At 44.1% G+C, this 61902-nt stretch overlaps 2 protein-coding genes and 1 pseudogene across 3 annotated transcripts; 2 read left to right on the top strand and 1 right to left on the bottom strand.

Moving 5' to 3' along the window:
• Nucleotides 1-13428: 13428 nt before the first annotated feature.
• egr2b (early growth response 2b) lies at nucleotides 13429-15991 on the top strand. 2 transcript variants are annotated; one of them, XM_061810571.1, is made up of 3 exons: nucleotides 13429-13652; nucleotides 14163-14320; nucleotides 14623-15991. In XM_061810571.1, the coding sequence occupies exons 1-3, from the start codon at nucleotides 13471-13473 to the stop codon at nucleotides 15789-15791; spliced, it is 1509 nt and encodes a 502-aa protein (XP_061666555.1). In that variant the 5' UTR covers nucleotides 13429-13470; the 3' UTR covers nucleotides 15792-15991. The 2 variants fall into 2 exon arrangements, with proteins under 2 accessions (XP_061666555.1, XP_061666556.1); XM_061810572.1 differs by having other exon boundaries at nucleotides 13521-13657.
• Nucleotides 15992-28460: 12469 nt separating this feature from the next.
• Nucleotides 28461-38573, bottom strand: adoa (2-aminoethanethiol (cysteamine) dioxygenase a). Its single transcript, XM_061810712.1, has 2 exons — nucleotides 37616-38573; nucleotides 28461-31112 (listed from the first exon to the last, which is right to left on the bottom strand). Exons 1-2 carry the CDS (start codon nucleotides 37949-37951, stop codon nucleotides 30654-30656), a joined length of 795 nt encoding a protein of 264 aa, XP_061666696.1. The 5' UTR covers nucleotides 37952-38573; the 3' UTR covers nucleotides 28461-30653.
• A 5234-nt stretch (nucleotides 38574-43807) lies between these two features.
• On the top strand, nucleotides 43808-46432 carry LOC133495763 (protein Jade-1-like; annotated as a pseudogene).
• Nucleotides 46433-61902: the final 15470 nt, after the last annotated feature.

The raw sequence follows: 61902 nt of genomic DNA on the forward strand, positions 1-61902 counted from the left end.
AGTGGGCAGATGCTGGGGCTCGAGCACCGCCAAGGCATGGTTGAGAGGCAGTGCCTGCTCTCGATCGAGCCCCACCGAGGCTTGTTCGAGAGACGACATCTGCTGCTGATCGAGCACTGCTAATGCGTGGTCGAGAGGCAGTTGCTGCTGTTGGTCGAACACACCCATGGCATGGTCAAGAGGCATCAGATACTGCTGGTCGAGCACAGCTGAGGCATGGTCTAGAGGCAGAGGCTGCTGCTGGGCGAAAACTGCCAAGGCTTGGTTGAGAGGCAGCTGCTACTGCTGGTTGTGGATCGCCGAGTCATTGTCAGGAGACGGTGTCTGCTGCTACTGGTCGAGCACCGCCAAGGCATGGTCAAGAGGTGGCGGATGCTGCTGGTCAAGCACCACCGAGGAATGGTCTAAAGACAGTGGCTGGTGGTGCTGCTGTTTGAGCACCGCCAAGACATAGTAAAGAGGCATCTGCTGCTGTTGATCGAACACTGCCAAGGGAAGGTTGAGGGACGGCTGCTGCTGCGGGTCAAGCGCCGCCAAGGCAAGGTTGAGACACAGGGGCTGCTGCTCCTGTTGGTCGAGCACACCCAAGGCAGGGTCAAGAGGCGGCAAATGCTGCTGGTCGAGCACTGCCCAGCCATGGTCAAGAGACAGTGGCTGCTGCTGGTTGAGGATCACCGAGGCAGGGTAAAGAGGCGTCTGCTTTTGGTCAAACACCGCCGAAGTATGATTGAGAGACAGTGGTTGATGCTGCTGCTGCTGCTGGTTGAGTACCACCAAGGCATGTTTGAGAGGAAGCTGCTGTTGTTGGTCAAGCACCGCCATGGCATGGTCAAGAGGTGGCGGATGCTGCTGGTCAAGCACCACCGAGGAATGGTCAAAAGACAGTGGCTGGTGCTGCTGCTGGTTGAGCACCGCCAAGACATGGTAAAGAGGCATCTGCTGCTGTTGATCGAACACTGCCAAGGGAATGTTGAGGGACGGCTGCTGCTGCGGGTCAAGCGCCGCCAAGGCAAGGTTGAGACACAGGGGCTGCTGCTGCTGTTGGTCGAGCACACCCAAGGCAGGGTCAAGAGGCGGCAAATGCTGCTGGTCGAGCACTGCCCAGCCATGGTCAAGAGACAGTGGCTGCTGCTGGTTGAGGATCACCGAGGCATGGTAAAGAGGCATCTGCTTTTGGTCAAACACCGCCGAAGTATGATTGAGAGACAGTGGTTGATGCTGCTGTTGCTGGTTGAGTACCACCAAGGTATGTTCGAGATTAAGCTGCTGCTGTTGGTCAAGCACCTCCAAGGCATGGGAAAGAGACAGCTGCTGGTGTTGATCGAACACTGCCGAGGCAAGGTTGAGAGACGGCTGCTGCTGCTGGTGGTGGTCAAGCGCCACCAAGGCAAGGTTGAGACACAGCAGCTGCTGCTGCTGTTGGTCGAGCACACCCATGGTCAAGAGGCGCCAGATATGGCTGGTCGAGCACAGCCCAAGCATGGTCGTGAGGCAGTGTCTGCTGCTGGGCGAACACTGCCAAGGATTGGCCGGGAGGCCGCTGCAACTGCTGGTTGTGCACCGCCGAGTCATGGTCAGGAGACGCCGTCTGCTGCTGCTGGTCAAGCATTGCCATGGCATGGTCAAGAGGTGGCAGATGCTCCTGGTCAAGCACCACCGAAGAATATTCAAAAGACAGTGGCTGCTGCGGCTGGTTAAGCAAAACCGAGGAATGATCGAGCGGCAGTGGCTGCTGCTGGTCAAGCACTGCCAAGGCATGGTCGAGGGATGGCCTCTGCTGCTGGTTGAGCTTCGCCGAGGAATGGCCGAGAGGCGGTGGTGGATACTGGTGATTTCATGCACGACGATGCATTGTCTACACCCGGCGGATGCTGCGGGTCGAACACCGCCAAGTTATGGTCAAGAGCCAGTGCCAGCTCTTAGTCGAGCCCCACTGAGGCATGTTCAAGAGATGGCGTCTGCTGCTGCTGGTCAAACACTGCCAAGGCATGGTCGAGGGATGGCGTCTGCTGCTGGTTGAGCTTCGCCGAGGGGTGGTAAAGAGGCAGCTGCTGCTGTTGGCCCAACACTGCCAAAGCAAGGTTGAGACACACCGGCTGCTGCTGCTGGTGGTCGAGCAACCCAAGGCATGGTCAAGAGGCGGCGGATGCTGCTGGTCAAACACTGCCAAGGCTTGGTCGAGAGACCGCCACGGCTGCTGGTTGTGCACCGCCGAGTCATAGTTAATTGATGCCGTCTGCTGGTGCTGGTCGAGCATTGCCAAGCCGTGGGTGAGAGATGGCGGCTGTGGCTGGTCGAGCATTGTCGCGAGGTGGCGGTGGCTGTTGGAACTGCTGATTGAGCACCGACGAGGTATTGGTGAGAGTCAACCTCTGCTACTGCTGGTCGAGCACTGCCAATGCATAGTCAAGAGAAGGTGGCTCCAACTGCTGGTTGAGAACTGCCAACGCATGGCCGAGAGACTTTGGTTGCTTCCGGTCAAGCATTGGCGAGGCATGGTTTAGAAGCGGCTGCTGCTGCTCAGGCACCGCCACGGCATGCACATGAGGTGGCTGGGTATCAGACACCACCACGGCATGGGCGAGAGGTGGCTGGGGGTCAGGCACTACCGCGGCATTGGTGAGAGGTCGCTGGGGGTCAAATACCGCCATGGCTTGAGCGAGATGCAGCTCGAGGTCAAAGCCCAGAGAGATATGAGTGAAAGGAAGCTGTGGGTCAAGCACCACCGTAGCATGTGCGATAGGTGGCTGAGGGTCAGGCTCCGCTGAGGCATGGGCAAGAGGTGGCTCGGAATCAGGTTCTCCCGAGACATGAGCAAGAGTTTGCTCAGGATCTGGTTCCGTCGAGACATGACCGAGAAGTGGCTCGAGCTCAGACTCCGCCGGGACATGATCGAGCGGTGGCTCTGCATCACATGTTTTATGAATGTGTGACATACTTTTGTCATTCCATCAATTTTCTTAGCCGCTTATCCTCACGAGCGTCATCGGAGTGTTGGAGCCTATCGCAGCTGTTAATGGACAGGAGGCATGGTACACCCTTAACTGGTTGGCAGCCAATCGCAGAGTCACATAGAGACAAACAGCTGCACATACAATCACACCTAGGGGCGATTTAGAGTGTCCAATTAAAGCAGGACTTTGTCCAGAATTCATATGTACAATAAACCCTCCATTCTGAAGTTATAATATTATAACATAAATGGAAAAAAAATGACACGCTGTGGTGACCCCTAACGGGACAAGACGAAAGAAAAAGAAGAACAATTGAAAAAAAACCTTGAAAATAAAGAAAATTTTTTAAATCCACGCATTATCTTGATGTGTGTCAACTTTCACGGCCAGACCCAGAGAAAAGTCCTTGACCCCGCCCCGTGACGTTGCCGGTGCTGAGCATTAAACCTTTGGCTGTCACAGTTGAGGCTCGTTCAGCAGCTGGGGATATTTGCACGCATCTAACCATTATTGGTTATTAGCTGCCGAGCTACAGCCTCTCGTACTGGTACTGTATAAGCAACAACATACTTTATGAGGTGGCACGGTGGCGCAGATGTAAGCCGTTGGCCTCACAGTGTGCTGGTGTAAGCAACAAGATATTTTATGAGGAGGCACAGTGTAGCAGCTATAAAGTTATGTTATTACAGTTATAACGACCTGGGTTCAATCCCGGACCTCCCTGTGTGGAGTTTGCATGCTCTCCCCGTATCTGCGTGGGTGTACCCTTCCTCCTGCCCATTGACAGCTGGGATAGGCTCCAGCACTCCTGTGACCCTCGTGCGGATAAGCGGCTAATAAAATGGATGGATATACACATGTAATCACTTTAGGTAAGTCACTTTTTTTTCATTTTATATTCCATATATAAATAAACCAGTCAGTTTTCCAGCGGGGTTCATTTGAATGTCTGAGTAAGAGAGGAATTTCGAGAACACTTTTCCAATTTAGAGATGTTTCTAGGTGAAATCTGTGGATAATTTTGGCATTAAAAGAAACCCTGAACCCTCATCTACTAACTTTCAATGTGTGCTCCCATTCCTATTATTTTCGACAAAGTCCTCCTTTTTGGGATGGTGGTAGTGATGGGAGGTGTCACTGAATTTTATGGACAAACCATAGAATAGTGCATATTTCATATGAAATTGCCAGCTGCAGCACAATAACAGAGGCAAAAAACATTTTGTATTTCCTGCCTCAATCTTTCTTATCCCTTCCAACCACTGTTGCTCAGTTAGGTTTTCAAATTAGAGCAGAAAAACCTGCCATGACACTGACTCTGCCTTGCCTCAGCCATATCATACATTCCCTGAGAGTGTCCAATTAATGTTGCATGTTTTTGGGATGTGGGAGGAAACCGGAGTGTCCAGAGAAAATCAATGCAGGTACGGCGAGAACATGCAACCTCACACAGGCGGGTCTGGGATTCAACCTGGGACTTCAGAACTGTGAGGCCAATGCTTTCCAGCTGAACTACTGTGCTGCTGACATATTTAAATATTTCTTTAAAAGGGTCTTAGGAGAATACACTTTCAATTTTGGAGTATACCTGGTCAAATCAATACATTTATTTTTATTCTTTTATTCTTATTTTTAGTTACTGATTATGACTTTCATACGAATGAAGTAATCAGTATACGAGGATGGTAGTACCAATGTAGCAAGGGCTCAAGTGCCAAGAAAAAAAATGACTGCTTTCTTTTAATGATTACATTGACATATGATGAATATGAATCAATTGGGATTATGAATTTAGTTGTTTGTTTGAGTTATATGTATTACACTGATGCCCTTAGCAAGTATCAGTAATTACTGAAGAATTTCAAACATTAAAAGATGTCATCAAATATCAAAACCCCCCACACTTAAAGATTACTGGTGCAGGTTTAATGATATTAAAATAAAGTGCATAATGCTTGTGCAGGCCATGTAACGAGAAAAGTTACAGTAGCACATTGTATGTACTCTTATTCAGGCTGTGTGAAGCATGTGCCTGTAACAGAAGGTTCCCAATCCACAACTTTTTCAATTTGTCTGAGGTTCTGACTGATCTACTCTTTTTTCTTTCCTATCTTGGACTGATATCAGAGTGGTTGTCTTCCTTTCATGTTTCTGACAAACTATGAAAGATGTCTCTGACACAACAAAGCTAACAGTCATAGTGTCAGGAGAACATCATAAAAGAATCATGGATTTGGTAGCAGTGACTTTGGAGTATTTCGGGTACAATGATCTTTAATATTAATGTGTATGCTGGGGTCATTAGTTTGAATGTTGAACAATAAAATACTTGGTAATGACTGTAAAAAAAATGCTGGATTCAAATATTTTCACCAGAACAACACAAAGCGACGGTAAGGGCGTTGTGACGTGTCTGCTGGAAACCTAAATCTGAAGGGCAATTTTACCTTGAGTACTACATTCATCAGGAGCATACAACCAGATTTACAAAATATAGAATGGCTCAGCCAGAGTTTCAGGCGGTTATTTACATAGATTGCCTTCAGCATTCCCGTGACCTTTGTGAGGATAAGTGGCTCAAGTAATGGATAGATGGATGTTTTTAAAACTAAATTCATTTATATACTTGTCCTTTATTGACCTTATGTCATTGGTGTGGTTATTCCCTTGCCTAACGCGCACATGCTCCTGGGAGCAGCTTCCCCACCTGTACATCATTTGCCCTAGCACACCATACATACAGAGCTGTGAGAAAGTATTTGCCCCCTTCCTGATTTCTGTTTTTTTTTTTTTTTTGCACATCTATCACACAGAGCAGTTTGGGCATGTCCAGAGGCGAGAAAGTGAGTATATTGGTAGAAGAGTGCTGAGGATGGAGGTGCCAGGCATAAGAGCAAGAGGAAGACCAAAGGAAAGGTTGATGGATGTTGTGAGGGAAGACGTGAGGACAGTGGGTGTTGGTGAGGAAGATGCACGAGATAGGCTTTGATGGAAAAGATGACACGCTGTGGCGAACCCTAATGGGACAAGCCGAAAGGAAAAGAAGAAGAAGAAGAATCACACAGACCGGTTTCTAATCATAAGAACAATTTTAATATCACACTTTGAAAAAACCCAAGGAAATAGAAACTACAGTTTTAAAATGACAATTTTTTTTCAGGGACAAACAAAATCCAAGCTTTTCTGACCATCCACACCTTTGTTAAATCACAAAGTCACTGTGACTAACCACAAATTGGGGGAAGGATGAGTTCACTTTCGCAAGCCACACCCAAACCTGATTACCACGATGCTTGTTGAATCAAGAAATCACTTAAATAGAATCTGTGAGAGAACATGAAGCAGGCTATACTGTACGATCTCAACAACCAATGCATCATGGCATGATCCAAAGAAGAATAAAAAAGTGATTGAAATCCATCCATTTGAGTTTGACTGAGTGTATGGGATGGACAGGTCTCTTTATGCAGCTAACGACATCACACAGGTGCATTTGATTCAGGATAATACATGGAGTGGAGGTGGACTTTTAAAGGCAAACTAACAGGTCTTTGAGCGTCAGAATTATAGCTGATTGACAGGTGTTCAAATACTTATTTGCAGCTGTATCACACAAATAAATCGTGAAAGAATATCATACATTGTGATTTCTGGATTTTTCTTTTTAGATTATCTCTCTCAGTGGATATGCATCTACGATGAAAATTTGAGACCCCTCCATGATTTCTAAGTGGGAGAACTTGCAATATAGCAGGGTGTTCAAATACTTATTTTGTTCACTATATTGTGCATCCAAGAGAGCAGGTGGAAAGGGAGTAAGACTAGGAGTTTAGGAGCAGGATTTGAATTATTTTATAATTTCTGGGAAGATAAATGGAGCAGGGGTTATTTTAAAGGAAGAGCTGGCTATTGGGACTGTGACAGGAAAAGCTCAGGAGTTAGTTGACATCATGATAAGGGGAAAGGTTGATATACTACGCATATAGCAGAACAAGTGGAAAGGGAGTAAGACTAGGACTTTAGGAGCAGGTTAAGTAGTTAGATTAAGTAGTTCTAAGCATCCCAGACAGAGATAGAGTTGCAATTAGTGCAGATTGTAATGGACATGTTCGTGAAGGAAACAGGGGCGATGAAGAAACGATGGGTGAGTACGGCATCCAGGAAAGGAACTTTGAGGGACAGATGGTGGTGGACTTTGAAATAAGGATGGAAATGGCTATAGTGAACACTTTTTTTCCAGAAGAGGCAGGAACATGGAGTTACCTACAAGAGCGGGGGTAGAAGCACACAGGTGGATTATATTTTGTGCAGATGATGTAAGATGAAGGAAGTTATTGACTGTAAGGTAGAGGTAGGGGAGAGTGTAGCTCAACAACAGCATAGAATGGTGGTATGTGGGATGAGTCTAGTGGTGGGTAGGAATATTAAGAAGACAAAAGTAGAGCAGAGAACTATGTGGTGGAATATGACAAAGTTAAATATTGTGCATCATTTCGGAAAGAGTTCTGACAGGTTCTTGATGGACAGAAGGACCTCCCGGAAGACTGGACTCCTACAGCCAAGGTGATCAGAGAGACAGGCAGAAGAGCACTTGGTATGTCTTCTGGTAGAAAAGGGGAGAAGGATACTTGGTTTTGGAACCCCAAAATACAGGAAGTCAAACAAGGAAAGAGATTTGCAAAGAAGTGGGACATTGAGAGGACTGAGGAGAGCCGAAAGGAATACATTGAGATGTGACGCAGGGCAAAGGTAGAGGTGGCAAAGGCTAAACAAGAGGCATATGACGACATGTACACCAGGTTGGAGACGAAAGAATGAGAAAAGGATCTCTACAGGTTGGCCAGACAGAGGGATAGAGATGGGAAGGATGTGCAGCAGGTAAGGGTGATTAAGGATGGAGATGGGAATGTATGGAATGGTGCCAGTAGTGTGCTAAATAGATGGAAAGAACACTTCAAGAAGTTGATGAATGAAGAAAAGGAGAGAGAAGGAAGAGTAGAAGAGGCAAGTGTGAAGGACAAGGAAGTGGTAATGATTAGTAAGGGGGAAGTTAGAAAGGCACTGAACAGAATGAAAAATGAAAAGGCAGTTGGTCATGACATATCTGTGGAGGTATGGAAGCAATTTGGAGAGGTGGCTGTGGAGCTTTTGACCAACTTATTCAACAGAATACAAGCGGGCGAAAAGATGCCTGAAGAATGGAGGAAAAGTGTTCTAGTTCCCATTTTTAAGAACTAAGGCGATGTTCAAAGCAGTGGGAATATAGAGGAATGAAGTTGATGAGCCACACAATGAAGTTATGGGAAAGAGTAGTGGAGACTAGACTCAGGACAGAAGTAAGTATCTGCGAGCAACAGTATGATTTCATGCCTAGAAAGAGTACCACAGATGCATTATTTGCCTTGAGGATGCTCGTGGAAAAGTACAGAGAAGGTCAGAAGGAGCTACGTTGTGTCTTTGTTGATCTAGAGAAAGCCTATGAGAGAGTATCAAGAGAGGAACTGAGGTACGGTATGGGTACGGCTTTTGTGGCGGAAAAATACGATCATAGTACAGGACATGTATGATGGCAGCAGAACAGTGGTGAGGTGTGCCGTAGCCAGCCAGCCATGATGTACGGATTAGAGAACGTGGCACTGAAGAGACAACAGGAAGGAGAACTGGAGGTGGCAGAAATGAAGACTTTGAGGTTCTGGTGCAGCGTGAGCAGGTTGCATAGGATTAGAAATGAGCTCATTAGAGGGACAGTCAAAGATGGATGTTTTGGAGGCAAGGTTCGAGAGAGAAGACTTGGATGGTTTGGAAATGTCAGAGGCAAGAGAGTGAGTATATTGATAGAAGGGCGCTGAGGATGGAGCTGGGAGGCAAAAGAGCGAGAGGAAGACCAAAGAGAAGTTTGATGGATGTTGTGAGGGAAGACACGAGGGCAGTGTGGGTTCGAGAGGAAGATGCAGGAGATAGGCTAAGATTGAAAAAGATAACACGCTTTGGTGACCCCTAACAGGACAAGCCGAAAGGAAAACAAAAAGAAGTAGTGCTGCAAAGCATCCTGGGAGCACTCAAAGAATGCTGGGAGTGCTTCTTCTGCTTACAAATGTGAAATTGCAATTCCTGACTGCTTCATGAGCCGTGCTCTGTAGTAGCATATATGCATACATGCTACTTTGCATGCATGTTATCTATGTTAACCAGTATGTTTTGTTGTACATTCATGAAGAAGGCACAAACAAAATATTTACAGAATTTAGAACTCATCGCACACATAAGACGCACTGTCCATTTTGGGGGAAATTTAAGACTTTTAAGTGCATCTTATGATCATGAAAACATGGTATATGTACTATTTATAGCCGTTTCATATACTGCCTCCATTATTTGCAGATTTTCGAGAGTCGCAGGGAGGTTGGGGATGTGGTGGTGAGGAACGTAACACCCTCGCTAATACTGAGGGAATCCAGTGTTTGAGGAAATAATTGATTTCATTCAATACAGAGTGGACATGTAATACTATGAAATGGCTTAGTTCAGGAAGAGAGGGGGCGGGGGAGAGGTGGAAGGAGGCGGAAGGGCAGAGGTGAGTGTTGATGGGGGGACTTCTAAGGATGGAAGGGGAGGAGGGAGTGTAACAGAAAAATTACAATCATTTGCAAGTCCTTTTCAGCCCATACAGTATTCAATTGAATACACTACAAAGACAAGACATTGATGTTCACACTGATGAACTTTATTGTTTTTGCAGATATTCACTCATGTTAAATTTCATGCCTGAAATAAGTTCCCCAAAAAGCTGGGACAGTGGCAGATTTACTACTGCATTACATCACCTTTCATTTTAACAACAATAACCATTTGAGAACTAACGACACGAACTGTTGAATATTTCAAGGTGAAATTATTTCCCATTGTTGCTTGATGCACAACTTGAGTTGTACAAAAGTCCAAGGTTTCATTTTCAGATTTTGTGCTTCATAATGTGTGACACTATTTTAATGGGAGACAGGTCTGGATCGCTAGCTGGTCAGTCTGGTACTCAAACTCTTTTTGTACGAAGCCACACCCTTGTAACATGTGCAGAATATGACTTGCCGTTATTGTCTTGCTGAAATAAGAAGACATTAAGTATTAATTAATTAACCGATTTCATATAGCTAAATGATGGCAGCATATGTTGCCCCAAAATCTCTCCAAACACTTCCCGTCACTGTACAGTGCAAATGCTTCTGGTCCTTGCTGCCCAGCATGCTTGCATTTTTATTCTTGATAAGCTTGATTATTGTTTCCTTTTATTTTCTATTCGATAAAGTACACCAGAAACTGTCATTCCTGGATACTATACTATATTCCCAAACTGTAACATGACCATGAACAACCTCACCAACAACATGAACCCCTGTGTACCAACCTCCGCCTGTCCTCCGACCAACCCCGTAAGCTTGACGTCCTTGAGACTGCTGCTCTCCCTGACTGATCTCCAGTGTGCCGATCCCTGCTTGCCCGCTGACCTGCCTTCTACGCCTGACGTCCTGGTTACCGCTGCTCCAGTTGACTGTCTGCCTGATCCCCGACCTTGGAACAAATAAACACTTTTCCCAAACTGCCTCTGCGTCTCCAGAGTCCTGCAATTGGGTCCTCTCCTGCACGATGGGTTGTGACAGCCTTTTACTAGCTGAAGAACATATCGAGAGTGAAGCATGTGCCATGCTGACCAGGAGAGGCTCATCCATGAGTTTACTGTATCTCAAGTAGGCTTGACTATTCTATTAGTGTTATGACTGGACTTCCCCAATAGAATATCAAAAAGTTACATGTCATTCAGAGCGCTAAAGGTCAGGTTGCGATAGAACATATTATTCCAATTCCGTAGGTCTCTCTACTACCTTCCTGTCCGCTTTAGAATAAAATTAAAAGTTCTGTTACTGGTCCATAAATCAAATGGATTTGGTCATGAATGTATGTGTGTTCTTCCTATGCATTAATCCAACAATTTCTTTTCCAGGTTCCAAACAAAATGGATATAGTTTTCATCAAATGTAGTGATAGTTTGTTTTTTAATCACTTTCAAAAGTGACCAATCACAAAGGTTGTTGTGAGTTTTCACTTAAGATCAGTATGTTTTGTCATTCTTGAATAATAGGAATTGCAATATTTTTACTTTACTTTGTCTTTTTTTTTGTGCACAGATTAAAAAGTATTGGTCCCAACAGCGGCCCCTTGGGGCACACTACTACTTTCATTCCAAACTTTTGCTCATATTTTCCGAGGTCACAAATTGCTGCGAATTCTTCAAATAATTCTTTTAAAACCCCAGTACATTCCCTCCAAATTCCTTATCACTCTGATTTTGTATGTAAATATTAGGGCAATCTGTGTGTATGTGTCCCTGGAATTACTGTAGTCATTTCTTCAGCTAAGGCTCATAATATTGACTGTTTTCCTCTGAATCTGTACTTGTTGTCAGTAAATAGACTGCATTTGTCGAGGAGCATGCATTGTATGACTAATTTTTTCACAGTTTTTGAGAATTGGGGCTGCAGAAAGATATGGGGCTGTGTTTCGTATTTGATTGTCTTCCCTTCTTGTATTTAGAATGTATGCTAGTTTCATTAATCAGGGAATCTTCCAGTCCAAAAATAACAACGTTCAGATGTTTCAAAATACCTTGAAATACCTTTTTCAGTGTGTAAGTGTGATTTTGTTCACTCTATATATTTTTTTGTCCATCCATCCATCCATCCATCCATTTTCTTAGCCCCTTATCCTCACAAGGGTCACGGGAGTGCTGGAGCCTATCCCAGCTGTCATTGGGAAAGGGGCAGGGTACACCCTGAACTGGTGCCAGCAAATTGCAGGGCACATTGTGACAAACAGCCACACTCACAATCACACTTATCCACAATTTAGAGTGTCCAATTAATGTTGCATGTTTTTAGAATGTGAGAGGAAACCGGAGTGCCCGGAGAAAAGGATATACAAACTCCACACGGGCAGGCCCGGGATTGAACCCAGGACCTCAGAACTGTGAGGCCAATGCTTTCCAGCTGCCTCACCATGCCATCCATTTTTTCTCGTCTTTTTTTTTTCCACATTTATTAACGGTGGTAGTAATTTACTTTTCTTTTCCAGATTTGAGGAATACTGGATAAACATTTATTTTGAAAAGATTATTGTGTCCATGAGGGAATGCAGCCCTCTTGGGGGCACAAGCCAGCTCAAATTGTAGACCAGTCCCAAGCCTGGATAAATGCAGAAGGTTGTGTCAGGAATAGCATTTGACTTAAGACTTTACCAAACAAATTTGAGTGTTCACCCAAAGAAATTCATAGCATATTAGTCATGGCCGAGGTTAACCATGTCCATCATCTGTCAGAACGGCCACCAAAGATCCAGACCTAAATCCCAATGAGGATCTGAGACTAGATTTGAGAATTACCTGTTCAAAGAGGCTTTGGGTCCAATTTCTACAAGAAGGGGGAAAATATACAATGCAGGTTAGAGACCTACCCCAAAAGACTTGTAGCTGGAATTGCAGGAAAAGGGGATTAGTTAGTTAGTTAGTTAGTTAGTTAGTTAGTTATTAGTTAGTTAGTTAGTTAGTTAGTTAGTTAGTTAGTTAGTGCAGTTCAAATTTTTGGGAACCACTGTTTTAGCATCGCTCAACTTATTTTGAGCATATGACACTGTGGAAACCAAATTCCACTTGACGTGAACAATGCTTTCTGTATGGTAACATTCGCTACCACCTCCGGAGGGGATTTACCATCTTATAAGAGGAACGCGTTCGTGAGGGGGCGGGGGCGGGGGGAGGGGAGAGAGAGAGAGAGAGAGAGAGAGAGAGAGAGAGAGAGAGAGAGGAGAGAGGAGAGAGAGAGAGAGAGGAGAGAGGAGAGAGAGAGAGAGAGAGTACCATATGGGGCCACAGGGGGGCTCGTGAGGTTACCGTGAGCATTTCATGACAGATATAAAAAACTATAAAATGTTTGTTTGCAATGAATACCGTATTTTCATTTGGTCTGGGTGTTGATATCACATTTCCCACCACATTGTTCTAATAAAAATATTGTGTAGTGTATGATTAAGAGTTCCAAAAATCGAATGTATTATTTCAAATTGAGAATGTAAAAGAATTTGAATGTGATATTTTCATCCGAGGGCAGTCAGATGACGCTGAATTAAGTTTCCACTGTTCAGTTTTTGAAAGCGTGTCACTGGGTCGCTTTTTCGGTAGAGCGACACAGTCAATTCTTCCCTTTCCGACGACTGTCACAAACCGGAAACGAAACCCAATTAGGAGGCTGATCGCCGGATTCGCCCTTTTATGGGTTGAAGACCTGGGCCGCAAATTCATTTTCAAGACAGAAGAAAAAGCCAACAGTATAAAATCTACCCATCCATTTTCTGTGTCACTTATCCTCACGAGGGTCGGGGTGGTGCTGGAGTCAATCCCAGTTGTCATCAGGCAGGAGGCACACGTACACGTACACGTACACGATGACCTCCCCAGCCAATCGCAGGTCAAATGGAGACAGACAACAGTCGCACTCACTTTCACACCTGGGGCAATCCAGGGTCTACGATTAATGCGTTTTGGAGGGATGTGGGAGGAGACCGGAGTGCCCGGAGAAAACCCACGCAGGCATGGGGAGAACATCCAAACTCCACACAGGCGGGGCTGGGATTCGAATCCCTGTGCTCAGAAGTGTGAGGTCGACCCTTTACAGTTCTCCAACCTAGCCGCCTAGTGTAGAGGTTCTAATATGAGTTAAATACATATAACGAAATCGATTTCTGATTTTTTTCAACTATTGATTTTCCGAGTGTGTTCTACAATTCTCTGTCCGTTTTTTTTTTTTTTTTTTTTTTTTTTTTTTTTTTTTTACAAGGCTCTCCACAGACAATTGATTCATTTTTAATCGTCACGGAGCTTTCTTGCCAATCGGCACCCACAGCTCCACCCCCCGCCCACTCCATATTTGGTTAATGACGTAGTCAGCACATTGAAAAGGGTTCCCTGATGTACCCGGGACGGACTGGGCCCGCTGCTCTTGAATCAAAATACTAGTGAAAACTTGTATTTTGTCAGAACAATGGCGCTCTCATCTGCTTTCTTATCCTTTTAACAGGCATGCAGCAGTAATTGAGACACAATAGCAAAAGTCTGTGAAGGGGCGTGAAAAAAAGTGTTGGAGGTTTTTTGTTTTTTTGTGGCAGGATGTCGGCTAAAACTCTGGAGAAGGGGCCGACGACTCTCGGGGGATTGGAGAACGTGTACCCCGTGGATGACATCACCAGCTGCTTGCCCACGCCGCTTGCTATTTTCCCCAACTCGGAACTAGCATCACATTATGACCAGATCAATGTGGCTCCAGGTAAGACATGAATTTTGAATTGTCAAAATGTGAAAAATAGAGCCCTTCGATTTTATTTGATTAAAACGTATTGAACTAACATCAATGTGATTCTTTTCGAAAGATGTTAAAAGGACGTCAGTTTTTCGTGTTTAAATCAGGTGCAAAGCAAAATGAAGTACTTTTTTTCTGTACAGATGCAAATTAGTGAGTATTTCCATGTGAAAGCAAATGGACTCTGCATGTAGTGAACTAATAACACAGTTACCTGATGCTGATAATCAGCAGCCATATCTTTCCTTAATAATGTGTTTTGTCCACAGATCCCTTAATGAGCGTAGAGATGAACGCAGAGAGGCGTTCTGTGGACTTCTCGTCTTACTCCGGCGGTTTCTCGCAACCTTGTTCCCACCGCAACCAGACCTTTACCTACATGGGGAAATTCTCTATTGACTCCCAGTATCCAACAAACTGGAACCCCGAAGGAGTCATCAACATCGTCTCGGGCATTTTTAACGTGGCCCAGCCTCCTCCTCCTCCTCCATCCGCGTCAGCATCCTCTTCTCCGGCGTCCTCTGCTTCTCCCAGTCACTACTCGGGCAGAAATTTGAGTTGCAGCATGACCGCGGCCCATCTGAACCAAGTCGAGATAGACCCCCATCAACTGTACTCCCCTCCACCGCCGTACTCCTCTTCTGGCTGCGGAGAGCTGTACCAAGATCCATCCGCGTTTCTTTCCACTTCCACGTGCCACATTGCTTCGTACCCCCCACCGTCCTACTCTTCCCCCAAGCAGCACAGCGGCCAAGAGGTGCCGGGACTGTTCCCCATCATCCCCGACTACCCTGGCTTCTTGCAGCCAGGTTGTCAGCGAGACATGCACGCTCCGAGCATTCTAGATCGGAAACCTTTCAGCCCGTCCTCCCTAGATACGTTCCGGGGTCCCCCGCCATTGACCCCGCTGAATACGATCCGAAATTACACACTCGGTGGTCCAAGCCACGAGGGAGGAGGTCCACCGAGGCTGCCCTCTGCGTACAGCGCCCACAACCTCCCTCTGAGGCCCATTCTGCGACCTCGAAAGTACCCCAATAGACCCAGCAAGACGCCGATCCATGAGCGCCCATACCCGTGCCCGGCAGAGGGCTGCGACCGGCGCTTCTCCCGCTCCGACGAGCTCACCAGACACATTCGCATCCACACGGGACACAAACCCTTCCAGTGCAGGATTTGTATGCGCAATTTCAGCCGCAGCGACCACCTCACCACGCACATACGCACGCACACTGGCGAGAAGCCGTTCGCCTGCGACTTCTGCGGACGCAAGTTCGCCAGGAGCGACGAGAGGAAGAGGCACACGAAAATCCACCTGCGACAAAAGGACAGAAAGTCCTCCGCTGTCGCCTGCGCTCCGTCCTCGTCCGCGTCCATCGGTTCCGCGTCGCAGCACGCAGCTGCCGGTATCAGCGCGACCGAGGGGATGTGCTCGTAGAAAAAGACAAGTGTCTCGCACACAATGACATTTTGTCTACTCAACATAGTGTACAACAGCCCTGATAAAAACATGACATTTGTAATCTAAAAAAAGAGAGAGGGAGCGAGAAAATTAATTGCAATAACACTCTGCAAGTGTTCATTCTAACAAACCCCGCTCGTGCCTTCTTGGATGATCTGATTTAAGGAACGCTTCGAATGCAACGGATTTTACTTTTGATGTAATCTTGGAAGACATACAATCTATTTTTGAACTCATTAAGTCTCGTCTAAGTCTTAATAGGATAGCCGACTGTACATGTGCTTCACTTATAAAACAATGGAGTGGAAAGAATACAAAGTGAGACCTTAAATTTGTTGTGGGATTTATTAAATGGATGCAGATAGATTCACTTTTTATTGTTCATGTAACTCATACGAAGGAGCACTTTAAAAGTCCTCTAATTTGACACCATTCAAACATGAACATCTGTTGCGCATGATGAAAATGTGAAATATCATTAAAAGAGGGGGAAACTACCACGGTGTAATGCATTTGAAACACATGCAACCTAAAATTAATTTTTTTTTCCAGTGATGGGTTATTAACCCAACCGCCTCTTCTCTGAAATATTGTATGTGCGTGAAAGAAGTCTGATGATTTTGTAAATAAGATGTGGTGAATTCCACGTTGCGCTATATAAAGCGTTTGTGACCCATCATCACCCACTCATGTTTAAAGCTCTTAACTGTGACCTTTTATACAAAGTGTTTGTTCCATAGCCAAAATAGTTTCACTTGTGTGACAAGCGCATCCTGCAGTTGAACGCTGGCTATAGAGGCGAAATGTGCCAACGAAACATTTTTTTATATATCCCCAAATTGCTCTATTTTTTTTAATTTAAAAATGCATAGACTACAGGTGATTCTTTTTTTTTTTTATTTGGAAGCGTCGTTTAGAGACAAGATGTTTTCAGAAAATGTACTTAAGAAACATCAACTGTTGTGACCCAAGTGAGGAAAAGCGGTTCAGAAAATGGATGGACATACCAAATAGAGAGTGAAACAAAAATGCAAATTGTTTAATTTGCGGATTTTTTTTCTTTAGTTTGCATCCTCACATATATCAGACTTCGATGCAGAGAGTTTAAAACGTATTTTTTTGGAAATAATTTAGTAAGACAATAATTAGTTCCAGTAATGAGTTTATTTTAATCTAACATGTATTTTGAGGTTATGTGCTAACAATTTCCAGAATTATTTTGAAAAGTGGTGTCTCGTTAGTCTATAATAACCTATTTGAAATTGTTATTGTGGGTATTGTTTATTATCGATTCACTGCATTCACAAAAATTGGCAGATGTCTGCCCAGCTAATAGTTACTGCTCACGTTTAAGTTTTGTTATTTCAGTGACAGGGAACTTCATATTTTTGTGTTGAGTCGTTGCACCACATTCCCTCTTTTTTTTTTTTTTTTTTGCTTTGATATATTTTTCTGAAGCAACAAGTAGGGAAACATATAACTTGAAATAAAATTGATGCACTTTTATCCGAGATCTCTTAAGCCAATTATTGCAGAAAAATACTAAATTGAATCAAATAGAAAAGTTATTATTATGTGTCTGATTATTATTATTAAAAGTAGTAGTAGGGGTAGTGGTGGTGGTTATGACAGTAGCAGTCGTTATTTATGATCAGTATCATTATATTTAAAATCATATGTAGAACAATGTTGAAAATAATATCATTTTAGTTGTATTATCCAATCCACATGTATTTCAATGATTGCAAAGGGTTAATAAAACAATTATCCATCCATTTTCTCAGCCGCTTATCCTCACAAGGGCCGTGGGAGTGGGGGGGCCTATCCCAGCTGTCAACGGGCAGAAGGATCAGCCAATCGCAGGGCACATAGAGACAAACGGCCGCATTCACAATCACACCTAGGGACAAGTTAGAGTTTCTAATTGATGTTGCATGTTTTTGTGATGCGGGTGGAAACCGGAGTGCCCGGAGAAAACCCACATAGGCTCGAGGAGAACATGCAAACTCCAAACAGGGAGGGCTGGGATTGAACCAGAGTCCTCAGAACTGTGAGGCCAACGCTTTTCCAGTTAATGAAATCTAAATAGAACTGGATGAAATAATTTAAATCAGTAATTTAAGTCTCAAACTACAATTAAGAATTCCTAATATGTTGAGTATTTTACACTAATGGTCAATAATATTGGTGCCCCTGGGGTGCCGATGTCTTTACCCACGACGGTATTATCAATTATTGCCAGAGGTATGTGTGAAATAAAAAGGACGATTCATTCAATCATCTTCCGTTCCACTTATACTCACTCGATTCGCATGCGTGCTGGAGCCTATTCCACCTTTAGGTGGGGGTACACCCTGAACTGGTCCTGAGCCAATTGCAGGGCACATATATACAAACAAGCATTCACACCTACCTTCAATTTAGAGTCTTCATTGAACTTACCCTGCATGTTGTGGAGATGTGGGACGAAACCGTCCAGTACCTGGAAAATGGACACAGGAACAGGGAAAACATGCAAACTTCTCACAGATGGGGGTGCGAGGATATCCAAAATGTTCGATTCGAGTTATACAGGCCAAATACCAATGAAATCTATGTAAACTCGGATTTAAAAAAAAATCTAATTTAATGGCCAAGTATGTAACAACACACAAGGAATTTGTCTCCGGCAGTCAGTACTGCCCTGGTACGACATACACGTTGGTAGAACAAACAAACTAACTGTCAGGTCCCATCGGAACGAGATTAGGACCCAAATGCAGGACTCGGAAGATGCAATGTAGTTCAAGGAGACACGTTTATTATATGCAGAGATAGGGGATCGAGCAGGCAGTCCGGTGCAGCAGCGGTAGTTGGGACGTCGAGCGAAGAGAGCAGGTGAGCGGACAGGCAGGAGTCGGTACACAGGAGAACAATCAAAGCAGGCAGAAGTAATGAAGGAGTCAGGCTTATAAGGTTGGTCAGAGAACGGACGAAGGTCGGTACACACAGGTTCAATCAGGGATACCGGAGCACACGAACGGGACATGAAGATCAACGAACTGGCGCCGGCCAGTTGTCATCGTGGTCATATAAATCCACAGCATAATCAGGCTGCATGAGGCGCAGGTGTGCACCTCCCAATCAGCGCACCCGCGCGGCCTCCCGCACACCTCGTGCTGGAGCGGCAGGATCATAACAGTACCCCCCCCCCACAAAGGCACGGCTCCCAGACGTGCCTAAACGAAAAAACAGACAATAATTAACACGGGCAGGGGTGGGCGGAAGGGGTGTCCGGAGGAGGGCACCCCCCCACCGAACCCCAGTCTGGTGGCCATCCAGGCCACAAAACAAGGCGTCCGGGTGGACAGGTCAGGAGGACGACCCGGACGCCAGGCACCAGGGTCCCCAAGGGGCGATTCGGGCGGACGACCTCTGTGAGGAACCAAACGGCGAAGCAGGAAGCAGAACGAGGCAGGCCACTGCTCCGGACGAGAACCTCTCACGCCGTGGTTGCAAGACGACCAGGGATTGGTCGCCACCGAGGCTTGGTCAGTAGGCAGCCGTGGATTGGTCACCAATGAGGCCAGGTCATGAAGCGGCTGGCAGCCATCTGGAGCGAATAGGATGATGGAGAGAAGGACCAGAGCCATGACCACCATCCCGAAGTCTCTCCAGCTCCAGGGTGGCTCCACAGAACTCCCCAGCTCCTCCTGGACCTCAACGTGGGAAGGCGGCGACACCATCGCCTCCTCCTGGACCTCAACGTGAGAAGGCGGCGACACCATCGCCTCCTCCTGGACAGCAACGTGAGAAGGCGGCAACACCATGCCTCCTCCTGGACAGCAACGTGAGACGGCGGCGACACCATCGCCACCTCCTGGACAGCAACGTGAGACGGCGGCGACACCATCGCCACCTCCTGGACAGCAACGTGAGACGGCGGCGACACCATCGCCACCTCCTGGACAGCAACGTGAGAAAGCGGCGACACCATCGCCACCTCCTGGACAGCAACGTGAGAAGGCGGCGACACCATCGCCACCTCCTGGACAGCAACGTGAGAAGGCGGCGGCAGCATCACCAACTCCACCTCCTCCTGGGCGGGAACGTGAGGCGGCTGGGGAACCGTCACCGCCTCCTGGACAAGAACGTGAGAAGGCAGCGTCAGTGTCACCGTCGCCACCTCCTGGATGGGAACGTATGGGCGTGCCCGTCGCCGACAGAGCAGGAACGGGGAGCGACCTCGGGCCGGTCGCCGACAGAGCAGGAACGGGGAGCGACCGCGGGGCGGTCGGCGACAGAGCAGGAGTGTGGAGCGTCCGCCACTGGTACTCCAGAGCACGGACGAGAAGCGGCTGTGGAGATGTCGCCACCTCCTGGACAGCAACGTGAGGCGGCATCGGGTCGGTCCCCACTGCCACGTGAGCTTGCAGTGCATCCGTTGAAACAGCAACGTGGGCATGGCGCAGTGGTGAATCCGTTTCCAGGGCAACGTGAACGAGAGTCGGCAGTGAGTCAGTTGAAACTGACACGTTGGCGTGTCTCGGGAGCGGGTCAGTTCCAATTGCCGCGTGAACTATGCTCGGAACAGCCAAAACCTCGACGTGGGAATGGCGAGGAGGCGGGTCAGTTTCCACAGCTACGTGTGCTTGGCGAGGTGGCGAGTCCGTTCCCACTGCGGCGTGCACTTGGCGAGGTGGCGAGTCCGTTCCCACTGCGGCGTGCACTTGGCGAGGTGGCGAGTCCGTTTCCACTGCGGCGTGCACTTGGCGAGGTGGCGAGTCCGTTTCCACTGCGGCGTGCACTTGGCGAGGGGGCGGCTCGGTATCCCCGGCAACGTGAACGAGAGTAGGCAGAGAGTCAGTCGAAACTGACACGTCGGCGTGTCTCGGGAGCGGGTCAGTTCCAACTGCCACGTGAACCTGCATCAGCAGCGAGTCCGTCGCTGTTGCGACGTCAGCGTAGCTCGGCTGGTTCACCAATCCTTGCCGGACCTGGGCCGTGAGAGCCGCCAATTCCACGCTCTGCCGCTCTATCTCCACCCGCATTTCGCGGCGGAACGCCTCGTGATTTGGCGACTCCTCCTCCTTCTGGGGTGGAAGCTTCGCCACCAGCTGCGGGTCCGCCGGTTTTGCCGTTGCCGGCGAGGAGTAGGAGGACAATGTCTTAGTTGCCGCGCAGCGGGAGGCACCGGGGAGCGCCCGGATGGGGCGTCTCCTCTGGCCGACACGCGGAGGTCCCGGGTAGATGGCCAAGCGGGTTCCCTCATACGGATTGGTGTACTTAAACCTATCGGGCGAAGACGCTCGGGTGCTGGAAACGCGGGGAGGTGAAACAAACTGACTGGGATGAAAGATCGGACGAGCAGATTCATAATCAGAATAATCGGAGTCGTACGCCGGCAGCCGGTCATACAAATCACGGTCCTCCTCATATTCCGAAAAGTCAGAGTCCAGAAGAATGTGGAGCCGGACGGGTCGTGTTCGGGACGTATTCATACCTCGCTGGCGGAGCGTAAGACACGGAAGCGGAGGACATCAGGGAGCCTACCCGGATCGGGTCTTTCTTGCTGGGTCCTGTGATGGCCATTTCGTTCTGTCACGTCCCATCAGAACGAGAGTAGGACCCAAATGCAGGACTCGGAAGATGCAAGGTAGTTCAAGGAGACACGTTTATTATATGCAGAGGTAGTGGATCGAGCAGGCAGTCCGGTGCAGCAGCGGTAGTTGGGCATGAAGATCAACGAACTGGCGCCGGCCAGTTGTCATCGCGGTCATATAAATCCACAGCATAATCAGGCTGCATGAGGCGCAGGTGTGCACCTCCCAATCAGCGCACCCGTGCGGCCACCCGCACAGCTCGTGCTGGAGCGGCAGGATCATGACACTAACAAGAATGAAGAACAATAGACATTCTTATAAGAGACACAGATGTGCAAAGATATAGTTTTGCAGCATTTAGAGCAGTTAGAGTGCTTCAACCCCCCGCACACACACACACAAAATGTTAAACTTGTACAGAGTGCCATTACCCAGACCAGTCCAATGACAATTGTGCAAAAGGTGTCACGAACCTCTGGTGCGGGGCTGGACCCAAATGCAGGACTCCAGGACAAGCAGAGTCATTGCTCCCACCGCCTGAGCAGGAGCATGGAATTTGGAGAATAGCGCATGAAAAACCAGAGTCCGCAGAATGCCGTGTTGTTGCTCTTTCAGTTTCTGACTTGGCGCACCTGAACTGGGCGCTTGCCCATGATTGAGAGTCGGCAGCTTTAGACTGAACAAGACTGGATCAGAGTCAGGGATCCAGGTGGGGAACTGGCAGAAATTGGGGGGCATGAGTACATTGTTCTTGGGAACAGCATCAAGCAATGGGAATGATAAAGTTCTTCCCCTCTTTACTGGAGGAAAATAGTTTGTCTCGTCTTTATCTGAATCCACTCCATCCTCTGAACTAGAGCCCTCTGCCGATCATTTCTGAGTTTTGTCAATTTGGAAAATAAACGCTGGCGACGCGATGGCAGGCTTGTCTTCATTCGCCAAGTCCGCTATTTTACTTCGAAGCTGTCAACTGATCACCACCTGATGGTGAGTTGGCTCCAATAGTGGGGGAAGATACCAGTCCAATGTGGTAGGCCCAAACATATTGTGAGGGTCTGCTGGGAATGGCTGGTAGATTCCCTATCAGAAGGAATTTAAACCTAAGCTCGGTCATCCGGGAGGGCCTCAGTGTCGGGCCGCTACTCCTCCTCATTGAGAGGTGGCTGGGGCATCTGTTTCCGATGCCTCCTGGATGCCTCCCTGGTGAGGTGCTCCGGGCATGTCCCACCAGAAAGAAACCCCGAGGACGACCCAGGACACGGTGGAGAGACTATGTCTCTTGGGTGGCTTGGGAACTCCTCGGGATCCCCCCGGAAGGGCTGGAAGAAGTGGCTGGGGAAAGGGAAGTCTGGGAATCCCTGCTGAAGCTACTTCCCCCGCGATCCGACCCGGAAAAGCGGTAGATAATGGATGGAATGGATGGTGACGTGTTCCATCCTTCTGTGGTCTGCGCCCTTATCTGGCAAACCCCAGAAAAAAAATCCTAAACCCACCCATCGTAAAGACATATATGTTTACCATTTCGTATTATATAAGTCAAATCTGTACACACAATGAGGGGTTTGCTCCGTTACTTCTTCCGAGTTTTATTGAACATGTACATTTCCGTTGTTTACATTTTAACTTTTGTTTTTCCACTGGTTGATTCCCACTAGAAAAGATTAAGGATTGACGATCATTGTCTCTCCATCTCTGACTCCCTGACAAAAGATAGATGGTGTACTGTTTCTTAATTGCATGCATCACCAGTCAGTCCAATGTTTATTTTGAAAAAAATTTAAATGTAGAACATATAATAATTTTAATAACAATAAATGTAACTCAACTGCAGAGGTATTAGGTCGATTAACCATTAAACTAACAGTACTGTAGTGCTCTTTACCTGGACTCGTTTTTTTTTGTTTTGTTTTTACTTAGCCTGAAATCTTCTGGTTGCTTTTGGTCCAAAGTTAAATGTCTGTTCCGTTACTTTGACTTTGAGCTTCTGAAGTCCATGAATTGGTTCTATAATAGGCAAAGTGGGGTGTGCAATATTATTCGGCCCCTATGGTTTCAGTGCACCAAACTCAGTGAGGCTCTCTGAATGATCCAATGTTGACTGATGATGATAAATAGAATCAACCTGTGTGTAATCAAGTCTCCGTATAAATGTGATAGTCTCAGGGTTCTATTTAAAGTCCAGAGAGCATTATGAAGACCAAGGAAAACACCAGGCAGGTCTGAGATAATGTTGTGGAGAAGATTAAAGCCGGATTTGGATAGAAAATGATTTCCCAAGCTTTAAACATCTCCAGGAGCACCGAGCAAGCAATCATATTGAAATGGAAGGCGTATCAGACCACTGCAAATCTACCAAGACCGGCCGTCCCTCTAAACTTTCACCTCGAACAAGGAGAATACTGATCAGAGATGCAGCCAAGAAGCCCATGATCACTTTGGATGAACTGCAAAGACCTACAGCTGAGAGTCTGTCCATAGGACAACTATTAGTCGTACACTGCACAAATCTGGCCTATATGGAAGAGTGGCAAGAAGAAAGCCATTTCTCAAAGATATCCATCAAAAGTCTCGTTTAAAGTTTGCCACAAGTCACCTGGGAGACACACCAAACTTGTGGAAGAAGGTGCTATGGTCAGATGCAACCACAATGAAACTTTTTGCCCACAATGCAAAACGATATGTTTGGCGTGAAAGCAACACAGCTCATCACCCTGAACACACCAACCCCACTGTCAAGCATGGTGGTGGCATACACATGGTTGGCCTGCTTTTCTTCAGTAAAGACAGGGAAGTTAATTAAAATTGATGGAAAGATGAATGGAGCCAACTACAGGACCATTCTGGAAGAAAACTTGTTGGGAGTCTGCAAAAGACCTGAGACTAGGACGGACATTTATCTTCCAACAGGACAATGACACAAAACATAAAGCCATAAAGCCATAATATTGCACGTCCCACTTTTCAGGTTTTTATTTGTTGAAAAAGTTGCAAAATATCCAAAAAAATTCATTCCACTTCACGATTGTGTACCACTTGATTCTTGACACAAAATGAAAATTGTATCTTTATGTTTGAAGCTTGAAATGTGGCTAAAGGTTGAAAAGTTCAAAGGGGCCAAATACTTGCACAAATCACTGTAAATAAATAGCATGCCTGTACAGGTACAAACAGTACTTACCTTGCTCAGCACGATCCAGATGACTTTCTGTGCGTATTGTCCTCTTGTGAGTTCCATGTCATTCAAACACTCTAAAGATCTCCCGCGTGTATGGCAAAACCACTCCAATTGGATGACGTAATGGCCACAAACTAGACAAACATGGCGTTTCGATCAGGAAACGATATGCGTCTCTTCCTGTCCAGCAACTTGGAATGGTGTGTCGACGGATGTTTCGTACCTGGAAACAATATACTTCCTGAACTGTAACTTTGCCAAAAACGTCTGAATAAGAACCCTCCCTTTCCGGTTTTGGCGTTTGTTTTTGTGTTTCAGCTCTTGTTTTTGTGTTTTGCGCTTCTCGGCCACCTACTTTTGTTTTTTGTGTTTCAGCTTTTGTTTTTGTGTTTCCGCTTTTGTTTAACTGTTTCCAATTTTGTTGTAGTGTTTTGTACATTACAGCCACTATAGTTCTGATATCCTTTGCTAATGTCTGTTACCTCAAGTAACCCTGCCTTCTTAACACTGAATTGTAGCCAGTTGAAATTCAGACAACGAATTGTAGCCGGTTGAATTCCCAACAGCCAATTGTAGCCGGTTGAATTTCAGACAGCGAATTGTAGCAACTATTGAAAATGTGATCAGTTTACATTTCACACTCAAATCCTGTTTTCTCTGTCATTTCAAATTCAAATCCTGGTGGCACTAATTTACTTCCATAGTCCGGGCTCTCATTTTGAGACAGGATGAGAAGCTTGGTCATCCGGAAAGAGTTTAGAGTCGAGCTGCTGCTCCTCCAAATTGAGAGGAGCCAGATTAGGTTGCTAGGGCTTCTGATCTGGATGCCTCCCAGATTCCTCCCTGGTGAGGTGTTCCAGGCACATCTCACCAGAAGGAGATCCCGGAGAAGACACAGGACACGCTGGAGGGACTACGTTTCTCGACTGGCCTGGGAATACCTTGGGATCCCCCTGGAAGAGTTGGATGAAGTGCCAAGGTAGAGGGAAGTCTAGATATCCCTGCTGTAGCTACTGCCCCCATGACCTGACCCGGAAGTGGTAGAAGATGGCTGGATGGACAGTATAATCAAATATAGGTGGACAAAGAAGGTGTAGAACCATCTCAAGGATGATCAAATAAATGGACAGTAGCAGAGTTAAATATGAGTGTGACAGGAAAGGATCTGATAGTTGTGGCTGCGTGATGTTTCTTTTTTTTTAATAAATCTGAAAAAAATTCAACACTTGTTCCTTTTGCTGTTAATATGAGGTGCCATGTCTAAATTAATGAGGAAAAAATGTACTTAAAGGGGAATTCAACTGGTTTGCATTAACAATGTATCCAATAGGTCATGTAATATGCACTCTATTTTGACAATGCAATGTTCAATCCTCTCATTTAATAATGTTTTGTGGGCACTGCCAATTTCGTGAGTAACATGACCTACGTGCGCGGATGTGACGTGTTAGGTGGGGTTCCAAACGCTCGATTACATAAGACACTATTATGCCCAGCGCTGATTTCTCGGATTTATCCTCATCTGATGAAGAAATAGCAGTATCGGTTGATCGGGAAGACAGAGGAATTACTTCCATACACAGCCATGAGTGGCACAGCTCCAGGGCTCGGGGAGCCATGAGCTCGCTCCCCGAGCTGTGCAAGCGTGCTCCAGGATTCAAGGGAGAAGTGAGCTTGATCTCCGACAAGCAAGCTCTAGGGCTCGGGGAGCAAGCTCACAGCTCCGCCACTCGGTGGATCGGGAAGACGGAGGAATACTTCCATAAACAGCCGATCAACCGAGCAACCGAGCCGCTGACGGCTGTGCCGCTCACGGCTATGTATGGAAGTATTTCCCCATCTTCCCTATCCACCGAGCCGCTCACGGCTGTGTATAGAAGTATTCCTCCGTCTTCCCGATCAACCGATACTGCTATTTCTTCATCAAATTAGGATAAAGCCAAGAAATCAGCGCTGGCCATAATGGTGTCTCGTTTATCTGCTCGAAGAGCGTTAGCAGTGCTGCAATCACGCTAGCTTGAGGCGGAATGTAAACATCAAGACAAATAAAATGGCTTACAGTTCAAAAACAAGAGACTCTAAAAGCGGGCTGCAGTGTGTGCTGACCTGTGTAACATTCGTGCACCATTTCTCGTTGATATAAAAGCATATTCTACCGCCTTCCATTTTCCATGTCAGAGATATGGTCCACACAATGGAGGTTAAAGCCGGGTAGCGTGATGGCGGCTTCGGGCACTCATCCACGAAGCCTCGCCTCCGTGAAGCACAGAGCTGCAGAATGTCCAAAGTCTTTACAAGTGTTAACGAGAAGCTGAAGTTCATTCATTTTATTGGCTAGGGAGCGTAGGTTCGCAAGCTGGATCGTTGCATGCATTTGACGATGTCCCCTCTTTCGCAGGCAGACTTGTGTACCGGCTCGCGTAACTCATCGTCGCGAAGCTTTGAAGAGCGCACCAACGAGCAACTCCGGAAAAAGATTCAGCGAATTGGCAAGAGTTGTGGAAAAAAGTCAGAACAAGACTGATAGTTAGCAAGTCCTTTCTTGTGTACTTGAATCCCGAGACACCCGAAAAACACAAAAACACAAACAGTACCAGGGAGAGCGTGCCGAAGGCTATCACACTGGTAGGCGCCATCTTTGTTTGTGGATGTAATATTATTCAATGTCTATACGAAAAAAAAAAAAAAAAAAAAAAAAAAAAAAAAAAAACGGAGAGCGTTTCATTCATGTGCAAAGTTGCATAAGTCTCACTCGACATTCCACTGGCAGCCATATTGCCTGTAACGTCATTTGCAGATGTCACACTGGGACAGTCGCCATTGAGAAGATGCTGTGCCACCTGCTTTGGCAGATGAACAAGTAGGATTTTCAGATTTTTCTGACGCCCCTTCTGAGACTGGAGCTCTTTTTTGTAGAAGAGAAAATCCCAGAATCGAGTGAAATGACCGGGCCCATATTACCCTCTCGTTTTGAGCCATATTTTGATGATATGCGTGTCACTTCTAACTAACAACAGACTCCCCGACAGACAGACAGACGAGGAACTTGATGAAATATTCAAATTGACAGGTCTATAATTGTTCGATTTCCCAACTATTTTACAAGTCTCATGTATGTAGCGTACTCAGGAGGACCCAGACCGGTGGCCAGTTGGGAGAACTCCTTTCTCTTACCCACAAACAGCCAAACCACCTCCGTGTCAAGGCTAACACCAGCGAACAACAATGCCGGCCCCCGCACATCGACACATTTAGCACCCATGAGTTATGTACTTTATAAAGTTATTATGACGTGGATTGTTTCTTATGTTCTGAGAGAAGGATTACGTCGACGGACGCGGACAGAGTTTTTTATTCTTGCTGTTTTGGAGAAGTTGTTCAAGTTTGGAGACAATGCGTCTAGTAAGCTTGTGTTACACGCTACTAAATGTGACTTTGTACTTCTATTTTGTTTTGTGTTGTATTGTTTTGTGTGTGTGATAAAATTGTTTTAAACGCATTACAAGTGCTTTGTTATATGTTGCTGGTTTGACCAAGGGGATTTATTCTAAATTCACATGTAAGATATGCGATGAACTGTGAGACAAATTAGTACCACACAACTGTTTTTTTTTTTAATAGCTCTATACACACCTACTTGTCATTAAGAACCCACAAAGCTCTCGTCCTTTGCACCTGTGCAATCCATTTTTCACGACGAACCGGATGTTTTGGAAAAGTGTGAAGAGTGAATCCATCCTCCCGAGTCTTCGAGCAAAATCCAGCAATATGACAAGACGGCATTTTGGCTAACACGATGAAAAAAAAACAAGTAATTTTTTGCCAGTACAATAGGTATAAAACAATATAAATACTCGACCCTGCTACTGCAAAAAACGTCTTGGTTCTTCTCCAACACAAATGCCTCGAAAGGATTTTCATGGCGGGAGATGGAAAAATCCATTTACGACAACATCATGACGTGTGGTGAAAAAATGGATGGGTCCATCCAGCTGCCTTTTATTTATTTTTGTTTTATTAAAAACATACTAAAAATCATGGTTTACGCGTCAGTAGACCTATAACAATATGCTATAATGTAATTGTGTTTTACCACAACCAGAGTATGACAATTTTAGTTATTAGTGCTTTGGCCATTATGAAGAGGAGCAGTTTAATGCAAAAGGATGATCATATCCTCAAAAATGAGTTATTTTAATTTAAAAAATATAATCATTGAATTGAAATCATTTTCCTGGTGAAAGACAAAAATATTAGCAGAAAACAGTTTGAAAAAAAAAATCAAAAATAAAACCACGAGAAACATGAAGTATACTTTAAGGAAAACCTAAAAAAATGAAACTAAAACAATTGCCCCAATAATACCTTCTGTCATATTCGGAAACTGGCTGTTCTTGACCAATAAGACAAGGGGCAATGGAGATTGGTTTATTGTGTAAACTGACGGTGAATCCAGAATTTGGCCCGACGCCCCTAAAAACAGTACATTGACTCACAGCAGTAAGGATCCAGGTTAAAATCGCTTGGCATTTACATAGACCCATTTTAGAAATAATCTATTGTTTTAAAAAAAAACTTTTGTTTTGGCCACTCATTGTAAACTGAAAAGTTAAACAGACCAACATTTTTTTTCATTACTGCTGGACTGTTTTTATCCTGAAAACTGATCATGTGCGTAAAACTCATAAATCCATCACACCCAAAGCATCAATGATCCAACACAATTAATGGTTATGTGCCACTCAAGATATATAGGCTGTTGACAACTCTCTGGCAAAGTGTAGATTCAGTATACCTAACAAAAACATTAGTTCCATAACTTAAATTCCCATCTACTCTAAACTCTTAAATGTACTTTGAGTAGAAAAACAGACTTGGGATAAGCAGATTCCGTTAGCATTTTTTTTTGTACTCCCTCTGCTAGCCGATGCAATACTTGCAGACTTTCTTAAGTATCAATGCATCAATAGATTATATACATTAGTAATGACAATTGTTTGAATATAGTCTCTGAATTTTATTATTTTCCCCACATACATTCAACAACAGTAAACCGAGTGATTGACCAACTGGCACACTGGAGTATAATGTAGGTCGAAACATAGGTGTAGTCTTGAAACATTTTAAGTGAGAAGCTATATTGAACGCTAGTGAAGAAAGTATAATTTTCCCTAATAATATGTGAACTTAAAACCAATTAAGGTGCTAGATGGCAGTTAACGTTTAAATGGTTGACTATAGTACTGAATTCGAAGGGGTGTGGACAAAAAAGGGCATGATGGTCTGATATGACCGTTAATGCTCTGCATTACATTAATTCTATAAAGGTCTGATAGTGACACACTCACGCACACACACACACCAAAGGGAATAAAATACAATTAGGCAGCATTTGCTAAATACTCTCTTTTCGCGCATGGTGTTGACATCTTTACAATATCTGAAGATAGCTAGACAAAAAGGTTTCATGTGAAATGAGTACAAACGCTTAGTGATAATGTATTGTAACCCTACAACTTTTTTTTAAACATTCTTGATTACTTTTTTTCAGTGTGGTCCTAAACAGTTATATTGTTTGAATTTAGAGAATAAAGGATTTAGGCTAAAGGAAAATTCTTTAATAGCTTATTCTTTTGCGATGGGAACTCAATGTGCTCTGATCTACGAAGTGGTAGTTTACTAATCAGTTAGTTCAAGGGATACAATCCCTTAACATTCACAAGATATTTAAGCAAAATGTATATCTCTAGATTACATTCATATGTGAAGAAGGCAACATTGTCCAATGCAGAAAACCCATATTCACAATATAAAGTCCTACTTGTAAAGCATTTTTACAATTAGTTGCTTTGCTTCAGGAAGTCCTGAAGAATTTTGGTTGTGAGGAGTGGATTACTAACCACAGTTCAATTGCTATTGGGGATTTATAGCTTTGAGCAAAGCACTCCAGGTACCCAGGTAATAACAACCCAAATGTTTGTCCTCCATGTTGATAGAAACAGAAATAGGGTTTACAAATGTGGATGTGTTGATATCCCAATACATTTTCTAGTACTGCTATACTTCCACTGGTCAGAGGTTTCACAGTGAAACTACGGGACCTGGGTAAGGCTCTCCTCCACACCAAAAGTCCTCTGGCTGAGGGATTTCTAAAAGCCACATTTCCTTCTCAGTCTCTTTCTCCCCTTCCTGCAGCCCCTGCTTATCCATTACAGCTAAACCTGGGTCTTCCACAGTTTTCAGAACTTTGTAATAGTGACAGTCCCGCCCATCATCTGGATCATATGGTGGGGCAAGGATATCCAGGAAAGCAGCAGGTCCGTCGACAGCGTCGATCTGGTGCAGATTATCCCGTAGAGGTGTAAGGAGGCATGGTCCACTGTTCTCTGAGTACTCAGCTACTGAGCGGAGCAATGAACGTCGCACAGAAGCGTTTTGGAATGGAGCCACAGGAGTTTCAAACCGAGGAGGGGCAGCACTGACTGTCTGGCCACTTTCAAGCTTGTCGAAGCAACTGACGCTCACCTTGCCATAGAGGACCTAAAAGAAGAGAAAATAATGACTGTGAAACACCAATCCAACCAATTTTTGGACCACTTATTCATAGTACCAATAAATACAGGTACAGTGAGCCCCGTATGTTGGGGAAGTAATGTTCCTGACTCTGCTTTACAACCTGCCTTAGATTAGTTTTGTGGCCCGCTGCATAGAGTATATATAAAACGTTTGACACAAGCTGCATTGCAATTTATTTAAAAGGGTGGGGGAGCTGTGTGAAGTGTTGCGTCGAAAAAGGGGGATTCCAATACCCACATCCCCAATAGCAATGACACCCCTGACAACTATAATAACTTACGATGCTATTAATAAAAGGGTTTTATACGAAACTTTTGTAGATATCGTCAACCTAGGAGCAGTCAAAATGGCTAGATTTGACATTTGGATTACCATAACAAGGATTAATCATAATCTACCTATACATAAAGGAGGGAGGGGGGGGTGTTTCAATCACATATTGTGATAGTAAGTTAAAGATGACAGACTATTGTGCTAAAGTACAATGTGCAAAGACGGAACTACAGCGAAAATAGTAACATGCAGTTTTTTGCAAATTTTTGATTTAGAAATTTGGACTTTGTACTTAAGACAATGTCTATACATAGATGGTTCCCTGACACAGCACGGTAGTGGCCTGACGTGGCAAAAACTTTCCATGTGGCATGTTATAAAGCTACTCAAGCGAGGGGCACAAAATACAAAGGAATACATCATACGATGTAAAAGGTTGTTTCGTGTCAGTGAAACATCCTCAATTTTCAAAACTGTTTTATCCTGGTAAGGGTTGCAGGGTGCTGGAGCTTATCCCATCTGACTTTGGGCAAAAGGCAGACTCCACCCTGAACTGGTCACCAGTAAGTCGTAACGCAGTTATACCTGTAAATGCCGTCACTGAGTGGGTACTGAACTTAAGCTGCCTGCACAAAGTCAGGCAAGTGTACCACTACACCATCAGTGACCCCTACACTGAAACGTTGAAATGAATATATAATTCATTACGTACTGTTGTGGTCAAAAGTATTGGCACCCCAGAGCGATTATTTGTAGACATGAGTGTATAAAAAGATGTGCTTTTGACATTCTGTCACAATGAGCCAGTGGCCACAATCTTTTTCTGGTATACAGCTGCCACTTGGTGGCTCGTCATCGTCATCATTGTAAGGTTCCAACCTCCTGATTGGCTCCAAAAGCACATGGAAGTGTTTTGGGATGCGAGAGAGTTGGGCAGTTCCCAGAGATGGAGGTCGCTATCAAAAAAACGAGAACCCAAACTATGTAGAAACAAACATAATGGGCACAGTACAAAAAAGGTGTGGGCACACACAATTAAATTGCTTGCTTTTTTAGCAACCTGATTCCATGGAAGAGTTGCTACAGATTGCAGCCGAACAGTGGGCAAGAGGCTGCACAATTAGCACTGTGGCGCTTCGCCTCCAAGCACTGACAATAATGAGGAATAAAGGGAACAAAGACTCTTGGGATTCAAAAAATTTTTTCCTCACAAACAAAATGGATAACATGCTGTGGAGCAAGATAGGTCACTGTTCATGACGCAATGCAGTAGGTACCGGAACTGGACCAAGTCATCAATAATAAGTTCCACAGCGATGCACCAAAGGTTGCTAGGATATGGAATGTAGTGGATAAACTGCACTATGCACAAACGTTTTATGCACAAATATTTCATGCAAAAAAATGTTTCTCCACAAAGTTCAAGTTAAACTGTTAAATTATTTATTTAAAACTATTACATCAACAGCCTCATCAACAGTAATAGTAATAAGATGTTATCCCATCATTGAGCATTTATTTTAGTTGGTTGAGGGATTCTGTTCTGACAATTTCAAGGACCAGGACAAGTGTGTCCTGTGGCCTGTCCTGAGATACAGTATATATTACCGCTACATGAGCGCACGCACAAAGATTATTATCAATGATTGTTGTACAATTTATTGAAAAAACATACATGTACAAACAATAAGTGCAACTCTACCAAAATAGAAAAACAGATCATTCCTAATATTCTGTGCATATGGACGGCAGCAAATTTGAGGTGTCCATTGTACATTCGTAGAAGGTTTTTCCTTCTTAGGTCGATTTTATTCCTCAGGATGCAGTCGACACGAGAAATTACAGATTTTTTTAGGTCAATTATACTTCAGGACGCATTCTACACGAGAAGTTACGGTAAATCTGTTAGGGGCGTGGTTCTCCACAGCCCAGTGCGCAGGGAGCGAGCGTGCTACGCATGCCGCGAATGCACGCATGCTATTGCAGGCTGCTGTGGAAGCACAGAGTTAATTCAGGTGTTTGACAGTAGCCACGGCAGGCATGCCATGTGCAGGCATGAGGATTTCGGCAAGTATGGCAACCGATCATTCGGTTCCGTTGATTTTTGTCCTGGGAAACGGTGGGAAACAATTTTTCGGTTCCCATTGATAATGCTCATGGGAACCGGTTTTTACATGTAGTTCAGAATAAAGCCTTAGCAGGCATGAGCATTTTGTCTTTTACGCTTAGCAACCGACATGTTTGACTAGCGTTTGAGTGACCTGGATATGAATAACTCGACCTTGCGCATGCGTAGCGCAGAAGTGGAAACCACACTGACTGGCGTTTTAATCATTAAAAATAAAGGGGTAATGTAGGTTCGTTTTATACAGATTGTTGTATTTCGTTGAGAACTTGTTTTACATTCCACACATGGGCGAATTTTATTAAAAGTAAGCCCTGAGATCTGGGAAACGGACTTTCGGTTCCGTGTTTTTTCAGGCTGGGTAACGACACGGTAACGGAATGATCGTTTCCGTGAAATGCTCATGCCTGCATGTCCCAGATCCATATACGTGCAGCTGTTGCTTGGCAGCACATACACCTTGTTGTGCCCTGATGATATTGTGTATTTAAGCCTTGTTTTTCATGACACTTGTTGCCGGATTGTTGTGTAGATATGTGCGTCTTCACGAGCATCAACTAGCTAAACTGCCTCGTCCCAGTAGTATTGCTGAGGCATATCAAGTCAAGTTACGTTTTCATGTTTCGCCATGTCTGATTTTATTCATTGTCTCATGTTGTTCTTTTTTTTTTTTTTTTTTTAAAGGAAGACTTTGGCGAAAATAATGGGAATGTGAGCGCACATAAAAAGTTAGTAGATGGGGGTTGAGTGTTTCTTTGAATGCCAAAATTATCCACAGATTTCACCTACAAACATCTCTAAACTGGTATAAGTATTATCGAAATTCCTCTCTCGCACAGACATTCTAATGAGCCTGGCTGGAAAACTGACAGCCAATCAGCGTTTGCCACGCCTGCAGTGCTTGCTGTTCTGAGCCCCCATTGCTCATGGATACGCTTCACTGAACAGAGAACATCCACTATCTGGCATTTTGTGTACGATTTTCGTGAAAAATAATTACAAATAAACCAAAAAAAAAATTTTTATAGTTTATAGTTCAAGCCTATACATTTGAGCCCTTAATACACATAGGTGGAACTTGACGTGTTGGAGAGAGGGCATGGCACTGACGACGGGGGGCGGGGGTAAGGTTGTTAGGGGGCACACGCACATCACCACAACTGCCGTAAATAGGAGGCCAGCTTGCTAGAACACGCCTTTATGTGCGTGCACTCGACGTATAGGCCACACCTGAATTAAGCGACAAGGTGGATGATACTCTGTCTTTTTTATTTTGACACACAGTCACACAATCGACCAAAACTGCCTCGGGATCGACCAGTCGATCGTGATCGACGCATTAAGCACCCCTGATATACAGTGTTATCCCATTTTGTGCGGTGAAAAGCACTAAAAAAACGTTCCCTGAAGAAGATGGTGTCTACGAAGAAAATCAAAAAGCCATATGTTGCGGGCTTGCTGCAGGTGGGCGGGTGTGTCACAACCACATTATTGTGTTACAAGAAAGAAAAGAATACTCAAGGCTAGTTCCATTATTTACTGATTTTTGTCAGTGACAAATGTTTTCGCACAACAAGGTCCTTTTCTACAATGTTCTGCAGGATATCAGGGATAATCCTGGTGGAGTTTACCACTGAGATAAAATCTTACAATGTTCAAAACCAATGGGATTTTCCCAAAACTATACTTTTTATTACACTTATTCATGTTGCAGTACATTCAATGCATGTGAAAAAGAAATAAACGGATAATACTGTAACTCTCACTGTGTTTGTCTTCCATGTGTTGAAATAATCATTTCACTGACCAGTTACTGTTTCACTAACTAGCTTTTTACAGAGACCCTTTGCCTTTGGGTCAGAGGCACTGTTTGTTTTAAAAAAAAATGTCAGAATGGAGTCTAGTGTTCTGAATGTAGCTTCTAGGGCCTGATAGAAGCTCAGCCATCGGACTTGGTGAAGTTCTCTGCATTTTCGAGTTGGCTCATCTAAACATTTTTTGACTTCTACTAAGTTGTTGTTCCTCTCGGGGGATGTTTTGAAGTAATAGTACACAGACTCCAGAACACCTTGGTAATATTTCATGGCTATGAAAAAAAAAGAATACAAAAAGGGATCAAATGGGACAGAAGATACAATTACACAGGTTAAAATATTTATTTTTATCACGATCAATCATCATCTTGATTAAAAGACTGTTGATTGCTTCATTGCCTATCTAGTTTTAACTTAATCAAATTTGTATTATAGCTATTTAGGATTCTTATTCATTTACGAAAACAAAATTATAGCCGATAGTGTAAGGTAGACGGCAAGAAAATCACTTCCTGATTGGTTATTTGAGACAGGACCCGCATTACTTCCCTTGTCCGGACTTACGTCCCTTTCATGTAAAAATAAAAAATATAAAAATGCAGACTCCGGCAATTTTATTTGCTTTTTAATATTTACCGTCAGTCGGGTTACGGGAAACCTAAATATTTTTATGGATGGCCTAGCAGACCGCATCCACGAATCACGACATACCTTGCTTCCACAAATAGGTCGATCTGTGGGTTTACAACATTGAGTCGGAAATTACTTCCGGAGCGGGATTTCCGAGTGCTTGGACAATCCAACATGCCAGTCGTTATAAACTTTCCTGTCACTCGGGCGGTCTGTTTTGTCAGATTACTTTAACCTCTCTATTAAATGCGATATGTCAATGCGAAAATTTATCGCTTTAGTCAGATTTTTATGCAACTTTCTGAATTTTAATGTGCGAATATCGCGGAATCGCACCCTGGGATTATCCCTGGATATTCTGTGGCAGATAGATGCTAAAAACTGGTGACGTCACGGGGTCAAGGACGTTTCTTCCGGGTTTGGCTGTGAAAGATGGCACATATCCAGATTTATGCTTGGATTTCAAAAATGTTCTTTATTTTAATTCTTTTTTTCAATGAATGTCCAAAATATATGTAATAATAATATTACTTCATATTGGAGGGTTTATTGTACATAGAGATTTTGGACAAAGTCCTCCTTAAAACCAAGCCTTTTGCCTCGTGATTTTTGTACCACCGCCCTGTTGGACTGCCTTCCCGTGTATGACCTCTACCTGCCAATAAACCCTCCTAAAACACTTGCATCTCAGCTTCCTGCATCTGAGTCCTACCTTCTGCCTAGTTCATGACGAATTCAAGTTTATTTATCATCTCTGCTAATATATTAGACAATATGGAGAAAGAAAAAATGAAAATTTATCTTCAAAGGACCCATGATCCCATGATCAGTGTAAATCACAAGATTCACAACACTGGTTTGAACTGTGACATTGTATAAAATTGAATTAAAAATGTTGTCACTTATTTTTCTCATCATTTGACTATCCAACATTAAAGAATAAAATTTTAATCAGTAACTTTATTCAGATGGATTTTAATAGTACCATATTGTGTAAAAAATCCACACTGCCAGGTTGAGAGGGTAAAACAGATTCATGGTTACATGCATGTTGGATGTCGAGTTACAATTGGACATCGTAAAAACCAAAAATTACCTATAGTTCTGAAATCTAGGAAATCGGAACCACAACATTTCTAGGCCCTCTTGTTGAAGAGGAAATATCTAATGTTTTTTTATGTATTAATTCAAAATAAAGGAAAATGATAAGTGTAATTGAATGTAATTAGCTGCATTACTTTAAGAAAGTAATTGCAATAGTTACATGTTCAATGAGGGAACTTCTAATGGTAACCAACTACCAAGTAATTCTCGAAACACCGATCACAGTTTTTGGACACCCTTGTTTATCAGTGTTTATCAGGTTACATTACATCACCAAAATGTAAATGGAGATTACTGTTTTCTCTAGCAACCTCAGTAGGAAAGAGGTTACGTATCTCAAATATTGTACATGCCATAAAATCATTCAAATCCATTATACCTTAACCACGAGAAGCTGAATTTCAGTTGCAGTTTCGATAGCAGCTGTGTCCTAGCTATTTGCTAATAAATCTACGAAAAAATTACAGTGAGCGACTAGAAAAAATATGAAGGATACATTCAGAAGAATTTACATTTCATACCTTCAGCATCCCGTTCATGCCCGGATGGTCGTGGAGAGGGATGGAGGCTCCGCTTGCGAGCAGGAATATCCCCATGCTGAACACCTCTGTCTCACATATGTGCATGTATGTGACCGGGGGAGGATCAGGCTCTGATGAACCGGAGCTCCCTTTGTTTTTCCGGGGAGCGATCTTGAGATCCGGTGCTCTCAGCGCGGTCAGTAAGGAGATGAGTTTGGCCTGTTTTTCGGCAAATACTTTATTATCGCCGTTAGAAGAACAATTTAAAACTTTGAAGGTCATAAAAGCTTGCTTTGCTATTTTCTGGATAAGAGCATTTTTGTTGTTACGCGACATTCTCGTCGTTTAGAGAGAACAAACTACGGGAAAGTGTGCACCTTTTCTGTCGCAAATGAAACCGTCGAAATGGCTCAGGAACGAGCGAATGTCAAGAAATGTTATGCAGAGTACGTTTGTCCACGTTACCTAAATATAAAATATCCGACCCTGGCTGAAAACTGCAGCTTTTGTGGTGATATAGCTCAAAGTCCTCGCCAACTACTCTCCTTCCTTGGGTCATTTTTCAAAGTGCTATTGGTCGTTCAGTAGCCTACTCTCACGGAAACTGCGCACCAAATATAGAGCATCATGGGATAACGAGTTTAAATCTAAATTCTGGGTTCGCGTAATTACACCCAAATACTCCATAGCCTTGAAACAGTCAACTTTTTCGTACAAGAAATTATACGTCTTGTAATTTCCCCTCATGTTCTGAATTTCCTTTACGTAAACGTGGAAAAAAAATGCTTGTGCAATAACCAATGAGACTACATTTCCAACAAAGGAGCACGACGACAGACTTCGAAAAGAGGAAGGGTAGATAGGATATTGAACTCATGTCTTCCGCCCAAATATGCACGATTGTAATGTAAGTGTCAGTGACTGCCACATGTGCTAGATGAGAAATAAAGTTAATGTAAAAACTCTGGTGAATGGACTTTCCGGCCTTTGGCTCGCTTGGAAAGAGAGAGAGAGATCAGTTTCAGAATTTGTTTTTTTTTCTCTTTGGACTGTTAACTGAGAGCAGAGGACCTGAGAAAAGGTCATGTTTTTGTGTGTGTGTGTGTGTGTGTGTGTGTGTGTGTGTGTGTGTGTGTGTGTGTGTGTGTGTGTGTGTGTGTGCATGATTGTATGACATGCTGATAGAATAGAATAGAATAGAATAGAATAGAATAAACCCGAAAGAGAATTTGTCAGAGGAAGAAGAAGAAGAGGAATGCACAGATCCTACAACTGAGTGTAGGGACTTTGAATGTTGGAACTATGACAGGAAAAGCTCAGGAGTTGAGATGATTACGACCAAGGTCAATATATTTTGCCTACAAGAGAGCAGGTGGAAAGGTAGTAAGGCAAGTATTTTAGGAGTGGGGTTTAAATTACTTTACTTTGGAGTAGATGGGAAGAGAAATTGAGTAGGGATTATTTTAAAGGAAGAGGTAGCTAAGTATGTCTTGGAGGTGAAAAGAGCTTGAGTGATGCTGAAATTTTAAATTGAGGGTGTTGTGTATAATGTGATCAGCGCCTATGCCTTTTAAGCCGCATTGCTCAGTGGTTAGAGCATTGTTTTGGTAAACCAGGGATTGTGAGTTCGTATCTCATTGGGGTCTCTACTCCCCCAAGACGGGGTTGCATCAGGAAAGGCATAAGGCATAAAAACTGTGCCAAACAAAAACAGTGAAGAAAATACTGTAAGTACTTGAACACCATGCTATATTTCAAGTTCTCCCACTTAGAAATCATGGAGGGGACTAAAATTTTCATCGTAAGTGCATGTCCACTGTGATAATCTAAAAAGAAAAATCTAGAAATTACAATGTATGATTTTTTTTCACGTTTTATTGGTGCAATACAGCTGGAAATAATGATTTGAACACCTGAGAAAACCAATGTTAATATTTGGTACAGTAGCCTTTGTTTGCAATGACAGAGGTCAAACGTTTCCTAGAGTTGTTCACCAGGTTTTCACACACTGCAGGAGGGATTTTGGCCCACTCGTCCACGCAGCTCTTCTCTAGATCAGACAGGTTTCTGGGTTGTCGCTGAGAAACACGGAGTTTCAGCTCCCTCCAAAAATTTTCTATTGGGTTTAGGTCTGGAGACTGGCGAGGCCACGTCAGAACCTTGATATGCTTCTTACGAAGTCACTCTTTGGTTTTCCTGGCTGTGTGCTTCAGGTCGTTATGTTGAAAGACCTAGCCACGACCCATCTTCAATGCTCTGACTGAGGGAAAGAGGTTGTTCCCCAAAATCTGTCATCCTCTCCTTAATACAGTGCAGTCATCCTGGCCCATGTGCAGAAAAACACCCCCTAAGCATGATGCTACCACCCCATGCTTTACAGTAGGGATGGTGTTCTTGGGATGGAACTCATCATTCGTCTTCCTCCAAACACGGTTAGTGGAATTATGACCAAAAAGTTCCAAGACCACAAAACTTTCTGCCATGACTCCTCTGTATTATCCAAATCTTCATTGGGAAACTTAAGACGGGCCTTGACATGTGCTGGTTTTAGCAGGAGAACCTTCCGTGCCATGCATTATTTCAAACCATGACGTCTTAGTGTATTCCTAACAGTCACCTTGGAAACGGTGGTCCCAGCTCTTTTCAGGTCATTGACCAAGTCCTGTTGTGTAGTCCTGGGCTGATTTATCACCTTTCTAAGGATCATTGAGACCCCACGAGGTGATGTTAAAATAATCATCCATATGTTGTCATTTTGTTCATACTGTAGTTGGTTGCACATCACCACCAAGCTTGTACTTTTGAACTCACTGTCTTGGAAACAGATGTCATCAATCTAACTTGATGTAATCAATCTAACACATGTAAACAATCAAACAGTCTCACACACTCACACACACACACACTCATCATGTGATTCACTGAATAATAAGAAGCTGCAAGGGGACACAAGTTGGAGTTGGTTGGAAGCAGGAAGAAGTCCTGTCGCTCCCCTTGCAGCAAGTAAAACTTGAAGCCTTGTTTGTTCGCCTTCTTTTAATGGAGAGTCAGGCTTTTTAACCTGCCATTTGGTCCTTTGAGCCGGATCCCCAACACACCACCGCTCATCGAGGAGGGAGAAGACACACCGAAGTCTGTCGACAGCCAGGAGCATGTAACTGTTCCTGAAGAAAAGCCCTGGTGGGACGTGAATTCGTGGCCAGGCCGGTGCCAGAGTCCAATCTCCCCTCGGTGGACGAAGGTTGATGGGATCACGAACAACTGGCGTCCAGGCAACGTGTGAACCGGTAAGTGAAGGCTACTCTGCCAGAAGGAGGTTGAAGGCTACTCTGCCAGAAGGAGGTTTCAAGGCTACTCCGCCAGAAGGAGGTTTCAAGGCTCCACCGCAAGAAGGAGGTTTTAAGGTTACTCCACCTTTAAAGAGGGTATTTGTGAGGATCCATAAATGTGTGCGTGGGTGAATGCGAGTGTGAATGCCATTACGTACTTGTGGAATCATAGGTCATGGATGGAAACCTAATGATGCTAACAGACGTCTGCGTTCCGGTGAAGTACACAAGGTAGTGGATTAGGACTTAGGTCCCAAAAAGGACTAGTAGTCTCTAAGGGACAAACGTAGAAAAGCATAATGGTGAGCGGGAATAGTAAGTCTGCCCTAGAGGGGATGTCAACTTTACGAAATAATGTTTACCGGGCAGCATGATGTTTCTTAAAGAAATGGGGGGGGGGGGGGGAATAGCATGGCTTAAATGGCAAGTTAACAGTTGAAGGATGCAGCAGGTTGGTAGAAAGATAAATGGCAAGTGTTACAGGGAAGTAAGGAAAAGCCAAGATTAAGACTTACATCTTAGGATTGTGAGACGTTGGTTAGCATAGGCAAGAAAGAGAAAGGTAGGAGAGTCAGCTGAAGTAATGCAAGCAGTGGGTATATTAAAACCAGCTACAACAGTTTAAAACAGGCTAAAGAAAGTGAGGCAGAAAGAGAGCTGTAAGAAAATCTTGAATAAAAAAGAAAAAGAAAAAAATGCTGTCTCCCTGGGAAATACATTCGCTGATAAAAGCGCCAAGGAGGCAGCAACAGGAAAATATGGCACACACATATTGACACAATCACAAGCCCCCAAGCCTCCTATAGATTTAACAGTTCTAAAAGATGTGCAAAACATGCTCCTCAAAGTGAAACTCAGTGATGGCTTACAGAAAAAACTGAGTTAGAAGATAATATACATTATGGTCTCAAACTGGCGGTCCGCGGGCCATTTGTGACCCCCAAGATGATGTTTTGGGGCCCCCACCTTACTTGCTATGAAATTCAAATGATGGTGTGGCCCCGAAGTTTTATATGAATGGCACTTTACGCTGTTGTGTGCAGAGCTGGTGAACCTACCAATCATGGTGGGGTTGTGGCTTTCGGGGTTTGACAGTGACTGATGCAAGCTGAGAAACATTTTTCATTGAGTGAAAGTTACTGATTTTGCCATGGAGAGTTTTATTAGTTTTGCACACAACCTGTTTACACCACCTTTCTTGCTTATCTTATTTTGTGCTTTAAAAAAAAAAGAGACGTTTACATTTTCTCTTTTAAATTGTGTGCAACTAGAATCACTAGGGTATAGTGGAACACACGTCTGCTTTTGGTGTGGGCAGTGTGGGACCGATTTCCGCTCAGTGATGGTGTCGATATCTGCCCTATGACTGACTGCCGACCAATTCAGGGTGTAGTCCACCTTTCGCCCGAAGTTAGCTGGAATCGGCTTCAGCTTTCCTGAAACTCTTGTGAGGATAAGCGGCTTGGATAATGACATGTTATGACAAATTGTGTGCATGTGCGCTGAGGCTGCGTCCCAGCCTTTAAAACACTGGCAATTTTGAGTCACAGGCCTTGCCATGTCTCAATAGGAGGGATGGTAATGGTAGATATTATACAGACATTTTCGCACCTTTGGATTCAATTCTTACTCAAAAACATTTTGTAGATCATGTCTTAATTGCTGCAAACACAATACTCAAGGGAACTGCAGACCCAAGAGAGGGCAGTTTTCCCAAGGCAGTCAGCCTTTCCAGTTTTTACACATTAATTTTATTGAGTTAAACCGGATTACAAATGTTGTTTAGTATTAATCTGGCCCTTATCAAAATGGGTGGAGATCTTTCCATGTACAAGTGCTGATGCTATTACTGTGGCAAAGTTCTTGTGTAAATATATTATTCCTTCTCATGGCATCCCAGAAAAATTTTATGGCAACAATGTGCCACATTTTGTTAATGAAAAAAAAAATCAGTCAAGCATCTGCAAATCTAGAAATAACTAAAAAAAAAAAAGTAATTGTGCAGAATTAGTGGAACGAAGCAATGGGACAGTGAAGTCTTGATTAAGTAAAACTACATTTAGTAAAACTGTATATGAAAATAACCCCAACAGATAAAGGACTGTTCCCATTTGAAATAGTATTTAGTAGATTAGATTAGATTAGATTAGATTAGATTAGATTAGATTAGATTAGATTAGATTAGATTAGATTAGATTGCCCATGATAGAGCAGTCAGTGCAGCAGTCATAAGAAAATATTTTGAGTGATTGGGTGAAAGAGATGCTGCTAAATAAAACTGTGAAAGAAGCAAATGATCTGCCGCCTACTGTGCCTTCTTCACAGGTGCTGTTGGTGTCCATTGGTGATTGTGTCCTGAGAAAAGTCATCAAGAGGAAGTGCTGGTCCTCACCTCGCTGGGATGCTCCACTCCCATGGTGATAAAGATAGCAGAACGTCCCACATGGATACACTTGTCCCACTGCAAGCCTGTGGCTCCCTTTTCATTCAACGACGAGTAGCGGTGGATGTCCGGCTACAAAGGGTGGAGTAGAAATAGGTTGCCCTGGTCTCAAACCAGTGAAGAATTCACCTGATCCGTGCTTGAGCATGTTAGGTAAAGGAGAGCCACTATTGGGAGTGCTGGCCTTCGTGTTGATCGGAGCATGGCTCCTCCGCACTGGCCAGTCTGGGACTGTACGTTTTTGTCACTGGATCTATGGACATGAATCATCATGGAGCAAGGACAATCCCACCTCTCCAATGGACGCCAACGCCTGGTACTCTTATGTGAATATGGTGTTCTCCGTGGACAACCAATGACAGATCAACAAGTGTGGTGAAGGTGGACTACTCAGATGCCCCGCCATGAAAAGAAGTCTGCAGCAGCGACGAGTCCGACAATGCCAGCAATTCCACCTGCTGGTCCCAGACTTCATGCCAGGCCAGGAGAGGATGCAGAGAGAAACCATCTGAGGTCTTCAGGACAGACTTGATCACCACCATGAAGGTGCATGACTCATACCAGCTCAACGCAGAGGATTACTACGTCCTAGCCGATCCATAGAAGCAGAAGCGAGAAAAAGGGTATCCATGTGCCCGTTAGCCCGCAGTCCATCCCGGAGCCCGTGGCCCGGGTGCTAACTGACAAAAGGAAGGATGTCATGTTCATCAGGCCCAAGAAGCTGATCCGCACATCTGCCACCCTGGTCCTCAGTTATGTGGACATAAGGACTTTGGCGGAGGGCATGTGTCATTGCAACCTGAATGAGGAAGACGTCACCTGGCTGCAGGTCATCAACGGGGAGTTTGCAAGGTTTTCCCTTCTGCCACTGGATGAATTCGCCATGCAGTGCTGAGCACCATTGTCATAACAACATGACACACACTACCGAGACACAGTAGGGCCTTGGCATCGAGTACAACGAGAATGTGGTGTGCGACATGCCAGTTCCCCAACGGAGAGGACGACAACAAGATTGTGTTCTGCAACAAGTGCAATATCTGCGTCCACCAGGTATCCTGCCAAAGTGCCAGTTGTGCCCGAAAACGGGCGATGCTATGAAGCCCACCCGCAGCGGAACCAAGTGGGTCCATGTCAACTGTGCATTGTGGATCCCAAAGATGAGCAATGGGAACCTGGAGAAGATGGAGCACGTCACCAACGTGTCACACATTCCCAGTAACAGCCTCCACTCCGGCCTGGAGAGATCATCATCACTCAGAACGACAAAGTCAAGGTCAAGTACTACTGGCCCAAGCACAGTGGGCCTCAAAGGCAGTGACTCTGTGGAGCGGGACTCCACCACTGAAGTTGAAAATTAGGAAAGCGTCAGGAGCAAGAAGGGCAAATTGAGAGGAAAGGTTGGAGGGGACAATAAAGCGGACATGGCCGCCCTCGGCCTCATCACTCTCCCCTCGTCGTCCCCCTTGTCGTTGCAGTCGTCCTTGTGTCTTGTTTGTAAATGTGACCCGCAGGAAAAGCGTGTCAATGTCCGCAAGATGAAATTCCAAGAGATGGAGGAGGTCTTCTACCAGTTTGTGGACACCGAGGAAGTGGGCCGTCACCTCAAGATGACACCCAAGACAGTTGACTTCCTGTACCAGTACTAGAAGCTGAACCACAAAGCTAACGTCAACCAGCTGCTGCTCATGCCTAAGAAGGACAAGGAGGACACCCTGGCCAGACGTGAACACGAGGTGTTGTTGAGATGACTGCAGCTATTCACGCACCTCCGCCTAGACCTGGAGAGGGTGTGCAACCTGACTTGCATGGTGATGAAGATGTAAAGATTGTTGTTTGGAAACATACAAGCGATGGACTTCAGGACAATGGCCTGACCTTAAATGGACAAGGACTCTGCACTGTCATCAGCAGAGCTGAAGAATCTCTTCCGTGTTTGCCCTTATATGCCATGGGGCGCCAAAGACTACATGACTGTCCCAATCACCAGCGAGAGTTACATCTCTAGTCACGGCTTCCACTGTCAGTGGAGGCTGTGTTCTTACCTCGACATCAACCATTCCCTTTCTCCTACATGTTTCCCAACTCCAGTATCAAGAACATCTACACCTGACTTGCTTGGGCTGCTGTGTACCCGCACTTGATGGGTTCAGAAATGAGCAACGATGTTCACCCACTGTTTATTTTATTTATTTATTTGTTGTTGTTGTTATTATTATTATTAGTCCTGGTTCACCTCCGGACCTTTGTTTTTTGTGCTGATGAAGTTCCTTATCTCTAATTAGTGTTCTGGGTTTGTTCTGCCTTTTCATGATGTGTATAATCGCACGTTTGAAATCTATGATGGTTCGAGCAAGGTCAAACGTTTTTATGAACTATGCCCTTCTACAACAAGTAGACCATGATTATATGCAGCAACAGAACTTACTGAAAATGCAACAGCCTTCTGATGTCCCCGCTCGCATTTCCAAAATGATAAACAGGAGGGAAATGTTAAAATAATCATCCATATGTTCTAATTTTGTTCATACAAATTGGTTACACATCACCACCAAGCTTTTACCTTTGAACTCACTGTCTTGGAAACAGATGTCATCAATCTAACTTGATGTAATCAATCTAACAGATTTAAACAATCAAACAGTCTCACACACTCACACACACACTCGTCATGTGATTCACTGAATAAAAAGAAGCTGCAAGGGGACACAAGTTGGAGTTGATTGGAAGCAGGGAGAAGTCCTGTTGCTCCCCTTGCAGCAAGTAAAACTTGAAGCCTTGTCTGTTCGCCTTCTTTTTTATAGAGAGTCAGGCTTTTAACCTGACAGGTGATATCTTGCATGGGGCTCCAATCCGACTGAGATTGACTGTCATGTTTAGCTTCTTCCATTTTCTAATGATTGCTCCCACAGTGGACCTTTTTTCACCAAGTTGCTTGGCAATTTCTCCGTAGTCCTTTCCAGCCGTGTGGATTTGTACAATTTTGTCTCTTGTGTCTTTAGACAGCTCTTTGTTCTTGGCCATGTTACAAGTTTGAGTCTTGAGTACTGATGGGGTGGATAGGTGTCTTTATGAAGCTAACGACCTCACACACGTGCATCTGATTCAGGATAATACATGGAGTGGCAGTGGATTTTTAAAGCCGGACGAACAGGTCTTTGAGGGTCAGAATTCTAGCTAATAGACAGGTGTTCAAATACTTATTTGCAGCTGTATCACACAAATAAATTGTTTAAAAAAATCATACATTGTGATGTCTGGATTTTTCTTTTTAGATTATATATCTCACAGTGGCCATGCACCCCTCCATAATTTCTTAGTGGGACAACTTGCAATAAAGCAGGGTGTTCAAATACTAATTTCCTTCATCGTATGAGCATTCATCTGAGATGTCACGCTGTGGCAACCCCTAATGGGACAAGTTGAAATAAAATTGCCAGCGCCTATGCCCCACACGTAGGATGTGACCGAGAGATGAAAGCGAAATTCTGGACGGAACTAGATGAAGTAGTTCTGAGCATCCTAGATAGAGAGAGAGTCTTGATTTGTGCAGGTTGTAGCGGACATGTTAGTGAAGGATACAGGGGTGATGAAGAAGTCATGGGATAGTACGGCATCCAAGAAAGAATCTTTGAACTTTGGTGGACTTGGAAAAAGGATGGAAATAGCTGTAGTGAACACTTTTTTCCATAAGAGTCAGGAACATATATTGACCTACAAGAGCGGAGGTAGAAGCACACAGGTGGATTATATTTTGCGCAGACATTGTAAGATGAAGGAGGTTACTGACTGTAAGTTAGTGGTAGGGGAGAGTGTAGCTCGACAGCATAGGATGCTGGTGTGTAGGATGTCTCTGGTGGTGGGTAGGAAGATTAAAAAGGCAAAGGTCGAGGAGAGAACCATGTGGTGGTAGCTCAGAAAGGAAGAATGCTGTGCGGTGTTTCAGAAAGAGTTGAGACAGGCTCTCGATGGACAGAAGGACCTCCCGGAAGACTGGACTCCTACAGCCAAGGTGATCAGAGAGACAGGCAGGAAAGTACTTGGTGTGTCTTCTGGTAGTAAAGGGGATAAGGAGACTTGGTGGTGGAACCCCAAAATACAGGAAGTCATACAAGGAAAGAGATTAGCGAAGAAGAAGTGGGACATAGAGGACTGAGGAGGACTGAGGAGAGGCAAAAGGAATACATTGAGATGCAACGAGTTCGCAAAGGCTGAACAAGAGGTACATGACGACATGTACACCAGGTTGGACACCAAATAAGGAGAAAAGAGGTTGTCAGTTTGGCCAGATAGAGGAATAGAGATGGGAAGGACAGAGGAATAGAGATGGGAAGGATGTGCAGCATTAAAGGGTGATTAAGGATAGAGATAGAAATGTGTTGACTGGTGCCATTAGTGTGCTAAATAGATGGAAAGAATACTTTTAGAAATTGATGAATGGAGAAGATGAGAGAGAAGGAAGAGTAGAAGAGGAAAGTTTGAAAGACCTGGAAGTGGCAATGATTAGTGAGGGTGTAGTTAAGAAGAACTAAGATGGAAATGTGTTGACCTGTTCCAGTAGTGTGCTAAATTAATGGAAAGAATACTTCGAGAAGTTGATGAATGAAGAAAATGACAGAAGGAAGGGTAGAAGAGGCAAGTGTGAAGGAGCAGGAAGTGGCAATGGACTGAGGAGAGGCGAAAGGGATCCATTGAGATGCGACCTAGGGCAAAGTTAGAGGTGGCGAAGCCTAAACAAGAGGTATTTGATGATATGTACACAAGGTTGGACACGAAAGAAGGAGAAAATGATCTCTCCAGGTTGGCCAGACAGAGGAATAGCGATGAGAAGGATGTGCAGGAGGTAAGGGTGATGAAGAACTAAGATGGAAATGTGTTGACCTGTTCCAGTAGTGTGCTAAAGTGATGGAAAGAATACTTCGAGAAGTTGATGAATGAAGAAAATGACAGAAGGAAGGGTAGAAGAGGCAAGTGTGAAGGAGCAGGAAGTGGCAATGATTAGTAAAGGGGGAAGGCACTACAAAGGATGAAAAATCAAAAGGCAGTTTGTCCTGATGACATACCTGTGGAATTATGGAAGCAATTTGGAGAGGTGGCTGTGAAGTTTTTGACCAACTTCTTAGAATACTAGCGGGCAAGAAGATGCCTGAAGAATGGCGGAAAAGTGTGCTGGTTTCCAGTTTTAAGAACAATGGCGATTTTCAGAGCTGTGGGAACTATAGAGGAATAAAGTTGATCAGCCACACAATGAAGTTATGGGAAGAGTAGTGGAGGCGAGACTCAGGACAAAGGTAAGTATCTGCAAGGAACATTATGGTTTCATGCCTAGAAAGAGTACCACAGATGCAGTATTTGTCTTGAGGATGCTAGTGGAAAAGTACAGAGAAGGTCAAACAGACCTACATTGTGTCTTTGTAGATCAAGAGAAAGTCTATAACAGAGTACCAAGAGAAGAACTGTGGTGCTGCATGCGTAAGTCTTGTGTGGTGGAAAAATATGATAATCGTTCAGGACATATATGATGGCAGCAGAACAATGGTGAGGTGTGGCGTCGCCAGCCAGCCATGATGTACGGATTAGAGACGGTGGCACTGAAGAGACAACAGGAAGCAGAACTGGAGGCAGCAGAAATGAAGATGTTGAGGTTCTCTCTACGAGAGAGCAGGATGGATAGGATTAGAAATGGGCTCATTCGCGGGACAGTCAAAGTTGGATGTGTTGGTGACAGACAAAGGTTCGAGACAGCGACTTCGATGGTTTGGACAGAGACGAGAGAGTGAGTATATTGGTAAAACGGTGCTATGGATGGAGCTACCAGGCAAAAGAGCGAGAGGAAGACCAAAGAGGTTGATGGATGTTGTGAGGGAAGACATGAGGGGAGTTGGGGTTAGAAAGGAAAATGCAGGAGACAGGCTAAGATGGAAAAAGACACACTGTGATGACCCATAACGGGACTAGCCGAAAGGAAAAGAATAATATAATATAATATAATATAATATAATATAATACGGGTGGCACAGTGGCTCAGCTGGTAAAGCGGTGGTCTCACAGTTCTGAGGTCCCGGGTTCATTCCCGGACCTGCCTGTGTGGAGTTAGCATCTTCTCCCCTTGCCTGTGTGGGTTTTCTCTGGGCTCTCCGATTTCCTTCTATATCACAAAAAAACATGCAACATAAATTGGACAGTCTAAATTGCGCCGAGGTGTTTGTCTCTATGTGTGCCCTGCGATTGGCTAGCAAATAGTTCAGGGTGTGCCCCGCCTCCTGCCCGTTGACAGCTGGGATAGGCTGCAGCACTCCCTGCGACCCTTGTGAGGATAAGCGGCTAAGAAGATGGATGGATGAAAAATTATTTATGAAACACTAACTGTATTATAAAACTGTATAATTGCCATTCATCACTCGTAGACTTCTGCTGGAGGTGCTGGCGATGTAGCTTTGAGATGGGAACTTGTGTGTGTGTGTGTGTGTGTGTGTGTGTGTGTATGGCGCGGATACCAGAATGTTTAAAATATGTAAACAATATACTTTATGCTTTACACTTTACATACCTGAGACAAAAATGACAACAAAGTGATGAACAAAGCAAAGGCGTTATGTCTTCTCTTCTCTAGCGCAGAATGTTCCCGACACACCCGTGACATCCCCTCCGTCTCATCGTTGTGACGTCCCCTCCATCTCACTGTTGTGGTATCCCCTCCCTCTCACCAATGTGCATTTCTTCGTTGTTTAAGCACGTATTTCAGGGGTCAGGATCCTTTTTGACTGAGAGAGCCATAAATGGCAAATATTTTAAAATGTAATTTCAAAAGGGCCATACTTCTTCTTTTCGTTTTGGCTTGTCCTGTTAGGGATCGCCACAGAATGTGATCTTTTTCCATCTAAGCCTATCTCCTGCATCTTCCTCTCTAACCCCAACTGCCCTCATATCTTCCCTCGCCACATCCATAAACCTTCTCTTTGGTCTTCCTCTCGCTCTTTTGCCTGGGAGCTCCATCCTCAGCATCCTTCTACCAATATACTCACTCTCTCGCCTCTGAACATGTCCAAACCATCGAAGTCTGCTCTCTTGAATCTTGTCTCCAAAACATCCAGCTTTGGCTGTCCCTCTAATGAGCTCATTTCTAATCCTATCCAACCTGCTCACTCCCAGCCATAACCTCAACATCTTAATTTCTGCAACCTCCAGCTCTGCTTCCTGTTGTCTCTTCAGTGCCACCGTCTCTAATCCGGACATAATGGCTGGCCTCACCACTGTTTTATAAACTTTGCCCTTCATCCCATTTTATTCCTCTATAGTTCCCACAGCTCTGTAAATCAACTTTGTTCTTAAAAATGCGAACTGGCACACTTTTCCTCCAATTTTCAGGTATCTTCTCCCCTCCTAGTATTCTGTTGAATAACTCCCCAGCCACCACTATAAATTGCTTCCATAGCTCCACAGGTATGTCATCAGGACCAACTGCCTTTCCATTTTTCATCCTTTGTAGTGCCTTCCCCCTTAATAATCATTGCCACTTCCTGCTCCTTCACACTTGCCTCTTCTACCCTTCCTTCTGTCATTTTCTTCATTCATCAACTTCTCGAAGTATTCTTTCCATTAATTTAGCACACTACTGGAACAGGTCAACACATTTCCATCTTAGTTCTTCTTAACTACACCCTCACTAATCATTGCCACTTCCAGGTCTTTCAAACTTTCCTCTTCTACTCTTCCTTCTCTCTCATCTTCTCCATTCATCAATTTCTAAAAGTATTCTTTCCATCTATTTAGCACACTAATGGCACCAGTCAACACATTTCTATCTCTATCCTTAATCACCCTTTAATGCTGCACATCCTTCCCATCTCTATTCCTCTGTCCTTCCCATCTCTATTCCTCTATCTGGCCAAACTGACAACCTCTTTTCTCCTTATTTGGTGTCCAACCTGGTGTACATGTCGTCATGTACCTCTTGTTCAGCCTTTGCGAACTCGTTGCATCTCAATGTATTCCTTTTGCCTCTCCTCAGTCCTCCTCAGTCCTCTATGTCCCACTTCTTCTTCTTCACTAATCTCTTTCCTTGTATGACTTCCCGTAATTTGGTTTCCACCACCAAGTCTCCTTCTCCCCTTTCCTACCAGAAGTACTCTCCTGGCTGTCTCTCTGATCACCGTAGTCGTCCAGTCTTCCGGTAGCTCCTCCTTTCCATCAAGAGTCTGTCTTACCTTTTTCTGAAAGGCCACACATCATTCTTCCTTTGCCAGCTTCCACCACATGGTTCTCTGCTCTACCTTTGTCTTCTTAAAGGGCCACTGTCATGAAATGCATAATTCTGAGTATATTATTAATGAAAAAAAACAGCAGCCGACATGGACCCATGTGTTATTTCACCACAAAACATGATTTTGATGTATACAACTTTTTGTAACTCCCGCCATGAAAATCCTCTCGAGGGATTTGTTTTCGAGAAGAAGCAGGAAGTGATGTTCATAGCAGGACCGCCCTCAACTGGACTCGTTTGTTTCTATTAGTTTTACCTCCGGGAAGGTGACTCGTTGTTCCTTCGTGTTAGCCAAAATGCCAGCTCGTTGCATTGCTTGACATTGCTTGAACACTCGGGAGGATGGATTTACCCTTCATAAGTTTGCAAGAGACCCGGTTCTCATGAAAAATGGATTGCACCGGTGCAAAGGACGAGAGCTTCGTGGGTTCCAAATGACAGGTAGGTGTATGTATACAGCTACTAAAAAAAAAAATAGTTTGGGGCGGACAACGTAATGTAACAAAAGATCAGCGTACATATGACAGGGGTGCTAAATGTGTCGATGTGCGCATCGGACGGCTTCCATGTTGATTCGTCCGCGAAGGCTGCCGTGACGGCTTGCCAGCGAAGGCCAGCCTGGCTCGGTCCACGAGGCATGACACAGCAGCCTACGCTGGCTTCGGTGGCACAATAGGGTAATATTGCCCCGGTAACTTCTCTCGATTGTGTGATGTTCTCTTCTTTGAAAAGCGCCTTCGTGTTGGAAGGGGCGTGTTCGTCTCCCATGGTAGGGTCCACAGCATGTTTTCAATGGCGAATGTCCGGGGTGATGTCACGGAATGCAGCCAATATGGTGACCACTTGGATGTCGATGAATGACACTTCCCCAACTTCGCGCATGGATGATGCACGCTCCGCTCATATTTATTTTTTCATATAGTCATTGAAGTGAATGTTATATGTATTTTTCATTAAAATATTTTTTTAATGTTTATAGGAATGACACTTGACCTTTAATCTTCCTACCCACCACCAGAGTCATCCTGCACACCACCATCCCATTCCGTTGAGCTGCATGCTCCTCTGCCACGACCTTACAGTCTGTAACCTCCTTCAGATTACATCGTCTGCACAAAATATAACATACCTGTGTGCTTCTACCTCCGCTCTTGTAGGTCACTCGATGTTCCTGCCTCTTCAGGAAAAAAGTGTTCACTACTGCCATTTCTATCCTTTTTGCAAAGTCCTCCACCATATGTCCCTCAAAGTTCCTTTCATGGATCCCGTACTTACCCATCACTTCTTCATCGCCCCTGTTTCCTTCACCAACATGTCCATTACAATACACACCAAAAAAGAGGCATACAATATTAAAATAAATAAATAAATGCCTGTATATACAGTAAAGAAAATGGGTATTTGAACACCGTGCTATATTGCAAGTTCTCCTACTTAGAAATCATGGAGGGGTCTGAAATTTTCATCATTGGTGCTTGTCCACAGTGAGAGGGATAATCTAAAAAGAAAAATCCAGAAATCCCAATGTATGATTTTTAATGATTTATTTGTGTGATACAGCTGCAAATAAGTATTTGAACACCTGAGAAACCAATGTTAATATTTTGTACAGTAGCCTTTGTTTGCAATTACAGAGGTTAAACATTTCCTGTAGTTGTTTAGAAGGTTTGCACACACTGCAGGAGGGATTTAGGCAGACTCCTCCACATGTGCATCTGACTCAGGATAATACATGGAGTGGAGGTGGACTTTTAAAGGCGGACTAACAGGTCTTTGATGGTCAGAATTCTAGCTGACATACAGGTGTTCAAGTATTTATTTGCAGCTGAGATCTCTCTCTCGTTGTTTGCATGCATTCACAGTTTCTGCCTGACGATGCTGGACTTTTGTAATGTTGAGATCCAATAAAATTCTTGCATCTCTTTTGTTGAATTAAGCTGCTGCTTTTTCAGTCAAGGTTTCACCCACACAGGATGCATTGTTGTGTCAACAAGTGATCCTCAGAGTTTTATCATCCCAGCTATAGAGCTCGTGCACGTGACGTCACCATTTTCACAGCACCATATTGCCGGTCAAAATGAGCTGCTGGACAGTGTGTGGGACATTGAACCAGAGGAAAATATTTACGCTACCCAAGACCTGTTGTGCTGTTTGTCGTCACAACAGACGAAACAGATATTCAAAGACGTCGTTCTATAGAATACCAGCTGAAAAGATGAGAAAAGATCGATGGATTTTGGCAATTAAACGTGATGGATTGTGCCCAACCAAATGCACATGACCGTGTAGCGATCACTTCATTTCAGGTAGGAATTATTCTTCTCAATCTCAAATTCCCAAAAAAGTATTTATAATGCCAAGTTGGCTCATTTGAGAACAATCCGTTAAAAAAAAAAAAAAAAACGCAGTGAGTCGTCTCCAATATACACGGAAGCATGTTGTGGCCACTTTTTAAACTTCAGTAAACCTCTCCGTGACATGCGTTTTTTTTTTTTAATATGTATTGTTCTCAAATTAGTCCAATGTGTATTTAAAGAAAGAAAATAAACTGTCGGTCACACAGAGGTTTATGTGGATTAACGTGTGGCCGCAACACGCTTCCATGTACGGGTGCTGAAGCCCATCCCAGCGGTTTATTTTCTTTTTTTAAATACGCATTGGACTCATTTGAGAACAAAACATATTTTTTAAAAAGCGCCTGTCACGGAGAGGTTTACCGAAGTTTATCGTGTGGCCGCCACACGCTTCTGCGTTCACAAGCCGTCAAACTGTTGTCTTTTTTTCCCCAATCATAGTTAATGAATGCGAGTTTATGTAAAACCAGGGGTCATTTATTTAAATATTGGTATTTGGTATTGAAATAATCTGAGTGGGTCCATCACTATGTGGGATTTATTGATTGAGAATAGATCTACCAACGAAGTATTTTTATGTGTCCAGACTTTTACACGCTTTCAAACTTTTCTGTGTAAATCTCAACGACTTACTCACCAGATACATGTGTGGATCCTCTTGTCCAAGACAAGCGGAAACGGGTTAACAATTCACTTTCTTATGGCAAAAACATCGACTTCGGCATTAAATATGGGTCCTCTATGTCAAGTGTTTCTAATTTTTCCATGTACCGTCCTTTATTAGCACCTTCTAAATGTTTAACGTTATCAGACAAAACTCTGGGAGACGTATTTTCGTTTCGTCTCAACGGACATAGCATTGAACAATGCTTTGCTTGCCCGGCAATTTGGCCAGTCATGTGATTTCGGTGACATAGGTGCACGAGATCTATATCGAGCTTGTTTATTCTTAAAACGGTGGAATTTTTCAGCTACCAATGTCTGCATTTCCCAAGTGGTGAGACCAAAATTGATACGTCCATCTCATCGAAATTTTCCATGACTTTGGAGAAAAGAAACTCGCAACAACGCAGTTAAGGGTTACATATTGTAAATAAAGGGTTACTTTCATGGGAGCGTGGCTTTTCTTGTCACATGACCCAGAGCGTGTTTCTGTCATGGTCCTGATGGTCCAGCCCTGGCTGGGCTAGTCCCAGCACACCAGCGCTGATTAGGAGGTGCACACCTGCGCCTCATCCTCGTTGTTTAAACCCTGTATTTATAGGACCCAGGGGACGACTGGTCTTCGCCAGATCATCGCAACTCATGCCCCGTTCCTGCACTCCCGTATTCTTGATCGTGAACCCCGGTGTACCGACCCCTGCCTGCCCGCGGACCTGCTCTATACGCCCGACGTCCTAAGTACCGCTGCTCCACTTGACTGTCTGCTTGATCCCCGACTTTGAAATGAATGAACACTTTTCCAAAACTGCCTCCACGTCTCCGGAGTCCTGCATTTGGATCCTCCTCCATACCGATGGGTTGTGACAGTTTCCTATTGGTGCAGCGGAGGTAACGCTGTTTGTTAAAAAATTAAATTGGCGGATAGCAGACTGACGAAAAAGGCTGTTTTTTAGCTCGTATTACATGGGCGATAGGGGTTTTGTCGGGGTTTGATTTGACCAGAAAAGATAATAGGGGCTGGTATCTTTTTTTTAAAAATGGGTTTTAGCTGTCTTTCCATCTGAACTCTTCTCAAGAGGACTGGTATCAGAGCCCAAGCCATGTGTGGAGGCGAGGTTGACTCTATCTAGTCGGAACTTCTCAACCTCACACACCAGCTCAGGCTCCTTCCCTGCCAGAGAGATGACATTCCACATCCTTTGAGTCATTATCTGTAGCCGGGGATCAGATTTCCAAGGTTCATGCGTTCAACCACTGCCCAGCTCCCACTGCACCCGACCGCTATAGTCCCTTTCACAGGTGTTGAGCTCAAGGAAAGGGGATTGCATGTTACCTTTTTGGGCTGTGGCAGGCCAGGCCCCATGGGTGCATGCTCAGACACCAGGCGCTCGCCTTCGAGTCCCAACTCCAGGCCTGGCTACAGAGGGGGGCCCCAGTGACCAGCCTCTGGACAAGGGAAACCTAAATCCATTCCTTTTATTTGTTTATGTAGACATGCTTTGTCTGATCCCTCACCTTGGACTTGTTTTCCATGGGTGATTCTGCCAGGGGTCTGAAGCCCCAGACAACTTAACTTTTAGGATCATTGGAACGCACAGATCCCTCCACCATGATAAGCTGACAGCTCAAGGAGAGGCAATTTCAACACTTCCATTTTATTTGGCCAAGGCAACACAAGTGAGAAAACAATGTGACTGGTCAAAATTCACAATTTTAGCCTTCTGCTCTGATACAGTTTGAATATGTCAAGTGTCAGTCAGAAAGATATCATGAGCTAAATTGCTTCGGGGGGTTCAAAGGACAGCCAGAATTTTCATTTCAACATGAGTTGATTCAAAAATTCAGTCATTGTTAACACTTGCAAATGAATTTACTTTTTTGTTGCTCATACTAATGGCACAAATATTTTATTATGACGGTGAAATGGATAGGCACCTTCAGACTACCCAGCTAGCCATTCACTCATACCAAGAGTGTCCAAGTATTTTCCTTCCAAGGGCCACATGAAGAAAAATTGAAAGACACAGAGGCCACTGTCATTCTTCACCTTTCACAATTAATTTTACTGACACTCTAAAACCATTCCATTAGTGCAAGTTACAATGTTTGAAGCGATTGTATATTGCCTTTGTAAATATATGATTTATTTTGAAAGGAACAGCTAGGTGATGAAGTAAAAACTCAAGGATTTTTCTCAGGGCTTTTGGGTTGTTCACAGCCCTGTATCCCACGAGAATAGTGCTGGGCAGCAGAATCCCATCTCCACATTCAGAACCAAAACAAGAGCAATCTGTACTATGCTGATCTTGGCATGGAGTAGAAAGTAACGCAAACAATCGGGATTCATGCCACTTGCTGCTGTTTGTCCTGCTGTTTAATGCTATTATCGTTATTCATTGGTCCATTGTAAATAGAGATTTAAAAAAATTATTTTAGTGATGTTTTTGGTGAGCGGCACGGTAGCACAGCTGTCAAGTATAGGCCTCACGGTTCTGAGGACCGGGGTTCAAATCTTGGACTTGCCTGTGAGGAGTTTGCATGTTCTCCCCGTGCTTGCATGGGTTTCTCCGGGCACTCCAGTTTACTTCCACATAAAAAAAAAAAAACGTGAATCATTTGGACACTCTAAATTGCCCCTAGATGTGAGTGCAACTGTTGTCTGTCTCAATGTGTCCTGCGATTGGCTGGCCACCAGTTCACGGTGTACCCTGCGACCTGCTCTGAAGATGGATGGATGTATTTTGTGAAAAAGAAGGAAGTGATGTTCCTTCCTTTTACCTTGCCACCAATTGTAGAAAGAAAATTGTACAATGAGAGAATTTATTGTAGTCAGTTGAGGGATCCATCCATCCATCCATCCATCCATCCATTTTCTACTGCTTTTCCTGGTCGGGAGGGGGGTGGGGTAGTAGCTTCAGCAGGGATACCCACACTTCCCTTTCCCCAGCCACTTCTTCCAGCTCTTCCGGAGCGATCACAAGGCGTTCCCAAGCCAGTCAAGAGACATAGTCTCTCCAGCGTGTCCTGGGCCGGAACACCTCACCAGGGAGGCGTCCAAGAGGCATCTGGCTCCTCTCAATGCGAAGGAACAGCGGCTCGACACTGAGCTCCTCCCAGATGACCCAGCTTGTCACCCTATCTCTTAGGGAGAGCCCAGAGACCCTGCGGAGGAAACTAAATTCGGCTGCTTTTATCTGCAATCTTGTTCTTTCAGTCACAACCCACAGATCGTGCCCATAGGTGATGGTAGGAACGTAGATCGACTGGTAAATTGAGAGCTTCGCCTTTTGGCTTAGCTCCCTCTTTACCACAACGGGCTGATACAAAGTCTGCATCACTGCAGACGCTGCACCGATCCATCTGTTGAGCTCCCACTCGATTCTTCCCTCACTTGTGAACAAGACCCCAAGATACTTGAACTCCTCCACTTGGGGCAGTATCTCATCCCCGACCAGGAGAGGGCACGGCATGCTTTTCCAACTGAGGACTACGGTCTCAGATTTTGAAGTGCTGATCCTCATCCCACCCGCTTCACACTCTGCTGTGAACCGCTCCAGTGAGAGCTGGAGATCACAACTTGATGAAGCCAATAGAATCACATCATCTGTGCATCAAGCGCAAAGTAGAGAGAGAAAACTGTATACTGTTTTTATTTACATTTTGTAATGTTGCACCTCCATTGGAATTGGGGTTTGCAGATTCGCATACTTACAACAGAACTTTATCACTATTGTTTTGGTATTAATTAGCAATTTCAGTTTGGTGTTTGGATTGTGTATTGGTCAATGAATATAAATGCAACATTGTTCCCCAGCTGGATAAAATGTGCATGACAGGCATTGCGAAGAAGTCAAATGAGGTCTTCCCATGCCTTCCTCAGTGCTACAATCAAGATTTGTTTGATCATTGGGGCGTTATCCTGGCATCGCAAAAAATACGACAGAAAAATAAATAGGTACACACTTCACATTTTTTTTATTATGCATATATAATTAATGTACATGGGCACAGTCTCAAGTATGAACTAGCATTTTCCTTTCATATTTTCATTTGGTGACCATAAATTTATACACAAGCAGACATGCATAGAGACACAGACACACACGCACACACACATTCCTGTCTCCAGAATTAGCATAGTGAGACAATGAAATGTCAGCTAGCATCTGCTTATGGATACTTAATGCAGCCAGTAAAGATGCCTTTTGTGTTCAATCAATACCCTTGTTTTCTGAAATCAGAGTTGGTATTATTTTGTCTTCCACTGTTGAGAATATGAGAGCCTTTTATTTGCTGACCCCTGTGGCTTCATTCAAACAGGCTATCACAAAAGAATGAAGTCCACTCTTTTGTCTGTCAGCGAAATTGCACAGTCTCAGCCCAGAATGCATTTTTATTAGTTTGCAGAGAAAATGCTTGCATAATTATATGGGGAAACACCAAGAACAGAGCCAATGCTAATGTTTGTTCATTCCATGAAAATAAGTTTATAGTGTGCAGACACTGTGATTTTGAGGATTGATCACAGAATGGACAAAAAATAGGCGATTTTATATCATGTACTTGTTCAACGGGAATATGCATTGAGTACAATTTGTATGCTGCTTCCTTTTCTTTTTTCAAAAATTCCATGGTTCATAGTCATAACACTAACCTAAAATATTATACAATTTCAAATAAACTATTGTTTGATTTTCCGGATGTTATTTCAAGCTTGCCATGCCTCATCTATGGTGACTCCTAACATTTGCCAATATTATGAAAATAGGCTGTCAAAAAAAAAGGAATGCTAAACAAACTTATGAGATCACAACACTGATTGTGATTCCAAGGTCAAGGTCTTTAAATGAGTAAAAAATCCAGATAAAATAAAAAAGATCCCCATCTGTTTATTTGTAAAAAAAAAAAAAAAAAAAAAGATAAGCCATGATGGGGTGGATTGGTGGAGCAGCTGGAAAGCCATAACGGGACTAGCCGAAAGGAAAAGAATAATATAATATAATATAATATAATATAATATAATATAATATAATACGGGCGGCACGGTGGAGCAGCTGGTAAAGCGGTGGTCTCACAGTTCTGCGGTCCCGGGTTCAATCCCTGACCCGCCTGTGTGGAGTTTGCATGTTCTCTCAGTGCCTGCGTGGGTTTTCTCTGGTCACTCCGGTTTCCTTCTACATCCCAAAAACATGCAACATTAATTGGACACTCTAAATTGGCCTTTAGTAGTGATTGTGAATGTGGCTGTTTGTCTTGATATGCCCTACGATTGGCTGGCAGCCAGTTCAGGGTGTACCCTGCCTCCTGCACATTGACAGCTGGGATAGGCTCCAGCACTCCCGTGACCCTCGTGAGGATAAATGGCTAAGAAAATGGATGGATAATCCATGATATCAATAATTGAAAACAAAGTATGCATGTTTGTATGTAATGACAAATTGAAGAGTCTATGCATTTATAAGGGTTCAGCCATGTTCTTCTAAAAGAAAAATAGACCAGTGAATAACTAGAAGTGACATTTTGCTGGAAAAAAATGTCAACCTTTGACTGTAAATTTATTCTACAAAGGAACCCGTTTAGATATGCTGCGATGTTGAGTCATAGGTCTTGCCATGTTTCAACAGTAGGAATGATGACAGAAGTTGATCAAGCATTAAAACCTTGGATGCTCAAATTAGGCTATTGTTTTAATTGTAATGTAAGGAAGACACAAACCTGAGCTGCACAGCCAATAAGAGGACCATTCCCCATTGTATTGCTAGTATTTTTGCTAGGCAACCCAGGGCTGCTCCTGGCAGCATCTCTTCACCTGCACCTCATTGATACTATTCATGCCATAGACTGTATTTAAGCCTTGTGTGGTGTTTCACTAGTTGCCAGTTCGTTGTGTGAGTCTGCAGGAGTATATGAGCTTCTTGTTGGTGTATTTGCCTTGTGACCACATTCCGCATTCCTGTGCCGCCACAGACAAGTCTAGTCAAGTCTTGTTTTTCCATTTTTTTGCCTTGTAGGTATCTGGTGTCGCTTTCAGGATTTTGAAAATTGCCTTCTTCTACGTGTTTTTGTGCCTTTGGACTGCTTACTTCTGTTTGACATCTGGCTGGTATTAAACCTCCATGTCCACGGCTTGGAGTCCTGCATTTGGGTCCTACCTCTTGTTGCCTTGCTCATGACAATTCCAAATGCTTTTTAATGGCTTCATTCAATGAAATAATGTGAAGGGAAGAAATACTGTTTGGTAATAGAGCTTTTACAAAATGGATAAATATTTACATCAGCATCACCAGATGCTCAAATTGTGGCAAAAGCTTTGATAGAAGAACTAATACCTACATTTGGTATATCTGAGAAGTTGTATGGTGATAATGTAATGCATTTTTTTACAGATGCAAATCAAGAAAAGAGCATTTGAATCGGCAACTAAAAAGTGTTGGTGCCCACTATCCACTATCTGCAAGATTGGTTTAAAGATGGGAAAAAAAAACAGAGAAAAAATCTTCAAAGAAATTGTTTTACTTACCCCTCATGTCTGTGATTATGTTCCCAATTCCCTTTTCATTTCTATAATAAGGACATTTTCTCAATATGATAAAGTGGAACAGAGTCTATAGTGACACGTGACAAGGCCTCTCTACAACTCTATGAATTAAAGGGAAACTCATCAACTTCTGGTCATATTTAAATGAACAATGGTAGTCCATCCAACACTTAGTTTTCTTCACACTACTTTTGATCAGCCCATTTTGCTACCCAAGTAAACACCAAATACACACAGAAATACAGGCAAGTATCACTGCAACCAAGTTAGGAGGTAAAACATGGACAAGACTTCAGTTATTAGGAAGTTCTCAATGGGTCATATTCTCGCAGAGGCTTGTGTCAGAAATGGCACTCAACGCTGCGCTTTTGAAACACCCCCAATCAGCCTTCCACTTAATTATATCATTTGTGCCCCAGAAGGTAAAATATCATATTGCATTTTTTTAATTCTCTCCTTTGCTCCAAGCCTCCAATGGCTTCTGGCAACCTAGCTGCTGACTCGTGCTGACGATGTGAGAGACATTTGATCCAGGTATACGCTCATCGACTGTCCAACAGTCAAGAAATGTCTCCCAACCACATCAACCCAATCAACCAAACTCCAACATATTAGCAGTATGTCATACTAATTGGCGAAGATGAAGTCACTGACTGCAGTATTTTTCATACCACTGCAAGAGTCATTTTCACGTCAA

The sequence above is a fragment of the Syngnathoides biaculeatus genome, chromosome 22, assembly GCF_019802595.1.
Source record: "Syngnathoides biaculeatus isolate LvHL_M chromosome 22, ASM1980259v1, whole genome shotgun sequence".
NCBI classification, from domain to species: domain Eukaryota; kingdom Metazoa; phylum Chordata; class Actinopteri; order Syngnathiformes; family Syngnathidae; genus Syngnathoides; species Syngnathoides biaculeatus.

Excerpts from the sequence above, each read along its gene's own strand:
- egr2b (XM_061810571.1), top strand. The coding sequence starts at position 13,471 with ATGGAGACAGACAACAGTCGCACTCACTTTCACACCTGGGGCAATCCA. Across the intron at positions 13,653-14,162 it reads GAATCCCTGTGCTCAGAAGT|GATGTCGGCTAAAACTCTGG; the intron begins GTGAGGTCGACC and ends TTTTTGTGGCAG. Across the intron at positions 14,321-14,622 it reads CCAGATCAATGTGGCTCCAG|ATCCCTTAATGAGCGTAGAG; the intron begins GTAAGACATGAA and ends TTTTGTCCACAG.
- adoa (XM_061810712.1), bottom strand. The coding sequence starts at position 37,951 with ATGTCGCGTAACAACAAAAATGCTCTTATCCAGAAAATAGCAAAGCAA. Across the intron at positions 31,113-37,615 it reads GCATGAACGGGATGCTGAAG|GTCCTCTATGGCAAGGTGAG; the intron begins GTATGAAATGTA and ends CTCTTCTTTTAG.